The 72,089-nt window shown below is 43.8% G+C and overlaps 2 protein-coding genes and 1 long non-coding RNA gene across 3 annotated transcripts; all 3 read right to left on the reverse strand.

Annotated features, from left to right (window-relative positions):
• Nucleotides 1-14,027: 14,027 nt before the first annotated feature.
• On the reverse strand, nucleotides 14,028-15,556 carry LOC123115888 (uncharacterized). The gene is made up of 3 exons (XR_006456803.1): nucleotides 15,074-15,556; nucleotides 14,829-14,938; nucleotides 14,028-14,174 (listed from the first exon to the last, which is right to left on the reverse strand). It is a non-coding gene; the product is annotated as an uncharacterized lncRNA (long non-coding RNA).
• A 2,686-nt stretch (nucleotides 15,557-18,242) lies between these two features.
• On the reverse strand, nucleotides 18,243-23,769 carry LOC123110959 (AP-2 complex subunit sigma). Its single transcript, XM_044531617.1, has 6 exons — nucleotides 23,524-23,769; nucleotides 23,337-23,435; nucleotides 23,194-23,244; nucleotides 21,873-22,046; nucleotides 21,275-21,334; nucleotides 18,243-18,583 (listed from the first exon to the last, which is right to left on the reverse strand). The coding sequence occupies exons 1-6, from the start codon at nucleotides 23,740-23,742 to the stop codon at nucleotides 18,542-18,544; spliced, it is 645 nt and encodes a 214-aa protein (XP_044387552.1). The 5' UTR covers nucleotides 23,743-23,769; the 3' UTR covers nucleotides 18,243-18,541.
• Nucleotides 23,770-35,815: 12,046 nt separating this feature from the next.
• Nucleotides 35,816-36,630, reverse strand: LOC123114717 (uncharacterized). Its single transcript, XM_044536150.1, has 4 exons — nucleotides 36,532-36,630; nucleotides 36,219-36,407; nucleotides 35,893-36,102; nucleotides 35,816-35,848 (listed from the first exon to the last, which is right to left on the reverse strand). The coding sequence occupies exons 1-4, from the start codon at nucleotides 36,535-36,537 to the stop codon at nucleotides 35,816-35,818; spliced, it is 438 nt and encodes a 145-aa protein (XP_044392085.1). The 5' UTR covers nucleotides 36,538-36,630.
• Nucleotides 36,631-72,089: the final 35,459 nt, after the last annotated feature.

The raw sequence follows: 72,089 nt of genomic DNA on the forward strand, positions 1-72,089 counted from the left end.
CACAAAAAAGGGCTAAATTACGTACCTCAAAGCCTCTCAGCAGGCTCGTAAAGGCTTCATTCAATCCGCTTTTTGCAGATGAAATTCTTTCAATCACCATGCCCATTAAGGTACGATGTTCCTCTAAGATAGGCGCTCGCTGCAGAAGACCTGTCCATATGCCCAGTTGTACATCAGACAATCCGGGACTTTTATTGTCAGTCTCTCTAGGAGCCGAACACCCCGGACCTCGGGCAGCCGAAGAGTCATTTCCGGCCTGGCGCTCCTTCGCGGGTCGGGAGAGGTCCTCCGGGATGACACCTCGAGGTCGTCCGCCTTATGGGGCGGGGAAGTATGGGGCCGCGTTTCCCTCTCCATCATCTCCGGAAGAAGATCCCCCGAAGACGAAGATTGTTGAGGGAGGCTATAGGCTGGACTGCAAAACATATGTTGCAAAATGTTGCCCTCACAAACGGGAAAAGAACGGGGTATGCTTATGAAACACCTTTGTTCACTTACGGTTCGGCTAGAGGTTGGTCCCCTTGTGGGCACTGTTCGACAATATCGCCTCCCGAACTCGGGCCCCCTGATAGGGATCTCCTCCCTTGTTTGGAGGCCTCTACCTCCAGGTCTTCTGGAGCGGCTCTTTTCTTCCCGTGGGGAGAGGGAGGTTAGATTCTCCTCCCCGTTCACCCTCTGGCACGGGAGTTACGACTTCCTCGGATATGGTGTGTGATGCACCTCCGGTATGAAGGCCGCTTTGGGCCTCTCCACTCCTCTCCTTTCCTTCCCTCAACGGCACTTGATATGGTGCCAGAGCCAGCACCCTGGTTAACATTGGGTCCGCTGAGTTTTCGGGAAGAGGGGCTGAACACCTGATCCTCTCCGCCTTCCTCACCTAGCCCTGGCAGAGTATGGTTTTCTCATTTTCTAATGAGAAACTTAAAACTAAAAACGTGTTCGGAAATAGAGTACTTACTGGGGAATCCAGATGGTTGCAGTCGAGGCCTGCGTCCTCTGTGGTGTCCGGACACCTTTTTCGTGATCCGAAGACTAATTCATACATCCCTTCGAGTGTTGTGCCGAAGAAGCACTGAATAGTTCGCGGTCCTTCCGGATTGAATTCCCACATACGGAGAGGTTGGCGCTGGCATGGCAGGACCCGACGGACTAGCATAACTTGAATCACCTTGACAAGGTCAATGTCCTTCTTAATAAGGTCTCGAATGCGGCTTTGCAGTATTTGAACTTCATCTAGCGATCCCCAGTCCATCCCCTTATTGACCCATGATGCAAGCAGTGGCAGAGGGCCAGATCGGAAGGCGGGTGAAGCCACCCAATTATTGTCGTGAGGCTCCGTGATATAAAGCCACTCCCGTTGCCATAGGCCAGAAGTTGTGGTGAAGGAACCCTTTGGCCAGACGACATCGGCCGATTTGCTTATCAGGGCACCTCCGCACTCTGCGGGTCTTCCGTATATTATCATCGGCCTTATATCAAAGTTATTGAGCCACAAGCCAAAGTGTGGAGGGATACGGAGGAAAGCCTCACATACGATAATAAATCATGAGATGTGAAGGAGTGAGTCCAGGGCTAGATCATCGAAATCTATTCCGTATTAAAACATGAGCCCTCGAACGAAAGGATTGAGGAAGAAACCTAGCCCTCGAAGGAAGTGAGGGATAAATACGACCCACTCATTTGGCCTAGGAGTAGGGACAACTTGCCCTGGTGCAGGAAGCCTGTGAAGGATTTCCGCGGTCAGGTACTGAGGGAGTCCCGGATTAGGGGGTGTCCGGATAGCCGAACTATCACCTTTGGCCGGACTCCTGGACTATGAAGATACAAGATTGAAGACTTTGTCCCGTGTCCGGATGGGACTTTCCTTGGCGTGGAAGGCAACCTTGGTGATACAGATATGTAGATCTCCTACCATTGTAACCGACTCTGTGTAACCCTAACCCTCTTCGGTGCCTATATAAACCGGAGGGTTTTAGTCCGTAGGATGAACAACAATCATACCATAGGCTAGCTTCTAGGGTTTAGCCTCTCTGATCTCGTGGTAGATCTACTCTTGTACTACCCATATCATCAATATCAATCAAGCAGGAGTAGGGTTTTACCTCCATCGAGAGGGCCCGAACCTGGGTAAAAACATCGTGTCCCTTGTCTCCTGTCACCATCCGCCTAGACGCACAGTTCGGGACCCCCTACCCGAGATCCGCCGGTTTTGACACCGACATTGGTGCTTTCATTGAGAGTTCCTCTGTGTCGTCGCCATCAGGAAGGATGCCGCATCCCGTCTTTAAAGACGGCACTGTTGCTAAAGGAGCTTTGGCTATCGGCCAAACTCTCCGGCTAGGTGGTTTCCTTATGACCGCCAGTCCAGCCGCCGCGCCGACGATGACTTCTCGGGTCATCGAAAGCAATCTTCACGTTAGCTCAGAACTCGCCGAGCAGTTAGATCCGATGGATCTCTCTTCCTTAAACGAGCTCTTGGATCGCATCGCCGCCCTGGGAGTCGCTACAGACTACGATCAGATTGGGCCTAAACCTGATCTGAGAGAGATTAACTCTCCCCAGGTTACCCACCACGTTGCTGTGGTAGAGGAACAATACGACGACCCTTATTCTATCTTAAGGACTAGCTATGTCCGGATTCCTGATCCCTCCATGCCGGATTCCGGCGGAGGGGAGGATGTTACTCAAGCCCTGAACCTAAAGTCAGGCAGCAGGCTAGATTCATTGGACAACATCCAAGAATCCAAGCTTCCAAGTTCGGAAACTACCTGGCCCCTTAGTCTTAAAGTGGATGGGGTTCCGAATTTCATTCCACCCGCCCACCCAAACATAAGCGATCTATCCCAAATACGGCAAGAGCCCGCAGAAACAGTACACCATTACTGGGCCAGATTCCTCCTAGTTATGAATAGGATAAAGGACTATCGCGAGGAGGACGCAATTTCATTCTTCTGCAATAATTGCACGGACAAGGGAATCCTCAACACCATAAGTTGTCGTGAAATTACATGCTTCGCTGACTTGGCGTCCATAGTACGAAAGTCTGTGTGATGGAAAGCGCCTGGAAAACCGAAATCAAATTTTGGGACAATCCGGCCCTGAATACAACCCCAGTCCGAAATAAAAGGGTGCATTATCGCTAGGTACCTGGGTTAAACACCAAAAAGCAAAAACCCTCTATAGGGCATGGAACCATACTGGAAGGATGGCTCAATGGACCCTGCAAAATTCATAGTACAAAGGGTGCCACTCCAACTCATAGCCTTAGAGCATGTTGGATACTACGGCAGGTGGCCAAAAGTGACGAAGAGCTTCTAACTCCAGAGCACCAGCTCAAGGATACCAGTACGGTATTAACAGTCTTCGAGACTTTCGCATCAAATAATATGCGGAAACGAACACTCCGCAGCCTTGCCGAAGTCTACCAAGTAGCAACAATAAACCCATGGAGTGACACGGCTATTACCTTTAATGCCAGTGACGAACCTAAATTCCGAACAGCCCGAGCACCAGCCGCATTGGTCCTCAGTCCAATAGTGGACGGCTTTCGCCTTACCAAGGTACTCATGGACGGTGGCAGCGGATTGAACCTCATTTACGAGGAAACCCTCAGAAAAATGGAAATAGACTGGAGCCGCATTGAGCGAAGCAGCACAACCTTTAGAGGAATAATCCCCAGTCGGGAAGCCTGCTGTACTGGAAAAATCACACTGGATGTGGTGTTCGGCACACCGGATAATTACAGGTCCGAGGAGGTCACGTTCCAAGTGGCCCCGTTCAGCAGCGGGTATCACGCTCTATTAGGGCGAGAGGCATTCACAATTTTTCAAGCTATACCCCATTACGGGTACATGAAGCTCAAAATGCCCGGGCCCAGCGGAATCATCACTCTTGCTAGTGACCTGGACATAGCACTCCGCGCCGAAAACAAGACAGCCGCACTGGCCCTTGAGGCACTATCCGAAGCCCTAGCAGCCGAGGAACTCTCTGCGCTGCGCTCCACGGTGAATAGGGACGATGTGATACTCGATAAGAGATCCAAGTCCACCTCCTTTAAACCAGCGGACGAAATTGTCAAATTCCAAGTCCATCCAACGGACCCTACAAAAATGGCCTCCATCGGGGCACAATTAAATCCTGATGTAGACGCCGCACTACGAGAATTCCTACACGAAAATTGGGACATTTTTGCCTGGCACCCTTCAGACATGCCAGGAGTCCCACCTCGGCTGGCCGAGCAGAGCCTAAACAACCTAAAAGGATTCAAGCCGGTCAAACAGGTTCTTCGGTGTTTCTCCGAACCCAAGAGACAGGCCATGGGAGAGGAACTAGCCAAGTTATTGGAGGCCGGATTCATCAGAGATATAAAACATCCGGACTGGCTAGCAAATCTGGTGATGGTACCAAAGAAGGACAAATCCTGGCGCCTATGCGTCGACTTTAAGGACCTCAACAAGGCTTGCCCAAAGGATCCCTTCCCCCTCCCCGGCATCGATCAAATTATCGACGCTACCGCAGGATACGATTCATTGTGTTTCCTTGACGCATACTCCGGCTACTACCAAATTAAGATGGCAGAGCCTGACCAGGCCGCAACGGCATTCATCACCCCATACGGCCCATTCTGCTTCAACACAATGCCCTTTGGGCTCAAAAACGCCGGCGCAACATATCAGCGCATGATTCAGACATGTCTGGCAAACCAGATCGGCAAAACAGTGGAGGCATACGTAGACGATGTGGTCGTCAAAACCAAGCACGTCGAAACTCTAGTAGACGATTTGAGGCTCACGTTCGATAATCTCCGAACATATGACATTAAGCTTAACCCGGAAAAATGTGTTTTCGGCGTACCAGCCGGAAAGCTCTTGGGCTTCATTGTATCCGGTAGAGGAATTGAAGCAAACCCAGCCAAGATCCGAGCTCTGTCACAATTGGATATCCCAAAGGACCTCAAACAAATACAAAAATTGACGGGATGCGTGGCGGCTTTAAGCCGCTTTATCTCCCGTTTAGGAGAAAAGGCATTACCCCTTTATCGCCTCCTCCGACGCACCGAACACTTCGAGTGGACGGATGCCGCCACGGCCGGACTCGAAGAAATAAAAGCCATATTGGCAACAAACCCGGTCCTGGCCGCGCCCAACATGGGCGAACCAATGCTATTATATATCGCGGCAACTCATCAAGTGGTGAGCGCGGTGCTCGTTGTCGAACGAGAAACGGACGGACACAAGTTCCCCCTTCAAAAACCAGTTTACTACGTGTCCACTGTCCTGACTCCATGCAACAAAAGATAGCGTACGCGGTGTTCATGGCATCCCGGAAGCTACGACACTACTTTCAAGAGTGTTCGATAACAGTAGCCTCCGAAGTACCTCTTAATGACATTATAAACAACCGCGACGCGACGGGCCAGATTGCCAAATGGGCCATTGAGCTCCTCCCGTTCGACATAACCTATAAGCCACGGCGAGCTATTAAGTCGCAAGTTTTGGCCGACTTCGTCGCCGAATGGACTGAAGCCGAACTCCCTAAAGAGTACGGCGCATATTCCAACTGGATCATGCACTTCGACGGCTCCAAAATGTTGTCTGGTCTGGGGGCTGGCGTCGTTCTGACGTCCCCAACCGGAGATACGGTTCAATACGTGCTCCAGATAATGTATACAGACTCCAACAACGCAGCCGAATACGAGGCCCTTCTACATGGCCTCCGGATGGCAGTCTCCATGGGCATTCAACGCCTAGAGGTGCGCGGGGATTCGAACCTCGCGATATCCCAAATAAATGGAGACTTCGATGCCAAGGATCCGAAAATGGCAGCTTATCGCAACGCCGTCCTAAAAATGTCAGCTCGGTTTGAGGGGCTCGAATTTCACCATATAGCCCGGGATAACAACCAGGCAGCAGACGTATTGGCACGCATTGGCGCAAAGCGCGATGCCGTCCCTCCCAACATCTTCCTAGAGAGGCTGTTCAAGCCATCCGTACTATGGGAGGGGGAATCCGGAAATACAACCCGGACCCAACCGCACTGCCCGACACCGAACATTCTGACACAATTGGTGGTTCTGCCAACGAAGTAACATCCTCAGCCCACGTAATAATGGCAGTCATTGCCCCGTGGACGGAACCATTCCTAGCCTACCTAACCAGGCAGGAACTTCCCGAGGACCAAAACGAGGCCCGCTGCATAGTGCGGCGATCTAAAGCCTATAAGGTCCATGAGGGAGAGCTTTACAAGAAAAGCACAACCGGAGTCCTTCAAAGGTGTATCTCCGAAGAGGAAGGGCGGAACCTTCTGGCTGAAATTCATGCCGGACTCGGCGGGCACCACGCCGCAGCCCGGGCCCTTGTAGGCAAGGCCTTCCGTACAGGATTTTATTGGCCGACGGCCCGGGCAGATGCTCAGGACTTAGTCCAACGATGCGTCGGTTGCCAGCTCTTTGCTAATCAAAGCCACATGCCACCCACCGCCCTCAAAACTATACCCATAACCTGGCCCTTCGCGGTCTAGGGGCTTGACATGGTTGGACCCCTTAAAGGAGGAACCCACAAGCAAAAATACCTACTGGTCATGGTGGATAAATTCACCAAATGGATAGAGGCCAAACCTGTTAAGACGGCCGAATCCGGACCGGTGATAGACTTCATATCAGGGGTCGTACACCGTTACGGCGTCCCCCATAGCATCATCACTGACAACGGCACGAACTTTACGGCCGATGAGGTTAAACTCTGGTGCAAAAACATGGGCATCAAGCTCGACTATGCTTCAGTCTATCACCCTCAAACTAACGGTCAAGTCGAGCGAGCAAATGGTCTAATCATGAGCGGCATCAAACCCAGATTAGTGCGGTCCCTCAAGGAATCTAACACGCACTGGGTAGAGGAGCTCGACTCCGTACTCTGGGGGCTGCGGACCACTCCGAATCGCACCACCGGATTTACACCATTCTTTATGGTATACGGCGCAGAGGCAGTTCTGCCCTGTGACATAATTCATGACTCACCTCGCGTGCGCATGTACGAAGAAAGAGAAGCCGAGCTTGATCGGCATGACAGTTTGGACGCATTGGAGGAGGAGCATGACGTGGCAAAAGCCCGTTCCGCATTCTATCAACAGCAAGCTCGAAGATATCAAAGCAGAGAAGTACGGGCCAAAACTTACAACGTTGGCGAGTTAGTTCTACGCCTGCCGGACAAGAAAAAGGACAAACTCAAGCCCAAATGGGAAGGTCCCTTTATCATCGACCAAGTCCTGACCGGTGGAGCGTACCGTCCGCGAGATGCATCGGATAACCGACTCGAGCCGAACCCATGGAATGCAGCCCGTCTCCGAAGATTCTACGCCTAGCGCCGGATTCTGAGTTCGTCTCCTTCCTCCGTCTATATTTTACATATTAGTTGTCTTCTGTTTCTCTCCTTCTCCCTCCTTTCCAACTACAGCTTTTGAAAGCTTGTTTGCACATTGTTCGCACACACTTGACGCGCTATCCGCGCTCATTATACCTGGGGGCTTCTTTAACAGAAGCTTATTCATACGGGCTTCATGCCCAAAACATGTGTCACACTTCCGCATGTACCTTTTATTCACCATTATATGCATCGATATGACTTAAGTTTTGGCCAAGCTGGGTTGCCTAGCTCCTGTGCTTACCCCTACGTTCCCGATTGTTCGGCTAGGCGGTAAAGGGAGCACCTCTGCGATTGTTACTGCCGGGTCAGCCGGATGTGTACCTCAGACTGGGTGAAGCCGAAAGCTAGCGTTCTTAAGGGAATATTCGGTCGGTGAACTAAAAGACGATTTCTTACCTATTTATTTATCTGCCCCCAGATGTTTTTCTGCTTTTTTCGCAGTCCGGACATGCACTTTAGGGCATGCCTCCCAGGGAAAGGAACCCCTAACGGAACTATTCTCCCTGGAAGATGTTTCTTACTAACCATGTAATATAACATAACTAGTTGGGCACTTGTCTGATAAAGCACTAATGACCCCTATGCCTGGTCTCCACGCATGCCCTGGTTCTTATATAACCGCGAGGGTATTCGGACACACTCCGGACTATTGGGTCCCGAGGTTGAAGCAAAAGGGTCCGCTATGACAAACGATCTACAATCCGGCTAGAAGGCATTTTACATGTCATCTTAAATTACATAGTCAACTTGACTGGGCATATTCCTCTTCAATGCCATCCAGCAGGTTGTCTAGTTTACAGTCCTGTTGGGAATACTTTGCGGCCAATTCTACTTGGCCGTACACTAAGCTCACAGGGATCTCCTTCCCATCGGGCCCCGCAGGTCCGACCTCGGCCATGTGGTTTGGGTCAGCCTTCGTATACCGCGTCTTCACCATGGCCCAGGCCTCCCTGGCGCCTTGACGGCAGGCCGATATCTTCCATAAGCGGAAGCGCTGCCGCGCTCCCTGAAGCCTCTCTGCAAGCTCTCCAAGGCCTTCGGGCAGGGAGACAGATGGCCACAAGGCCTGGGCGACGCCTTTCATCACCTGCCGAACTCGTTCGTGCAGTTGCAAGAGCTCGGGAAGAAGGTCACCCGTAGAACCGGGCATTTCCTCTGCAGGACGGCCTGTGAGCATACCTACAGACATAACTCTGTTAGTCGACTTCCTCGCCGAACTCTTTTTTCAAAGTTCGTTCAAGCACTTACTAAAAATGCCGCGTCGAAGCCGCCGATTCTCCTTAACGGAGTCAGACAGCTGGGCACGAACATCCTTTAGTTCCTCACCCAGCTGGGTGTTGGCATCTTGGAGGTTATTTTTCTCTTGCCTCACCCTTGTAAGCACATTCTCGCCGGCCTTTAACCGGCGCATGAGCTGTTGCTTGTCCGGATCTATCCCGGCGCCATCTCCAATATTATTGTCAGACTTATACACACGCCGCACTTCACAAATTACTCATCTTTTGAAGCATATATTACCGGAGGGGGTCTCTTTGGCTTCCCCCGCTGCGGCTAGTGCGGCCTCAAGTTGGGCTTTGCACTCCTCCAGCTCCTGGGACAGTTGGGTATTCTTTTCCGTAAGATCCTGCACAATAAATGGTCCTTAAATCAGTTATTCTAACTATTTCAAGTCTCGGGGGCTACTGGCATATATAACTGTCAAATTTTCTCACCCGTATGTCTTTTACATACTGCTCCGTGGCTCTGGCTAGACCATTTTGAGCGGCACGGAGGTGCGCATCTCCCGAATTGAAGGCATCCAATGCCTCTGGGGAGAAACATGCGTCACGAAGAACTGTCCGGCGACGCCTGTGATTCATGGCACTCTCCACCTCGGAATTGGTGGCAGATAACCTGTCGGCATCCTCTGTCGGAGGAGCATCCGACGCACGCCTCGTGTTCGCCTCCGCTTCTGGACCTGGCTTTGGAGCCTGGCGAGCGGAGGATTGATTGGCAACCTCTCCGGATATAGTCCGGCGAGCGCTCTTCTTCCTGAAAAAGCACGAGCGTTAGTATGCCTCCCGGGAATAAAACCTGGGAGCAAGATGACACGCCATACCGTTGCATCGGCGTTTCAATCTGGACTGCACTTCTTTTCGGCCTGTTGGGCCTTGCTGTCCCTTGTTGACTGGCCGTCGCAGGCTCGGCCTTCCGCCTCAAGGACTTCCCCTGCGAAACACCATTGGTATACGGTGATCAAAAACACGCACGGATGGGTCATTTTCAAAGTATTGGGACTTCGGTCTCAGTTACCTGCGAGGCGGGAAGTATTCCGGGGTAATCGGCCGTAATGGCGACCAAGGCATTATCGATGCTCAGTTGGTGGAATACCCCGTCGATCAGCTCCACCGATATGTCCGGATCCTCTTGGGAGGTCGGATCGAGGAACCGTTCCGGATCCTCGGGTTGTGGAGGCGGGCTGTTTATATCCTTTACGGCCCGGCGCAGTTCCTGCGCCGAAATCACAAAATGAGATACTTGACTATGGGAGTATGGATCGGATAGGCAAAAATAAATGTCCGCTTACCCAGCTTGGAGGATTGTTCATAGAAAATCCGCCCTGCGGATTGACGCGGAGAAATTCCTCCTCTTCTCCCTTGTACAATGCGGACAAGATCTTCATCAGATCGGCGACCGATCCCGGCCCCTTACGGCCGCAGCGGGTGGCATCATCCTCCCCGTTGAAATCCCACATGGGGTGGCCTCTATACTGGAGCGGCTGCACCCCCCGCATAATGCATGTGGCCATGACCCCGATCATGGTCAGTCCGGAATGAGCTAACAACCTAATTCGGCTCATCAGGTAAAGGACGTCCCTGTCATTTTCCTTCTGAGGGCTCCGTGGACGCCAGCTTAGGCGTTTCTTCAAAGGAGCGTTATTGAACTCAGGGAGGCCGATCCGAATAGGGTCCGGCAGGGGGACATCTTCTATATAAAACCATTCCGAAGGCCAGTCTTCGGACGCCTTCTTCGGGGTTCCGGATAGATATCCGGTCCCGGCGATGCGCCATAGTTCGGCTCCGCCCACTTGATATATTGACCCCTCTTGAGAACGGGGCACAAGGCAGAACATCTTCTTCCACAGCGCAAAATGAGCCTCGATGCCCAAAAACAGCTCGCAAAGGGCCACGAAGCCCGCAATATGCAAAATGGAGGCAGGCGTAAGGTTGTGCAACTGGAGGCCGTAGAACTCCAGGAGCCCCCGGAGAAACGGATGAATTGGAAATCCGAGCCCTCTTATCAAATAAGAGACAAGGCATACCCGCTCTCCTTTGGAGGGGCTGGGGACGCTCTCCGCTTGCTTTCCGCCCTTATAGGTGGCGAGTCCGGCTCGAACCGGAACCATGAAGGCTGGGGGAAGAAATCCCTTGGTTTGGAGCGTCACTAACTCGCTGTACGGGACGGAGCATCTCTCCCAATCTCCAGGCCGAGGGCTGGGAGGGCGAGAGGAGGAGCCGCGTCGACTGTCCATGATGGAATGGATTTCTGTCAGATGCGCTCTGATGAATGCTCGCGAAGGGAGGATGGTGTGATTCGGATCTCGTCTCCTTTATAGGCAGCTCATTTGCGCAGCTAGGGGGTAAATGTAAAAATACCCTGACTTTTCACATTCGTTCAACACGTGGAAGACGGCCATTATTGGGCGTGGAAGCCGAGGAGCGCAATATTTACAGGAAGCCGGACGCTATTCAACAGGTACACAGGATTTGGAGAAGAACCCGCCTTGCAATGCCGAAGACAATCTACGCGCCGGACTCATCGCCAATGAAGCCTGGTTCGGGGGCTACTGAGGGAGTCCCGGATTAGGGGGTGTCCGGATAGCCGAACTATCACCTTTCGCCGGACTCCTGGACTATGAAGATACAAGATTGAAGACTTCGTCCCGTGTCCGGATGGGACTTTCCTTGGCGTGGCAGGCAAGCTTGGTGATACGGATATGTAGATCTCCTACCATTGTCACCGACTCTGTGTAACCCTAACCCTCTTCGGTGCCTATGTAAACCGGAGGGTTTTAGTCCGTAGGACGAACAACAATCATACCATGGGCTAGCTTCTAGGGTTTAGCCTCTCCGATCTCGTGGTAGATCTACTCTTGTACTACCCATATCATCAATATCAATTAAGCAGGAGTAGGGTTTTACCTCCATCGAGAGGACCCGAACCTGGGAAAAAACATCGTGTCCCTTGTCTCCTGTTACCATCCGCCAAGACGCACAGTTCGGGACCCCCTACCAGAGATCCGCCGGTTTTGACACCGATAGGTACCTCGCCTCCCTGAGCTTCGTGATATCCTCCTCACTGACAGAGGAGGCCGTCCACCGGCCCTAAAAGATGGATCCGGACATGGCCTGAGGATCGAAGCGATGGGTTGAGCCTTGGGTGTTGGAGCTCGAGGTGAGAGGAGGAGGGAGTAGCGTAGAGGAGAAAGGCGGGTCTCGGCCTCCTTATAAAGATGACGAATATCAAACGTCCCCTACGTGGCCTTAAAACATGCCTATTCCCAAGGAATCATACCAACAGGACGGTTGGGTTACCCACGCCCGTTTTGATGAGAATCCCGTAATAAGGGGACATGATCTTCGCTTCGACAAGACGTGTCAATAAAACCGCCTCGTGAAATGTGGTGCAGCATGCCGGAAAAGCGATTCGAAATAATGACTGAACGATGACGTAACTCGTGTTGTAAAAGCTGTTAGCGGATAGGACTCGTGAAAACATTATACTCTCCACGGTGGCATATGGAATTTGTTTTGCAGAGCCAGACATAATTCTTGTGTTCAAGATCTACTTTGAAGTATTCGGAGAAGGAACCCGCCTTGCAATGCCGAAGACAATCTGCGCGCCAGACTCATCGTCATTGAAGCCTGGTTCAGGGGCTACTGAGGGAGTCCCGGATTAAGGGGTCCTCGGACAACCGGACTATATACTTTGGCCGGACTGTTGGACTATGAAGATGCAAGATTGAAGACTTCGTCTCGTGTCCGGATGGGACTCTCCTTTGCGTGGAAGGCAAGCTTGGCGATTCGGATATGAAGATTCCTTTCCCTGTAACCGACTCTGTGTAACCCTATCCCCCTCCGGTGTCTATATAAACCTGAGGGTTTAGTCCGTAGGACAACAACAATCATAACCATAGGCTAGCTTCTAGGGTTTAGCCTCTTCGATCTCATGGTAGATTAACTCTTGCAATACTCATATCATCAAGATCAATCAAGCAAGAAGTAGGGTATTACCTCCATCGAGAGGGCTCGAACCTGGGTAAACATTGTGTCCCATGCCTCCTATTACCATTAGCCTTAGACGTATGGTTCGGGACCCCCTACCCGAGATCCGCCGGTTTTGACACCGACAGTGGCACCAGCAGCGGGAGCCCCCTTGTTCAACCGGGCAGAAACACGGGTTGGCATAGGTGCTTGTTTCTGCTTAACTGATCGTCCACCAGCTGTCACCTCACTACACGTACAAAAAGATGGCAAAAGTGAGCAAAAAATGCAAAATATAAAATGTGTGAGCCACAAAAATATTGGCGCACATAGAAATGAAAAAAAGTAGGGTTGTTAAAAAGGAAGAACAAATAAAATGCTAAGTAAACATCAAACCTCCTCCTAGCAGCTATGGGATCAGCCCTACACCTCTTCCCAACATTGCCTTAGCCAGCATCCTCTGGAGCCCTGCCCCTCTTTGAGAGCGAAACCCCCGTGTCTCTCACAATAGTTGGGTCAGTGCCTTCCTCTGGTAGAGGAACTTTCGGTGCAGCCTTATCGTTCTTACCCCCTACACGAACTTCGTGATGTTCATCGTGGTCATTATCATGCGGCACATTCTCCATGTCATCGTCGCCGTCCTTTTCGAGACCAGCATCCACGCCACCAAAATTATCCCCATCTAGCTCATCTTGCGTGTCAGGGAGCTCCTGAGAGCTGTTGTAGTCATACCGACCACGGCAACAAGTTGGACGATGTGTCCGTTCTCTAATAAATGATGTGAAGTGCCTTGCAACCGCGTCACTATCAGAACCATTAAGTGTTGTCCAACCCTCGACCAACTTCCGTCATGCCGGAAGCAAACTACCCAACTAGGTGCTCAACAGGTGCCCTCGCCTGAAAAGTGACAAACTACAAAACATATTAGAGACACGTGATTAGGAAAAATAAGGCAGAACAACCATAAAAGAGCAATCAAATGCAATAAAAAATAATTTCAGTAAACAAATAAACATGCTTGACTACCTCAGCGGGACAAGATGGAGCTGAATGCACATCCATCCACTTGCCAAAGTTTTGTGGCCCACCAAACACACTGTAGTCTATAGCATGCTTGGCCATTAGCTGAAAAATAGCAAAAACAACTAAAGATGTCAAAAGAAAAATAAGAAGCAGTGGCTACAATCATGGATTGCAAGGAAAAGAAGGAGTTTCGACGGGGAACAGCGGAGTTGTCGTATGGAGACAAATATGGTTGCCATGTGCATTCAACCATGGTTGCCAAGTTCTTTATGACTTGTTAGCCATAATGAAAGTGGTTAGGTGGTGTAAACAAGACACTACTAACCTGCAGTTTCCCATATTTTGTATCAGATACCCTATCTGCAGCAAGTACAACCTTGACAGCATCATACGTCCACACAGAGACAGCAAACTTATGTGGAGGCGGCGGGCCTCCTATCTCACTAAAGTCGACAGTGGACAAATCAAGACTATCAACGTACATGAGCTGGTTTGCACAATAAAGCGAGCAAGTAAATCAGAATATGACAATGATCAAATTTGTGCAAGAAAAAGGAAACATGTAGAAATGCGGGGAAAAAGAAAAGGAAATGACCATGGTTTAAACGTCATTGGTAGTACAATGTCCCTTGAGTCACAAGTTTTTTAAAAAAAGGAAAGAAAAGATTTTCCATCTATCTATGTTGTTAGTTTCCACCTATCTATGTTGTTGGTTGACATCATGTTATGTTGGCAGTTGTCGTGTTATTATATTGTTAGTTGCCACCAGTTCAACATGGTAGTTGCCGTCCAGATTGTATAAAGAGAAATGAACATAGAAAGTGATAACTATGTGTATTATAGCTAGAAAAAATGAAATTGCCTTGTATACACCAACTACAGTTGCCATGTATCAAACAAACTTCACTTTGACATGAAAAAGTCACAAACAAAATATAACAAAGGGTTGCCATGCACGATCGACTATGATTGCCAAAAATCAGATAAAAGCTCTGTCAAGAACTATGGGTTGTCAAATTATGACCAAACAGAGATACCAAATGCAAAACAATTCGGTTGCCACTTATGAACAGCTGCAATGTTGATTTATGAAATAATGAACCGTGCTAAGAGCATTTGCATAAAGAGTAGGGGAAAATACCATTAGGTGCAAGCAACATCCCTTTTGGTACATCATAGTTGAGAATGCATCATTCAGGAAGTCGGCAATGAATTTACACCAGTTCATGTTTTAACATCTTTCAGCTTCGCCTGCACAAACACAATTCGGGACAAAAAGATACTGCATCGGCATTCAATAAAAACATGAAAAATGGCAATGACTAACTTCTACATGACATCAAAAATAAAAGATTGTATGTAAAAGAATAGAGAGAGAGCATTCACCAGGATAGGGGAGCACTTGTTGCTTGGGCGGAGAGATGTGGTAGGCGCAAATACAGCCGAGATCAAGTACATGAGCAGCTTCATCTTAAAAACCTCGCCATGGGTTGTCATCCCCTCCAGCGAAGTTGCTAGCACAGTCGTATTAGGCATGGATGCCATTCCAGGAAACAAACGGGCAAACCAAGCTTCCTCAATCTTATTGTTCACCTCATAAGGGACTTCGATTTCTCCACGGGGGACACCCAAAGTGCAGAACACAGATTCCTCATTCAAAGGCAGTCTTTCACGTCCCGGAATCATGAATTCCCTAGACGCAGGCTCATATATCTCACCGAGCCAGTCGCATACAGGGTTTACTAGGTTCGTGCACCGAACCTTCATCAGAGCCTGCATACCCATCTCACCGGCAGCTCCCTTCTGCTCATCAGTAAATCCCTTTGTCAGTATAGTCAGGCGTTCTTGCGAAGCCCTATTGCGCTGACGCTTCTTCTTCTGCATAACACAAAAAGGATCATTTGTTGCCATATTTCAATGTAGTAAAAATTAGTTCTAACAGAAGAATGAAAGCTCAGTATCAAATTAAAACATAGGGGGAGAGTGACCTCATCGCCACGATTCCGTGGCGGTGGCTCCATGAAGTCATCATCATCATCTTAATGGTCACCACAAGCCATATCTGCTACGGTAAGAGCAAAAACACATTAGTGTGAAATGAAAACACATCCGACAAATGTGGAAAGTGATACACGAAGTAACGAATCACTGGATATCATTAATAACAAAACAGAAAACTGCCATATTTACCCCAAAGTTTTAGCATGCGAAAGGATGTAATTGCCATGTGCTCAACATGCACAAAAAGGCAAAAAAAAATAACCAACGGAAAAACAGGTGCAAAAACATGGCAACTCGATATGTGTGTGCTTCTTAAGAATGCAGTTGCCATGTAGGAGATTCAATTTTCCATGTTGGTAAAATAAACAATGTGGCAACTGAGGTAGTACAGTGAAACACCCAACTACCATTGTCCAACATGCAGTGTGGCAACTAACACATTGGCTTAATAAAAGCATAGGCCACAACTACTAGGTTCAAGTTGCCATGTTAACAAACAAAAAGATGTGGCAACTAAGGCACTGATTGATTGATTGATTCAGTTGTTCGGATGTACACAACCAACGCCATGGGAATTAATGTGTTTGTTGGCTACCAACAATATATGACAAGAGAAGAGAAGAGATCAGATGGATACATACTCTGCTTTGAGAACTCTGAATATATACTCTGCTCAGTGGCGGAGCCAGAAACTAAATATAGAGGGGGCCAAAACATGTCATATAATGTTAGAGGGGGCCAAATCTCCTAAACATAGCTAATTTTGTCTGACAAATGGAGGATTAGGAGTACATATATGTGTATTTATGAGAGCATAGGGGGGCAAGGCCCCTGCCAGCACCCCCTGCCTCATCCACTGACTCTAAGTTGCTCTACTCTGAATATATATAGTGCAGAGTGTGGATGAGAAAATCATGAAGAGCAGAGTGTGCTAGTCCACAACATATAATGTGGCAACTCACACATTGGCCTGGTAAAATGTACTGCAATCAAATATGTTGTGATATCACAAAACAGCATGGCAACGAAGTGAGTACATGGTACATACAAACTGCGATTACTCTACATATGACATGGCAACTGTCATAGTTGATTTACAAAATTAGTTGCCACTTAGAAGGATAGTTGTAGGTAAACAAAATGCAATGAAATTGTCGTGACTGCCATTATCCCGCACTTAAATATGCATCTACTTAGATATAGGGATCATACACAACTATCACTCCCTGAGTTTGGATCTCATAAACTTCAATTATCCTACACAGGACATGGCAACTGACATAGTTGATTCAGAAAATTAGTTGCCATCAATGAGAATAGTTGTGGATAAAACAAGTGTGTTGAAATTGCCATGACTGCCATGATCCTACACATTGAAATGCACCTAACTAGATCTAGGGTTCATACACAACTATCATACCCCTCAATTCAATAGCTAACATCGCCCTAAAATAGTGAAGATCATAGCCATCGAGACAAATCACAACTAACAATTAGAAACGGAATCGCTCACGCATGTAATTGCAGGAATCTAATCTCTCGTACATAGAGAGGTGGTTGCCGACCGGCCGAGCCTCACCGGCTTGACTACCACCGCGACGGCAACGGAGCTGCACAATGCCGCCCTAAAATGGCACGCGCGCGACTCCCCCGCCGACGGGGACGCCGGAGCGGCCGCAAATCCGCCTGAATCTCGGGAGGGCTCGAGAGGAATGTGACCAAGGAGGAAGGGGGACATTACAGAAGCTTCGACTGCCTTACCTTCTCGCTGCGGCTGCTCCGGCGACGACGCTCCGGTCCCGCGAACACCAGCAACGGCCGCGAATGCCGTCGACTCTTCCGCCTCCTCCTCTCGTCTTCTCCTTCAATCGAATGGAACTGCCTATGGATGGTTGGTTGGGAAGTAATGAATGGGATGGGAGAAACCGCAGACGCACTGAGGAGGAAATGGCCAGTCGAGGGAGACAGGGACAGAAGTCGTGCGCCACGAGTGCAGGCGCGACGGCAGTTCCACCGCACGCCCTGACTCACAACTAGTGACGGCCGAGGGAGAAACGGCGTGCGGGCGAACTGACGAAGACACCACACATCGGCATTGTCCTACGTGGCAACCAAAAACTGCCTCATCGCGCCAAGATCCGTGCAATTTTGAATCGACAGCGATCCAGGCGTGTGGGCGGGTTGGAGAAGTGTGTGGGCGGGTTGGAGAAATTCCACACGTGTGGGCGTTAGTCTTTCCGTAGATTTGTTAGTCTTTCCGTAGATTTATTTCTTGATTCTGACTTGTCTTCTTCACCTGACATGATGTGCTTGGTACAACAAAAGTCCAGGTTGACGAAAAGGATTCTTTGTTTGGCATCTTTGTTCTATTGTACGATGTATATGCATGTTCACAGAGACGCTCTGAACCATCTAAGATAAGATAAGGTGTTTTCACGATCTGTGATACTATTCCTAGGTGGTGAAACGACATAATTGCGATCTTTAGCCCAAGGAATAGTGCAACAGATTGCTTCAAACATCGTGGGTGCTCTAGACATGCATGCTCTTATGATTGGAGAAAAGACTGCCATCATGATTGCTAATGAAATGCGTGAAGATGGCAAGGAATTCCACGGCACCTAGTTACAGAACGATCCACAACGAACCCCACCAAGCAACCATCATAATGTTTTTTTCTAGAAAGCAGCCATTTCTAGAAGGCAGCCATAAAGTTGGTGAACCAGGGGTAATCATAATAACAGCTACAACAGAATTGTACAAACGGAGAAAATTCTTCGACATGGCAGAAGGAATGGGTTTTGCTTTTGCGTTTAGTTATCTCCCCATGCACGCTGGCGACACAGTTTCTTCTTAATCCAGCTTCTCAAGTTCACCCATTCTCTCTATAATCGCCTGAAGAAAACACAAGTGATGTCAAGCAGCATCTGAGTTCTCCGTACAGACAAAAACAGTATCTTATCATTTTCCATGTCAAGTTTGGCGTCCCACAAGCCCTCAGAAGACAAGGTGTAAACAAGAAAGCCTCGATGTAAACACAGATGGAGTACAGAGGGAGTACTTTCAATCAAACCGTACTTTTGCTTATTGTTCATTCTGTGATGATATAATTATAATACAGATACAACTGTAGTGTTACTGTACTTTAAGATGCATCTTACAAATAGGGGGATTTAGTATCAGAGTATGTCGACTCAGCACAAAATGCAGTGTAACAAAACATTCTAAAAATCGTTGTCGGTGCTAACAAGATAGCTAGGGAATTAAGCCACTAAAAATGTGTGCAGTACAAGAATAAAGGTGCTCTACCCGGCCAACTACAGAATGGGATAAACACATTTGAAGCTATTCAAATGTAATAGTGGCGCAAAAGAAATACATTTGCCAGTCATATAGATATACCGCACATGAACAAAATACATTTGACATTCCCCAAATGTGAAAAATTTGCTAGCGCTTTGTTTGGATGTCTGTATTGGAGGCCTCCGTATTGAATTGGTTTCAATACCAATTCGGCATGGAAACTGTAATGGACATGAATACGAATTCGCTTGTTTGGATGCTCATGAATTGGCCCATGGAATCTATGTGAGGTTTCAATACCAAATCATGTTTGGATGTCAAACTACGGATTTGCATGGTGCTTTTTTTATGCATCAAATAAAAATTTGTACAATGTGTGCTATAAGAGGGCAGGCCTGGCGCAGTGGTGAAGTCCTCCCCACTTGTGCCAAGAGGTCCTGGGTTCGAACCAGCCTCTCTGCATTGCACTTTGCAGGGGTAAGACTAGGTTCCTATAATCCCTCCCCAGACCCCACCTTGTGTGGGAGCTTCTATGCACTGGGTCTGTCCTTTTTACAATGTGTGCTATAAAAATTAACAAATATCATATCATCTATTCAGCCTGATTTTTTTTTACTAGTTACAACATTTATTTTATTTTTCTTTAAACTCAATCTGTGCTAAACTGAATAATTCTCAGTCTTCTATAACAGACGAACAAAAACTAAAGAAAAATCCTTTTGCTGCAAACAGACAATGCATCTCAAGCAACTCTAGATATAAAACTGAAGAAATGTCCTTCTGAAGCAACTCAGTCTATGCTCTTTGGAATCCCGCTGAAGCAATGCCATTCATGCGCCTATGAGTACATCTTCTCACGTACTGTCATGTTGGTGTTATAACAAAATACATATTCAAATTGATGCCAGCAAACACTTTATAGAAACCCAATTGATAACATCCAGATCATCATCACAATAAAAGAGACATAGCAGTACTCACACTGCAGCAAGACATGTTTTTATCTGAATAATATACACCACAGAGGAGGAGATGGGCGGCAGAGGAGGAGATGGGCGGCAGAGGAGTACGGGCGGCAGAGGAGGAGAGGGACCGGCGGAGGAGGGGGTACGGTGGACGCCGGAGCAGGGATAGAGCAGGAGCGGGGGAGGACGACTAGGTCCAGGCCAGGGCGGCCATGGAGGAGGAGATGGGCGACGGACGAGATGGGCAGCGGAGGAGCTGGAGCGGCCATGTGAGGAAGGGAACAGGAGTTGCGGTGGTGGGATTGCTTGCGCCGGCGTAGGAGCAGGAGGATGGCCGGTGAGGAGAGGTACCAGGGCGCCGCCGACGGTGGGCTTCACTGGGTGCCACCTCCTCTTTTCTAGCTCGCGCGGTCGTCCGTGGTCGAGCGGGGACGGGCTTTTCCAGCCAAATCGGAGGGGGAGTGCTCAGAAACGTGGGAGGGCTCGGCCTGTGCGACCGATTTCGGGACTGTATTCGTTTGATTTCAGCGGGCTGTTTCCGTGCGCATACCAAACAGCCGAATTGGGATTTCGGGAATACGAAATCCGATTCAGGGCCTCAATACAGACATCCAAACGCAGTGTAGTTGATTTCCATCACCAAATATATAATATTACTAGTAAGATATCCATGAGTTGCACACAACACCAAAATGCATTGATCCGGGTCATCTCATGGTTAACAAATATCGATAGGTTTCTTCGGATATTCATTCTTCTCTAGAGCTCACAAGCATACGGGTGAATAGTAAATGTAGGAAATAGATTAAAACATATCTTTTGCAAACAAAAGCATTCAAGTGTTCAACCTGCATCCAAAACTTCATGAAGAAATAACACTTATTGTGCTTTGCAAAAAATGATCTTCAAAAAATATTTTTAGTATCGATTTTGTTTATTTTTTCTAGACAGCTATGAATGTAACTCGGGATGACTTGGAAGTGGGCAGAGGAGATGGCAAGGAGGAGGGGGTCGTGGTGGTGGTCGGCAATGCGACCCAAGCGAAGGCATGAGAGGCATTGGGGGCAGACGACATCAAGAGCAGCGACCTCTCCAGATTCTTCTTATTTTGTCATGAGATGGCTAGATGAGGTGATGAGGTGAGAGGCAGGGGGTTATCTACAAACGAGTAGTGGAGTGCGGGGGTCTTTTTGTAAAACTGACATAGTTTGTCTCAGATGCGTTGGATGTAAATCAAATGGTTGTAAATGAAGGATGGCAGGCACACCATCATCACCAACTCAGCTTTTTATAGGAGTAGAGATGATAGATGAGGTACCTTTTTGCTTGTTTCTTGCAACTCTCCAGCGAGAATAAACTCATCCAATATCAAGTAAACCTAGAGAAAACATGATAAATAATGAATTTAAAATTATAAATGATTCCCAGCCACAAGAACAATTTATTCAAAATTTAGAAGATCTTCAAATATGTTACTTCGATTTAAAAATATAAAGAAATTAGAAGTATAACCGGTCAAACTTGGTTCGGATTACACCAAAAATCAACTTAAAAATGTTTCCTCTTTCCAGATCCAGTTTAGACTTTAGAATGGATTACTGTCTAATGCAAATACAGTTTGAATCTTGACCAAATTTACCAAGGGTTGAGTGTAAACTATATGGCTGACAGGAAGGAATTTGAAATCATGCCAGCAGAAAGACAAATCTGTATTCAAATATAGAATAGCTGCCTACCCTTGTCAAGTTATGTTTCATGGCTTCCGGCAAAAAAAAAAGCTATGTTTCATGGCAAAACTTGCCCAGTAAATGAATATTTAAACAAATACACTACCAGCTGAGTAACTTCCATCTTTTTCTTTCAACACGAGGAGTGAGGTAAGATAAAAAGTTTTGAAGTAGCTATTCCCATGTTACCTTGTGGAAGTTAAATACTAAATCAAGTTCACACACGTTGCTGAAGAAATGGTCCAATATCTCCACAAATAAGTGGATACATTCCAAGTATACCAACTCATTATCCGTGATATCTACACATATTGAGAAAAATAGTCCTGCATATCTCCTGTAGATAACTTTGTGCGTACGGAACTGCATGAAAAAACATCCAAATTAGATTTTGCCTGCTCCCCACTCTATAGCAGTTTCTTACAGATATGTCCATAGATTGAATACGTTAATTCACTAGGAGCATATACAGTGTGGTGTTTAAGAAGCTTAGAATTTCTAGCTTAGTCATCTAACAGTATTATTATTAACTTGCATCTTCAGAATGTTACTCATTGTCGAAACCAAACACTACCTCATTAAGTAAACGTACCTAGTGGTAACTGAGAATCGTCAAAGAAATGAACAAATTATCATTCAAGATAATGTCCAAGGCATTTATGGTATTTTATTACTTGGATTCTTTGACTGTTTGAGATCAGTTAGCAGATGACTCTTGATCTTCCAAAATTTCAGAGCCAAACCTATCTATCTCTTCACCCTGTTTTTAGGGGTTTCCTTTCCAAGCTTACCATACTACTGACTTTGTAATTATAAGTGGGATATGAACGGATTAAGGACGAGCAGCCAAGGGGATCATAACAACAAATGAAAAACACGCACGCAGTATAAAGGTAAAAGCCCCGTCTTTGTGATCCAGAACAGAGGTTGTACACGGATACAATATACAACTGTTTTCATTGGATATTCACATATCTATCAGTGTAAGACAACACAATTGATGCTCCTGAAAGATCTTCTGCGTATGTAAATTTGGAAACTGGACATGCCATCTCAATTTGGATCCTACAGTTATCCTGCTACTTACCGATGCACGGATGGCAGCAAAGGAATTAGAACGGATTCACTAAAGGAAAATTTACAATAAGCAAGTATCAAGAACCCATTAGCTTGACATCTAGTATGAACTATGAACCCAGCAGTATGGCATTCAGTGTTTGATCTACAACTACTGCATTCAACCTGCAGATGCTTGTGTAGTTGCATCTAACCAAAGAACAGCTAGGCCACAAGGCACAACCTTTTCTAACCGCGATTCAATGTACCTTGTACAACAGTATCCACAATTCTACAGCGACTGAACTTATTCTACCTTTTGATCAGATCAAATAACTCGGATCCCTGGTCTAAATTGCTTCAGACCAAAGCAAAAAAACAACGATATCTAAGCTAATTTCGCATGCGCATATACAGCTGTTTGGCCTCAAATCAGGATCAAGAATTCAATCACCTCAACGAAGTTAGTGAACTTGGGGTCCCTGTTGACGACCAGCCGATGCACCTGGGATACAGAGGAACAACCCAGATCAACAACACCCTAATCAGATAGGATCTTTCTCTACGGCTGAAGGGGCTGGCCCTGGCTCCGCTCACCTCATATTCAACCTTGTGCTTCTCTGAGTCCTCGAGCGGGACGTAGTACTTGGCCAGCCGCGTCTTCCCCTGCCGATTCTGCAACAGGATGAAACGGATCTGCAAAGAGGCGAGCAAAGATCGGACGGAAGAATATCAGATCCCGGAGAGGAAACCCGGCGGAGTGGAACGCGAGAACGGTCCGTACCATGCTGGGTGATGATGATGACGACCACGCTTGAGAATTCGCGGGATTGGAGCTTGGGAGGGGAATGAATCGGATTTGTGTTGCTTGGTTTGTTGGGTTGGCTATATGCAGATGAGCTGTGGGTGGGTTCACCGTTGAAAAGTGGTGCCTCGGCTTCCTCTCCAACCAGACCAGTACTCCTACTGCTCTTGCATGCGTTAATTTAAGAGTAAAATGCATCCATGGTCACTGTATTTGTCCCTCTAGTTCACTTTGGTCCTTGTACTTAGGACGCGTCTAGTGAGCAGCCGTGTGCTTTCTAGCGTTTCCTGGCGGCCTGCGCTGATAGGCCCCGAAAAGGTAAGTTTCTGTCCCCCCCTCGATCAGAAAGGGGACGTTCCCCCGCGATCACAACCTGCTCCACCACCCCGACTCACGTGATTCTTTTCCATCCTACTTTTCTCCATCCCCACCTCTCCTCCCCTCCTATTCCCTTCCAGCCGTCCCAAAAGAGAGACATCTTCTTCTCCCCCAAGAAAGAGGCAAGGGTCATCCTGCTCAGATCTCAAAAGCTTCAAGCCTGCAATACGGACGGCGTCCATGAAACTGTTGATCTAAACACATCTAGAAGCAGCAGAAGCAGGCAAGTTCAGAGGTAAAAAGCTGTAGATCTGCTCACCTTCCCCAAGCCCCAGCCCTCTCCAGCATCTTCTGTAGAAAAAAATGGAGCTGCTTCTTGATTTTCTCCATCTGTGTTTCGTCCTGTTTTCATATGAACGATTTTTAACCCTGTGTTGATTATTGAATCATATGCCTGCTTCTGCTGATTGTAAGCATGTGTCAAGTAGAAAAAAAAGGATGAACATCATGGCTGATGGTTGATGGGTTGTAGAAAGTAACTTGCATCGTAACTTGTATGAAGTTAGGCAAAAAAAATATTGTCTGCAGCAACTTGCATTGTAAACCTAGGCAAAAAAATCATTGCTTGCATTATCAGCTTGTAAAAAAATGAACACTAGGCAAGTAATACTGTGAAAAACATGCAACTCATGGCTGATGGAAAAGCAACTTGGAATAAAGAGGTAGGCAAGAAAGCTATTGTGAAGAAGCAAGTGATGTATAAAAGCTAAAATCTACTACAAATGGTTTATCGTTGGTACTTTTATTCACCAGTGACAAAAAAAGTGAGGTTTAATTTACCTTTCCAATAAGGTGTAGGTTGCATGATCCTACAACAGTTGTTGTTGTTGTGATCTTGCAATTGGCGGGGAACAATGCGGGTGGATGCAACATATATTGCTATTTTGATCCTGCAAAAAAGAAATGGCAAAAGAAATTTCCTATAGAACTACTATAAAATGGATGTATCAGTTGCAGCACGAAGAAACAATTCACGACCTCGACAAACAGATTGCTTGGAAAAGCGACTACACAAAGACAGTGATAACCAAAGTTGCTCCCAGTACAAACTTTAAGAGAAAAACAAAGTACTGAACATAAAAAGGACAAACATATGTTGCCCATGACTGCTGCTATTCTTAAGTTTTTTTGACACAAAACATGCTGCTGCTCTCTCTGTTTTTTGGTGTGAAATCCATGCTGAAAACACTCCAAAAAAATGTCTATTCTCTGGCATCTAGCTTGCTTCCCCCTTGAGATCCTTGAAAACCATGCATATGTATGAGTTGCCTGCATTTTAAAATGATAAAAGGTTAGTAAAAATTATGATACAATCAAAAAATAGATGCTCAAAAGAAGATGTTGTCTTATCATTCAGTTTGTGATTTTCAGCAACAACAAAAAATGTTCTGTGTTAAAGTCATTCTTACAACAACAAAAAATGCTATCTTATCATTCAGTTGTGATTGCCTGGGTTTAGTTTCTTACTTGCTTGACATCAAACTAACTAGCTTTGGTTTTTCTGGTTTAAATGTTGCACAGGCTGTAAAAAAGATGATTGACCTAAATGAGGAACCAGATGATATGGATATTGGTGATCCAGTGAACTCTACACAACAGGCTGCTCAAAATCCTGAGTTAACCGGTGATTCTCCTACTCCTCATATAGTGCAAAATGCCACAGCTCCTGTGGCAAAAACAGTGGAGACAGATGAGCAAGCACCTGCAGCGCAAGAATCTGAGACTGATGGCCATACCCTTGATGGCACGGATGTCGCGGGTGATACAAGTGTGACTGTTGGTAATGGTTTGACAGGCTTTGGTGCTGAAAATGATGAAGAGGCTTGGTCACAACCGAAGGAGCCTCATGTGGGCATGAGGTTTGACACTTTGGAAGGCGCAAAAGAGCACTACAATGCATATGCCTTGCAGATTGGTTTTCCAATCAAAATGAATACTTCAAGGAAGGCTGTGAAAACTGGAGTGTTGATAAAACAACAGTTTGTTTGCAACAAGTTTCGAAAGCCTGAAGCTGATGACGGAGGGGCAGAAAAAATTCCTGTGCTGGATGATATCGTTGAGCAAACAAAAGATGATGATGAAGACGAGGATATTGTCTTTCTTGATGATGATAATAAAACCAAAAAGAGGAGCAAGAAGCGGAAGAGAGATAAAATAGTGCAAACTGGTTGCAAAGCTAAGATGGTTGTCAAACTGATAGATGGCAGATGGGAAGTGATATATTTTGTTGGCGAGCACAACCATCCACTAGTTGACAAACCAAGTTTGACTAAGTACTTGAGATCGCACCAAGGTATCCCACCAGAAGAAAAGGCATTCCTTACCCACCTACATAACTGCAACTTGACAACAGGTCTATAACCATATTACCCTTCTCTCCGACAATTTTAACTGCCCAGACTTGCCCAAGTATTGTATCCATCTTGCTTGCAGCATGTGTGTGATTTGCCAGACTAAGCACACAAACATGCTTGTTTTTTATGAAAAAAGGTCTGCTACCCATTAAAACTTGCCTTGTTTTTAAGTATTATTTGCCTGCTCTTGATCAGAAAACAAACGCGATGGGTCGTGCCTCTGTTGTCTTGTCTTTGTTGTGAAATGTGGTAGATGGACTTGCCTATAAATTGTCTGTTAGTTGCTCAATGTATATTTACTACCTGCCTACCTGCCTTTTATGCAAATGCATGTTAGTACAAACCACAGCCCAAAAATAAGTTTGTCTGACTGGTTTTATGAAGCTTGTTCTTCTATTTCTTCTACCTGCCTACCTGCATGTTTGTTGTGTTAGTTGCTTGTACATTAGGATGAAAATGCCTAAAATATCCACCTGAGTTGACTGTTCTTAGTTGTGTTAGTTGGTGAAAGAAATCAAAATTGTTTTTTTTGTACTGTTCTTAGGTAACAAGGGTTTGACCACCATTTTGACTTCATTTTGACTCCATTGAATGCAGGGCGCATGATGCACATCATGTCAGACTTCTATGGGACAGAGCTAATTGTGCCTTATGGAACTAAGCACATTACAAACCTGAAGACGGTCTTGAACAAGGATGCTACAAGAGAAGGCGACATGATAGAGACAGTAGCATATTTCAAAGATCAGCAAAGAGAAGATCCAGACTTTTTTTACAAGATAAAGTATGATGAAGAAGAGAGAGTGGAGAATATTTTCTGGGTCGATGGTGCAGCAAGGAAGGCATACGTGGAAGCTTATCATGATTGCATCTCCTTTGACACAACATACATGACTAACATGTACAACATGCCCTTTGCGCTGTTTATTGGAATTAATAGACATGGGCAATCATTTATGTTGGGTTGTGGTTTCGTTAGGCAAGAGTTGGCTTCTAGTTTTGATTGGCTATTCGAAACCTTCCTTGAAGCAATGCATGGAGTAGCGCCAACCAACATCATAACCGACCAGGACATTGCAATGGCGCAGTCAATTAAGAAAATCTTCCCTACAAGTGTGCACCGCTGTTGTCGCTGGCATATTATGAAGAAAGCACAAGAGAAGCTTGGGCCATTGTTGGGACGAAACCCTGGCTTGTCTAAAGATTTCAACAATTGTGTTGACTTTAGCTTTACACCACAGGAGTTTGAGGCAGGTTGGTGTGAGCTGATGATGAAGTATGAGGCTATGACTGACTCCCACTTTGAGAATCTATACAAGTATCGAGAAACATGGGTGCCCTGTTACTTCAAGCATCAATTCTTCCCTTTCTTGCAGTCAACACAACGCAGTGAGGGGTTCAACGCTGTCCTTAAGCGTTATGTGAACCCACACAAGTCCATCTTGAACTTCGTGAAGCAATATCAGAAAATCCAAACACACATACTAGTTTGAGAGGGTGCGAAGGATTACAGGACAGGACATTTGCAAAGTGAAATGTGGTCATCTTACCCAATTGAAAAGCAAGCCTACAATTCATACACTAGAGACTTGTACGAGAAATTCCGCGATGAATTTCAGTTGACTACAAGGTACAACGTGCGACCCCACGGTGAACACTTGTATGAGCTTTACCCCAATCAAGAATGGGTTGCTAAGTATGGTTCTAGGAGCTATTTTGTGACTATTGAAACTAGTGTTGGAGACTACAGATGTGAGTGTTGCAAGTTTCATAGGGATGGGATGCTTTGCTGCCATATATTGAAGGTTTTCAACCATCTTGGGGTTGATGAAATCCCAACGCAGTACATCAAAAGAAGATGGACACCTCTAGCAATCACGGATGCACCGCCTGCTGTTGAGGATAAGCCTGATGAGTTGCCGGAACAATCGAAGAAAGAACTCCGTCATGCAAACTTGATGATGGACTTTGGTGGACTTGCTAAGGTTGCTAGTGCATCGGATGCTGCGACAAATATTGTAAAGAAGCATATGCGTGGAGCGCGTCACGAAATAAAGAATCTTAGCCTGTCAAGGAAAAAGAAAACAGCAGCCCCTCCCAGTGGACCGACTGGTGGGCCACCGCCATCAGCTGGTGGTCCTGTGCCACCAATGACAAATGCTTCAGCGAGTAGTGGCAACGCACCACCACAAGCTGCGCAAGCCCCTGCTAGTGCTAGGCAGCGTCAAACTATTTCTGCCCAACAGCCAAAAAATGCAACATCACTACCTACAAACAGTATGGGGCAGGGTGTGCATCCACACACAGCAGTTGGGGGTGCGCCAGTGCACAAGGGGTCTGCGGTGCCAAGCTCGTTCGCTGCAGGGCAACAGTTAGGATTTGTACCTCAGAGTATGGGATCTGCGCCACAAACCAGGGGGGCTGCACCACAACTGTTGGCGACTCCGACCCTAAACAGTGGGCCTGGCCAAAACTGAGGGGGGCTCCGCGACAACTGTTCAGACCTGGAACACTAACCATAGAGCCTGAACCAACAACGATGAGGGCTCCCCAAACAACCTACTGGCCTGCACTACCACTTAGGGGGGATGCACCACCATCCATGGTTACTACACGAGCAGACATGAGTCGTCTTACAAATGCTGGCCTTGCAGCATTCCCTACAGATTCTGCAACAATTGCTTGTGCTTCTGGACTGTATATAACTTCTACTACTGTGCAACAAGCACATGTTGCCCAGTCTCATCTTCTTTGGCGCAACCTCCTGGTGGACATGCACGCCAACCACTCAACATGGAATCCCTACGTGCAGCTGTTGCAGCAGCGCAAGGTGGTTCTACTACACCTGACACCCGAGTTCCTAGAGACCCCCCAAAATCGACTACAAAAGGGAGAACGAAGTCGAAAAGGTTGCAATCAGCACTCGAGCTGCATCCGAAGAGGAAGAACAAGTGCAGTTACTGTGGGTCTTACAACCACAACAGTGCACTGTGCCCCACAAGATTGGCGTGATGAACACCACAGGAATGCGGGAACACAGATGGAGTTTCGATTATGAAAGACAAAAAAATGAGCAATTACTAGATGCCCGATGATATGTTTACCCTCATTTGAATTACTGTCTTTCATGCAAAAAAGACAACTTGCTTTTTAAGCCTGTAAGGTTCAAAAGTGCTCTGGATAACTATATTAGTACAATGGATTGCGTGATTATTATGTTTAGATTGCCTGGTACTACAGTTAAACAGATTGGTGTTAAATATGGGTGTTCCATGACTACATTTCACCGTGGAAAAAAGTAGGCAAATTCTGTTTTGGTGTTATTGCAAGTTACAGAATGGTTTCAGGCAACTCCTTGATTGTTCAAAAAATATGGGTGTTCCATGACTACATTTCACCATTGAAAGGTAGGCAAATTCTGTTTGGTGTTGTTGCAAGTTACAAAATGGTTTCAGGCAACTCCTTGAATGTTCAAAAAATTACATATGACTTCTGGAAAAAGGGCGATGATGAAAATATTATTCATGTAAAAATAATGCTGGCAAACTTCAGTTTGTATGCGAGCAAAAAGAAAAAGTCAGTAAAAAACATGAATGGAAAATAACTGACCTAAGCTAACTTCAATACAGCTTCCCATGGAGCCTTGTTGCGCTTGGTGTTAACCCACGTGTTTGTCAACTGCTTCCTGATATTTTGAACATCCTCTGCTGTAAATCTTGGAACGTTCATTCCTTCCCACCCATTTGCAATTGAGAGAGCAAAAATGTCGCAACCATATCTATAGAGAATGTTTCAGGTCAGCTATGAAACAAGTATGAATTTGTTAGGAATTTGTTTTGCAGTTTGTCTGGGAATTGATGCTTACTTGTTAGTTTGTTTTGGCACATCAATGTTTCTTAGTGTGAAGTCATCTAATGAGATGTGAGACTTCGGATAGTGCTCTTCCCACAGAGCCTGAAAACTAGCAACCATAGTCCTTGCGCAGACATCTAGAGTCTTGTCCTGAAGTGTCCTCCATGAATCAAGCACCTCGAACCTTCGATCCCTTATATTCACGTTGAAGACCCAATAATGGTTGCCTAAAACCTTCTTTGACTTGTCGATATTCTCTAACACAATAAACATTATCTGTGGGAAAAAGTGCAGAAAACAAAAGCTGAGGGTAAGAACATAGTCTGTAGGCAACTTGAAGAGATATGGAAAGCATGTAAAAGTTTTCTCATGCTATGAGGAAAAGCTAATTGTGATTCTGCACTCTGGCAACTTTCATGCATGTCCTGAAAACTACTACTCTGCTATTCACATGCGGGTGGAAAAAAAGGAATGGGAGAAGAGTACTATAGTGGAAATTCGAGAAACATGGACTTACCATGTCTTTCCGGTCCAGGTGATTTGATTTCTTGAATCGGGAAATAATCTCTTGGTTGTTGATATCATTGGAGAGGAAAGTCATCTGCAGCATCCTTGTCTATAACACAAAAAGGGACAAGGTGGTTAGAAATGACCAAGTAGGAACCAAGTACAAAAAAATGCAGAACCTGAAGTAATAATGACTCCTAGTCCTTTTTCTTACCGAGAACCTCAGGGGCATGACAACCTTCTTGGAGTCTGCAGGCAAATTCATCATTATGGTCAGTATGCCAATTTCCATTACATGTGTCAAGACATATCCTTCTTTTTTCATAGAGTTTGCAAGCTCCCTCACCGACACATCATATCCATTGTAGTCAATTACCTTCGGGCTGCAATAAAAAACGAGAAACCGAAAAAGGACAACCATGAGAAAAAAGTAACCAAGTTGCCTGCTGCTGTACTTTTGATTGCCTAGAAATAGATCCTGTTTTGCCTAAGGAACATAAACTTGGGGTTGTAACAATTTGCAATGAATTCTTTCTACCTAAAAGTGCATGTCTAGTTAGCACCCAAGTTGCCTGCTGCTGTACTTTTGATTGCCTAGAAATAGATCTTGTTTTGCATAAGGAACATAAACTTGGGGTTGTAACAATTTGCAATGAATTCTTTCTACCTAAAAGTGCATGTCTAGTTAGCACCCAAGTTGCCTGCTGCTGTACTTTTGATTGCCTATAAATAGATCCTGTTTTGCCTAAGGAACATAAACTTGGGGTTGTGACAATTTGCAATGAATTCTTTCTACCTAAAAAGTGCATGTCTAGTTAGCATATATAAGGCATGGGAAAAATGTGTTAATGCCTAAAAGTGCATTCTGGTTAGCATGTATTCTTAATGGGGTGATTTTTTGCCTGCTTGTTTTACTTCTGTTTGCCTATGAATTCAGCCTGAATTGCCTGAATGGTGCATTTTAATTGCCTAGAAAAAACATGTAAAAAATGCCTCATAAAAAATTTCATACCTAGTATCTACATCTGGTGATTCTTCTTCATTCAATCTCCCGTGCAGAATAACCGATGCATACAGCCTGCTTACTTCATGTTTGCATATGTACACTTTCCTCTCATTATAGTCCAAGAATGGTGACCTCTTGCAAGGAGGTGGCTTGATAATCCTTCTCTCAAATTGTTTTGGGACCATCTTTCCTGAGCTGCTGCTGCTATAAATATTACTGCCTGATCCCACTACTACTTGGTTGTGGGTAACTTTTTCAGGTGTCTGGTAAATGTTCCCAACTATGCCTTCAAGATCCACAACATGATCGTCATCAATTATTTCAATGAGTGGCTCCTTGGGTACTTGATACTGCAGGGACTCATGCTCACACTTCATAGCCTGTTCTTCTGCATGTGCATACCCTTCATCTATGCCTTCGAGATTACCAACTTTTTCATCTTCAATAATTTCAATGACTGGCTCCTTGGTTACTTGGCACTGCGATGACTCATGGTCAGCCAATGCATTTTCTCTGGCATCTCGATCTGCTCCATCATCTACATGTGCTGTAGGACAATCGTATTTGAAAATATCAAAACTTGGAGCTGGGCAGTATTCACTAACAAAGACATTTGAGCTTTCACTTCTGCTATGCTGAAACTGTTGTCCATCCATCTCTGCTGGAATATGAATTGCTGACTTGCTTTGCAGATCGTTGGTAGATGGGGGAACGCACCTTGCCAAGAGCTCACTGACATCTAGCACATTTATTTCCAGTGGACTGACCGCCTTGTTAGCATAACTAAATTTGATATCCTTCAGCTGCGGATGGGGAGGTGATTGGGCAACTGTAGGAATAAAAGCAGGCAACTTGCCCTGAACTTTTAGCAACTTTGCTTCCGAACTTGGTTTAATGTTGCCGCTGATGACATCTTCCATCCCTCCAACCCTTGTGATTGACACTGGAGGTATGTTCTCCTGACCTGCATATAATGGTACAGCCTGTTGTGATGCTTTGTAATGAAACAATTTGCCCCTCTGGATGTCATTGGCTGATTGCATCCCATTCCCTAGAACAAGATTTTGTGCTTGACCGTTTAGACTGCTTAGTGGTTGCCTCCCACTACGGTTTGTACTAGGGACTGCTCTGCTTACTTGGAATGATGCATCCTGTTTCATTTGAGTTGCTCCTCCTGCTGTGGGTTGAATTGATGCATGTGCAATACTTGCCTGAAAATCAGATGAACTTGCTTCCTCCCTAGGATGACTTGCTAGAATTTGTGAGTCACTTGGTTCTTGTTTTGAAACAGTCCCTGGTGAAACTGCAACATTTGTATCTTTGCCACTGGTGAGATCTGCATGTCGTGCTGTTGAGCTTGATGTTGTATTGGTTTCAAGCTGGTTCTTGTGAGTGCTAGAACTTGCCTCTTTTGCATGATGTAATGCCTGATGTTGCAACTGAAAAGGCCCAGATTTCTTCATGGCTGACTTTGTTTTCTTTCCACCTTGCAGTTCTTGAACATTTTGGGCACGCATAGCTCGTAGTTCCTCCACTGTCTCTGTCAACACCGTTGGCTCTGATACGAAACTCACACTCTTTTTCTTCTTTGGTGTTGGAAGTGGTGGTACACCAACTTCCTTGGGTTCATGTGCAGCCCCTATCTCCCTCATGATTTTCTTGCGAATCCACTTGGGGCAGAAATCCTCAAGATTGAATGCCATCCCCAGTTCCATTTCTTCTTTTCTCAATAGCTCTTGGAACATTTTGCTCGCTAGCACTGCAATAGGCTGCTCGTCGAGATCCAACATTTCTTTCACTTCAAACATGTGGATGCGTGGCATTTTGTAGTAACTTTCCTCGTCCATCATAACAACATCTCTCACAGAGATGCTAACTGCCTCGTCAAGCCCCTTTGGCTTCATATCCTTTTTCTCTTCGAGTAAATATTGAAGTGTGGATTGCTCATCATCAGTCTCTGTTTCCTCACCTGCAGAATCCTCGTTCCCTCCATTGTTTCCGCCATTGCCACTATTGCGACCAGAATTGTTGTCATCCCGGTCTTCCTCATCACCCTGCATATCATCGTCCCCCGTGTCTTTGTCATTGTCGTTGTCATTGTCTTCGCTTTCTTCATCATCATCGTCTTCCTTTTCTTCATCCTCATCTTTTTTTTCTTCCTCCTCCTCTTCGTCCTCCTTATCCTCCTTGCTTTCATCCATTACTGCTCCCCTCTCCTGAAAAGTTGCTTCTCCCTCCTCGTTGTCGTTGCATCCAGCTTTTTGAACTACAAAGTCGTCACCATCATCATTGCTTGAGTGGCCGTCATTGTCACTTTCATCACCCCCTCTGTCCCAGTCACTTTCGTCACCTGCCACTTGCATCTTCCTCACTGTCAGTTTTGAACGAGTCTTCTTCACTCGATAAGCTTTCTCTCACAGCTGGAGCTTGTTTGGATCTCCTAGTAGGTTCTTGCCTCCTCTTTTCCACATGAACAGCCTCTGATCTGCTTGTCCCCTCTTGCGCATCATCTATCCCCCCAATACCAGAAACAAGCTTCCCAACTGCATGTGAAATAGTTGAACACATTTCGTGCACCATACGTGTCAGCTTCTTTTGTTTCTGCAAACAACAGGAAAGTAGAAAAAATGGATGAACATGATAAGTCTTGACAATATGTTGGTTTGAGATTAAAAATGGAAAAACTAGTGAGCATAACAGGCACTTGATAACTTACATTTTCGTCATATGACTCAGGTAATCTTGCTGCTACAAATTTTGTGACGTGGTCCATGCTACCAAACAAGCTATCATCCGCACATCGTGAGAACTCAGTCTTCAGCTGCTCGTTGGGTTGGCAAAAAAAACAATAAAGGATGGGATAAAAGGAATTAGTGAATTCTGGCACTGGCTTGACAACAGAAAAAAAAGAAACCGTAAAATGCTCGTGAGAGTGCTTTGATTTAACTGCCATTTTTAGTTAGAAAACTAGCCTATCATGTTGCCAAGTTTACAGAAAAACAAATGCATGCTTTAACCCAAGTCAAGCACTGTGGCATCATTTTTGCCTAAATTTCCTTATCATGTGTGGATGGGGTTTCTAGCATGTAGAATCGCTTAGTTTTTCAGTATATAACTTAGCAGGACTATATCAATTATAGGAAACCATCAAGTTGCCATAAAAAACTATGAGCTTGCTAATGTTTAGTGTGCAACTTGCTATGGTGAAATTATTGGATTTGCCTATTTTTTCTTAAAAAATTTAGACATCAGCTGCTATAACTGCCCCAGCAAAAATCCTACCTGTTGCAGGCAGTTGCAAACAAGGGTAAACAAAATGAGTAGAAAACTACAAAGTTGGTTCATGAAGTACTTTTGAACTTGCTACTGTCCAATATACAAATTGCTACGGGCAATGTGTTGGACTTGCCTACTTGTTGACAAAATCTTATACATCAGCTACAAAATAGTGACAAGATAACAAAAAAATGACCACAAAAAACTTTGTACTTGTTTGGACCTTATAATTCAATTGCCTCCTCTATGAGAAGCTAGATTTGCCTAACCTTATGCCTTTTAAAGCAAATAAAATTCAATTACTGAATACAGATGTGATGACAAAAAATAGCTTACCCGCAGTTTCCCATATTCCCCGGGAGCTTTCCTGTCCTTCTTGATAACTCTTGCCATCAAATCTGAATTCCAAACTGAAACCCTTGGTACCAAGCTGGGAATTGGTTCATCAACATCCAAAGAGTCTAGATACAGCAACTGAGTTCCGGATAAGAAAAACATAAAGTTTGAGTTATGATATGATTTTTAAGAAAACATAGAGCACATAGGAAACATACAGATTCAAAAGGTAGGTGGACCTACTACGAGGTGGAAAACACAGCAACAAACGGCCTTCTTGGCACGACCTGATTTGAATGCTAGCTTTAGTTGATCAACCACAAACTGGCATATGTTGGTTTCAGTTATTCCATTTACATCCATGACCGCAGGGAAGCTTTTTGGTGAAATGCTTAAACTTGTAGATGGTGCAAGGAAGCAAGAGAAGACAAGAGACAACCATGCGCGTAGGAAGTCGTCATCGTGAGCTCCTGCCATATCTTTGATCATCTTGCACCATGCTGTGAGAGATGGTGAATTCTTTGAAGTGATATTGTAAATCCTGAACATTGCCTTTGTGATCTCAGGGCGGTTTTCGTAACAGACTTTTCTCCCACTATTTGGCAAACCCCATATCCTCCGAACACTCACAGCATCTACTGGAATCTTCCCCCTCTCTGGAATAACTATCTGTGACATCTCTGGATCATAATGCTTCATTATCCATTGACTAAGATCGCCAGGCATGCTGTTCGCTGCAAGGTCCAGCAGGCCTCCAAACTCTTTTCCAATAATAACACCTTTTTGATTAGAAACCAACTCTTTATTCAATTTGAACAGCCTTGCAGGCGATGCCCTATTCCTACGACCCTATGGGAAAATAGTTTGAAAAACAGAAGAAACAAAAATCAACAAAAATGGAATATGCAAAGCAATTTAGACACCACTACTAGGCAATTGTTTCAATAAGGTGAAGCAGAAAATACCTCGTTTCCTCCGGTTTTCTGCCGCTTTGGATTTGGTGGCTTATCCACACCACCGCTTTTGTCACTCACATTTTCAGCATCTCCGGGAAGACTCTCATTGCTCACAATATCATCAGGGCGCTTCCCTCGGCAGATAATTGCCTTACTCCTCTGGCGCTTGTACCCAACTAACGGTTCACTGCTTTGAGCCTGAGAAATGAAGATAAACACATAAATAACAATCCATAACATGAAGTTATGAAAAAATAAACCAAGAATGAAGATAAGGAAAAAGGTAGAATGTTTCGAAAATGATTTAATGAATTCTGCACACCTCCATCCTACGGGCTTCAGTTGCATGAGATGCGCCATCAACAGAATCCAATGCAGGGGGGCATCCTGTATGCGTTTTTTGCTTGCCCCCGACATGTTTTCGTGCTGCACGTAAAAAAGAACATCATCACACATGAAAAAAAGGAGTAAAAAAACTGCAAATTTCCTAGTGTTCAGCCTAGTCATGTAAACACAGAATGACACACATAAAATGCATGATCACATTAAAAAAACAAAACTAAAAAACTGATGCAAAAGTGTCAGGCAAACTCATACAGAAAGAAAACATGACATGCTGGCAAAACGGGTAGTCATATAAGGCAACTAGAACTAAAACTAAAGCTGAATTTATTTCTGTTTTGCTATATAAAGTTGGACTAAAGTGTAAAGAAAAACTGAAGCACATCAGACACACTGTTTTTTCAGATCAAGCAACTTGCACCAATGTCGTTTAAAAATTGACACCAATAAACTAGTTCCCTCTATTCTACATCTACCCATGGCCTTATCGCGGGTTGCTTGATCTGAAAGTATTGTTCACACATATAAGAGATAGGAACATATGGACAGACAACATACTACAATGACCCTAATTGAGGTTTTGATACCAACATACAGGTTTTTTCCTGATGCCCAAATACTTCATTGAGCAACTTCTGGCAACATATTGAGCAAGTCATTCACCGCAGTGAAGCAAAAAACGAACAAAAAACTACAGAACTTCTGTATGGGCAACTTCAGGAAACATATTGAGCAAGTCGCTCGCAAAACTAGAGCAACTTGACAAAAAAAAGGGGACAAACTACAGAGTTTCAGTGTGGGCAACTTTTGCACCATACTGAGCAATTCGCTCTCAACACTATGGCAACAATACAACAACACTACAGAAAATGTGAACAAAAACTAAACTACCTCTGTGATAAGCATCCCAAACAACACTTCACCTTCAACCCAGCATCCCAAAAAACATCCGACAAACTGGCTTCAAACCACCTACATCCAACCAGTAGTGGAATCACCTTGCCAAACAATCCCAAACGTCCACTATCTACTCGTCAACTATCTACTCGTCAATTTCGAGACAAGGGCAACAAGCGCAAACGAAAAACGAGGCCAGATCTCCTTACCAAATGATTGCGAAGCAGAGAGATGGTCGTCCTATATGCGACCCTGACCTCTGCGCGAACGGCACGGCGCTCGCAGCGGTCATTCCTCCCCTGTCGACGACTTGTACTCCGACGACCGTGAGTGGCGCCGCAGCACAGCCTACTTCTCCTCTTCCGGGAACAGGGAACGCAACAGAAGCACCTGGTGCCCGTGCGCCGCTGGCTACCTCCCCCTTGCCGGTAAACTCAGCTCGCACCTGGAGGCCACACGCGCCGCTGGCTATCGTCCCCCTCGCCAGGAACCGCCGCCCGCACCTGGTCGCCGCGCGCCGCTGGCTACCTCTCCTTCGCCGTGAATGGCCGCCCGCAACTGGCCGTTGCGCGGCGCTGGCTACCTCCCCTTCGCCGTGAATAGCTCCACTCCGGCAGGACGAACGGTGGCGGATTTGGGGCAGGGGCAGGAGAGATTGCGGGATTTGGGGCGGAGTGGGTGAACAGTTTCGAAAATGAGGGGAGACGGACGCGAGAGGAGAGGAAGTGGTGGGACCCGGAACCGACGCTCCCACCCAACGGGCGACGGGCCGACCAAGTGAAACGCGCGAGCGAGGAAAAACAGACAACGGCGCACCTGGTGGGCGTGATCGCGATCGGACGGCGCAGAGACGTGTGCGCTCGAGTGCGCTAACGAGCACAGCTGCACTTTTTAGGATTTGGGTTGTACTTAAAACATAATCAATACGATCACTATATACCCATCTTCATGATTATACGGTCACCGCCTGAAGTATAGCTTCGTATTTTCTCTAGATTGACCGGTCAACTGTCCACACCCACGGGTCCCATCTGTCGGTAAATGAAAGAAAGTAATAAATGAAAAATAAAAAAATTCCACGAGCGGTGATTCGATCCCGCATCCTCAGCTCAGAGTCAGGCTCGCGCGAGCTAGCCACCGAGCGCAACACACTGTCTCATGAATGTAGAGCTCAACGCTGTTAGTATATACACATACACGCGCCGCTGGTGACTTGGTCACAGGCACGCACGCAACGCGTGACGCGCGCACACAATCACATACATACTCGGGAATTCTGGATTATCTTCGCATGAGAGTTTCAAAAAGAATTTTAAAATTCAAAAATATTTAGCGCCAAAATATATTATGTTTAACTCATACTGTATTTTGCTTGAACTACATGATGGTCAAGTGGTCAGCATGGATTAGTTACTTACTATCGATGGTCGAGAATTTGGTTTTAATATGAACTCCCACACCCAGTATTTTTTTATGCTCATATAACGCAAACGAAAAGTTAAAGATTGATGAGGACATCAATACCATTGTTACACCCACAGCCCCTACTGCTACATATACTGGACCAATTACTAGAGCTCGCGCACGCCAATTAAATTATCAGGTACTTTCGTTTCTTGGTAATGATTCTAATGTTCATGAGAATATGATGATGCTTAATTGGATACATTTGTTTTGCTTACAAATGAAGGGCCTAGCTTGGAAAAGGATGAACATTGGAGCAAGAACAAGCATGGAGACGATGGCATGCGCAAGGGGAATAAGAACGGAGTTACAAACTGATGATTTCAGGACTTTGAAGCCACCATAATGAGTGTATGAAGCCTTGGACAAAATATACAAGATGCCACTTTATAAATTTCGTCCAGAGGCTATTCTAGGTGTTGCGTCACCTTATTATTGCGTCAGGCCCATGTAATTTCGAGATACATAAGTATAGGCTATTTTTAGAGTCCGTATGTGTGGGGAAACAAGAGATAGGGTTAGTTTCGGACCCCTCCACCAAGGGCCACAAAATTCACCCCCTCTTCCTCCATATATACAGCCTTTAGGGCACCGTTTAGACTTTGGGTTTTGTTTAGATTAAAGTTCATCATAGCTGCAACTTCGCGTACTTCGTTTGTGTTCAACGACCAGACAAAGGCATCACAGAACCCCACCTTGATCAATAAAGCTTTCATCTTATATTCGCAATATCCAGATTGCAATCTCAGCTTTTTGCTTGTTCTTCGTTTGCTCGCAGGAAACAGACCCTCGTGGTCAGGTTGATCGTGCTCCGGCGTGGTCAATAACCTCTCGGAGTTGGTTTAGCGATTGCTAAGGCGCGACGTCCTCGCACGTTCGTAGTCGGATCGTCAAAGTCGACTTCCACCAAAGCGATATCCATCATCTCATCGAAACACAGGACACCTTTGCCTCTATCAAGTGGTATCAGATTTCCAGGTTGCTCGGTGAGATTTTACAGTTTTTTGTAGTTTAGATCGAGTCGGTTCTTCATACCTATAGTCCATGAAAAAGCCACAAAAAAATTAGGGTTAGTTCATCACCACCGCTGCCATATACCACCGATAGAGGTAAAGGTGTCCCGTCTTTCGATGAGATGATGGATATCGCTTTGGTGGAAGTCGACTTTGATGATCCGGCTACGAACGTGCGAGGACTTCGCGCCTTAGCAATCGTTAAACCAACTTCGAGAGGTTATTGACCACGCCGGAGCACGATCAACCTGACCACGAGGGTCTGTTTCCTGCGAGCAAACAAAGAATAAGCAAGAAACTGAGATTGCAATCTGGATATTGCGAATATAAGATGAAAGCTTTATTGATCAAGGTGGGGTTCTGTGACGCCTTTGTCTGGTCGTTGAACACAAATGAAGTACGCGAAGTTGCAGCTATGACGAACTTTAATCTAAACAAAACCCAAAGTCTAAACGGTGCCCTAAGGGCTGTATATATGGAGGAAGAGGGGGTGAATTTCGTGGCCCTTGGTAGAGGGGTCCGAAACTAACCCCATCTCTTGTTTCCCCACACATACGGACTCTAAAAATAGCCTATACTTATTTATTTCAAAATTACATGGGCCTGGCCCAATAATAAGGTGACGCAACACCTAGAATAGCCTCTGGACGAAATTTATAAAGTGGCATCTTGTATATTTCGTCCAAGGCTTCATGCACTCATTATGGTGGCTTCAAAGTCCTGAAATCATCACTTGTAACTCCGTTCTTGTTCCCCTTGCGCATGCCATCATCTCCATGCTTGTTCTTGCTCCAATGTTCATCCTTCTCCAAGCCAGGTCCTTCATTTGTAAGCAAAACAAATGTATCCAATTTAAGCAGCATCATATTCTCATGAACATTATAATCATTACCAAGAAACGAAAGTACCTGATAATTTAATTGGCGTGCGTGAGCTCTAGTAATTGGTCCAGTATATGTAGCAGTAGGGGCTGTGGGTGTAACAATGGTATTGATGTCCTCATCAAAGACGGTGCCTTGAACTTAGGCTGCAAGATGACATGTTGCGGCTCCTACCGCTATGCCAACTGCTGAGTTATATCCGAACATATATATGAAGCATATTTGATGTTGCTTGGTCGTTTAAATTCGAATATTCTAGCATCGTTTTTTTACGGGGGTCACCGAAATATCCAGAAACTAGTCGGTTTTCTGGAAATTTTGTTTGAAAAAAAAACGGTGACAAATACCCAGCAAACATAGCCGAGCCTGGTGCACTCACACATGCAAAACCAGCGCTAGCAACCACATAATATTGTGTGCATGTGTATCATGCGTTGTGTGCGTGTGCTCTTCTGTTCAGAAAATAATAAAGGTAATCTATCAACAGAATACAGACGGCATTGATGTCCTAGTGGCTAGCGCGAGCGATACTGCGACGCTCATCGGGAGTTTGTCAAGTTTGAATCCTCCGAGCTCCTCAAAGTTTTCTTCTCTCTCTCCTTCTTTTCTCCTTTCACTGACTGGTGGAACCCGCGTGGGAAGAGAGAGAAAACATTCTCACACACTGTGTTTGACCAGTCAACTCAGAAAAATACGAAGCTATACGGCAGGTTAGGGCATGTACAATGGGGCTATCTTAGGAGTGCCACGTAGGATACATGATGAGATGGCGGAGAGAGAAATCATAAGAAAAGGCTTGTCTTCTCTTATTTAAGAGAAGACAAGAGATGATCTCTTAGCACAATATGTCTCATCACGTTTTTAGGAATTGCTAGTTATTGAAGATAATGCTAAGAGATGACCCATTGTAGACTCTCTTTTTTATCATTTCTAGATTACATGCAAGACTTAAGATAAGACTATCTTATCAACCATTGTACATGCCCAGTGACCGTATAATCACCTAGACTTGTACATAGTGACCGTATTGACCAACTTCTTATGTACGATGACCAAAATGAGCTCGCGGCGCAAGTTTGAGTACCGTGGATGAATTTTACTCTTAATTTAACTTCTGTCAATTCTTTTTTACGCAGCCACTCATATGCACGCAACCCATACCCTAGGAGCACCTTGAAAAGACTCAATCGACGCCTTATCTTAAAATTGACAAAATCATCACAGACGCCTTCGTAGTTGACGGGAACGTCTCCTCCCACTAAACCCACATCGCCGAAAGGACTGAAATAAATCCAGGAAATGCGAGCGCTAATCACTGGCGGAGCATAGTGATCTTGTCCCCTCCAAGTTTTGCACATTTGTGACAAAAAATTTCAAGAGAGAGCACACATTAGTGATAGTTCTGTGTTTTGCGCCCCACAAAATTCAGATTTTGTGTTTTGCCCCCCTCCTCCCCCGGCTAGCTTTGTCAAGCTCTGCCACTATCACCAATGGCAAGTCTAGGACATGAACCCTAGTGGCTAGGAATACCACTGTCCTCCTAATCATCTAACCACAGGTGGTTCGCACTTTTGTAAAATTTTAAAAAACACGTTCCACATTAAATAAGTCTTGAAATTCGCAGGTGCAGGCATATGCGTATTCGCATATAACCGTTCATCTGTGTTGTGATCCAGAAATTTCTTTTGAAAAAATTATGTGAAAAAGAGATAAAAAAATCTGAACCCCGTCAATACAACACAATATACATGTTTTATTTGAAACACAATGTACGTGTTCATTTTGTGCTAATATTTAGTCCAACTGCTTTCTCCATGTCATTGTTTGTGTACATTCTCTTGATCTTTTCATCATATTTCAGATCATTCTTTATTCTTCAACCGGTTATTGTTTTCAAGCGTATTCCCCCCCCCCATTGTTACTATTTACCTTTTTCCTCGGTGCATCTACTTTAGTGTCAACTTTCACTAGTCTTCTTTTTTCACATGATCTGTGTTCTTCCTTTCACTCGTTTGACCGTCTTCTTTCTTAATTTGTTTTATGTCCATATCCTCGTCTTTCTGTTCTGGCCTATTTGAAATTCATGGCATGCTTCTTCGCATTGCAAAATCATCAACTCGTTATTCGATGTCTCATTGTGTTACAACACATTATGTCATCTTGGACATATTTGTCGTTCTAAAAAATCGTTACAGATACCACTATGATTTCATTCTTCCAACCTTAATGGTCTTTCATTTGATTTTGTTCTTACTCCTAGCCTTATAGATCTTTTTTTAAGTTATGTTATCTTAAGCTTTAAGTTTAATTGTTGTCCTCCAAAACTTGTGTTACAAAACATATGTACATACCAAGTTTCATCTCTTGAGACTTACCAAACATCATGATCTCCGTCGGTTTTGTTGTTTCATACTTAATATGGACCGTATTCATGAATATGAGGACCATAGCGAGGCACTTTGCAAGTTTGATGACCGTTGTAGATGTAGCCGGTGAGTTCGGGGAATATAGATGCAATTTACTTGGAAAAAATGTATGATAAGTTGCCAGAAAACGATTTGCCAGCCAGCCCGGATGTCTGGCCTACAGCCCAGAAATTCGGCTAACCAACAGAAGGTTTCTACTCAAGCCTAACGCCTGGCCTGCTCCTTGGATGCCGGTCCCTAGAGCACTCACATGTGGAAGACAACCCCTGGAGCGAACCCGGACATCCGGCCCTTCAACGGTCAGACATCCGGACCCTGACTACGAATAGATTGGCCCAAGAGGCCTTCTGATAGAGATGAAGGTGTCCCGATGTTTCAATTAGATAGCTATTTTTTTCTATGGGAGTCGACTTTGACGATCCGACTACGAACGTGCGAAGACGTCGCGCCTTAGCAATCGCTAAACCAAATTCCGAGGGGTTATTGACCATGCCGGAGCATGATTAACCTGACCACGAGGGTCTATTCCTGCGAGCAAACGAAGAACAAGCAAGAAACTGAGATTGCAATCTGGATATTGCGAATATAAGAGGAAAGCTTTATTGATGAAAGTGGGGTTCTGTGACGTCTTGATCTGGTCGTTGAACACAAACAAAGTACGTGAAGTTGCAGCTATGGTGAACTTTTAATCTAAACAAAACCCAAAGTCTAAACGACGCCCTAAGGGTTGTATATATGGAGAAAGAGGGGGGATTTCATGACCCTTGAAGGAGGGGTCCGAAACCAACCCTAACTCTTGTTTCCCCACACGCACACGGACTCTAAAAACAGCCTATACTCAAGTATTTCGAAATTACATGAGCCTAGACCAAAAATAAGGTGGCGCAACACCTATTATAAGCTATGGACGAAATTTATGAAAGGGAATCTTGTATATTTCGTCCATGTACTTGTATGTCATCAAGTAGGCTTCAAAGTACTGAAATCTGCACTAGAAACGTCGATCTGGTTCCCTTCGCGCGCGCCTTCATCTCCATGCTTGTTTCTGCTCCAGTGCTCATCCCTCTTGTCCATGCTAGCCCCTTCATTAGTAATCAACACAAATGTATCCAATTTAGGCAGCATCATATTCTCATGAAATTAGAATTGTTACCAAGAAATGAAAGTACCTGGTAATTCAATTAGCGTGCGCGAGCTCTAGTGATTGGTCCAGTGTGTATAACAGCAGGGGTTGTGGGTGTAACAATGGTATTGATGTCCTCATCATCCTCCCCTTCTTGAAATGAAGTCCTCATCGATGTAAGCTCATATTCCTCACCCAAATAAGGCTTCAAATCTGCAATGTTAAAAGTGGGATTAACCCCAAAATCTGCAGGCAGCTCAAGTTTATATGCATTATCATTTATTTTCTCTAACACCTTAAAAGGACCATCAGAACGTGGCATTAGCTTTGATTTGCGCAAATCAAAAAATCTACCCTTACGCAAATGTAACCAAACAAGATCTCCAGGTGCAAACACAATATGTTTTCTACCCTTATCTCCAGCAAGTTTATATTTAGCATTCATACGCTCAACGTTCTCCTAGTTAACTCATGCATTTTAAGATCAATTTAGCATGTTGTTTAGCATCAAAGTTAACCTTCTCCGAAGATGGAAGAGGCAACAAATCTATAGGTGCACGAGGTAGAAAACCATACACAATCTCAAAATGGCACATCTTAGTAGTAGAATGTAGCGAACGATTATAAACAAATTCAATGTGAGGCAAGCATTCTTCCCACATTTTCTTGTTATTCTTTAAAACAGCCCTAAGCATAGTAGACAATGTTCTATTGACTACTTCAGTTTGTCCATCAGTTTGGGGATGACATGTAGTACTAAAAAGCAGTTTAGTCCCCAACTTAGACCATAAACATCTCCAAAAGTGGCTAAGAAACTTAGTATGACAATTTGGCACAATGGTATTTGGCACACCATTCAAGCGAATAATTTCATGAAAGAACAAATCAACATCACTAGGAGCATCATCGCTTTTATGACATGGTATAAACTGTGCCATTTTTGAAAATCTATCCACGACAACAAATATGCTATCCCTCCCCTTCTTTTAGGTAAACCTAAGACAGAGTCCATAGATATATCCTCCCATGGAACAGTAGGTACAGGCAAACGCATATATAAACCATGAGGATTGAGTCGTGACTTAGCTTTTTGACATGTAGTGCAGCGAGCAACAAAATGCTCAACATCCTGTCTCATCTTTGGGCAAAAGAAATGTGTAGCAAGTATGTCCTCCGTCTTCTTGATGCCAAATTGTCCCATTAATGCTCCTCCATTTGCCTCCTGCAACAACAAAAGACGAACGGAGCTAGCTGTAATACATAGCTTATTAGCACGAAATACAAATCCATCGTTAATGACAAGGAACGTGGTAATTTCAAAAAAAATCCTACGATCATGCAAGATCTATCTAGGAGATGCATAGCAACGAGAGGGGAGAGTGTGTCCACGTACCCTCGTAGACCGAAAGTGGAAGCGTTTAGTTAATGCGGTTGATGTAGTCGAACGTCTTCACGATCCAACCGATCCAAGCACCGAACGTACGGCACCTCCGTGTTCAACACACGTTTAGCCTGATGACATCCCTCGAGCTCTTGATCCAGTTGAGGACGAGGGAGAGTTTCGTCAGCACGACGTCGTGGCGACGGTGTTCATGATGTTACCGGTGCAGGGCTTCGCCTAAGCACTATGGCGATATGACCGAGTTGTGTAACCGCGGAGGGGGCCACCACACACAGTTAAGAGAACTTGATGTGCTTTGGGGTGCCCCCCTGCCCCCTTATATAAAGGAGGAGAGGGGAGGCCAGCCGGCCCTTGCAGGGAGCGCCAGGAGAAGGGAGTCCTACTAGGACTCCAAGTCCTAGTAGGATTCCACTAGAGGAAGAGGGGAAGGAAGGGAGAGGGAGAGGGAGAGGGGGGCTGCGCCCCCTTCCCTTGTCCTATTCGGACTCCCCATGGGGGGGGGGGGCCTCCCCTATGTGGGCTGTCCTCTCTCTCCCCTATGGCCCATGTTGGCCCATTGCTTCCCCGGGGGGTCCGTTTTTACCCGAAACCACTCAGAACTCTTCCGGTGTCCGAATAACATTGTCCAATATATTAATCTTTATGTCTCGACCATTTTGAGACTCCTCGTCACTTCTGTGATCTCATCCGGGACTCCGAACAAACTTCAGTCATCAAAACATAACTCATAATACAAATCGTCATCGAATGGTAAGCGTGCGGACCCTACGGGTTCGAGAACTATGTAGACATGATCGAGACACATCTCCGATCAACAACCAATAGCAGAACCTGGATACTCATATTGGCTCCTACATATTCTACGAAGATCTTTATCGGTCAAACTGCATAACAACATACGTTGTTCCCTTTGTCATCGGTATGTTACTTGCCCAAGATTTGATCGTCGGTATCTTCATACCTAGTTCAATCTCATTACCGTCAAGTCTCTTTACTCGATCTGTAATGCTTCATCCTGCAACTAACTCATTAGTCACATTGCTTGCAAAGCTTATAGTGATGAGCATTACCGAGAGGGCCCAGAGATACCTCTCCGAAACACGGAGTGACAAATCCTAATCTCGATCTATTCCAACCCAACAAACACCTTCGGAAACACCTGTAGAGCATCTTTATAATCACCCAGTTACGTTGTGACATTTGATAGCACACAAGGTGTTCCTCCAATATTCGGGAGTTGCATAATCTCATAGTCTGAGGAACATGTATAAGTCATGAAGAAAGCAGTAGCAATGAAACTGTAACGATCATAATGCTAAGCTAACGAATGGGTCTTGTCCATCACATCATTCTCCTAATGATGTGATCCCGTTCATCAAATGACAACACATGGCTATGGTTAGGAAACATAACCATCTTTGATTAACAAGCTAGTCAAGTAGAGGCATACTAGGGACACTATGTTTTTCTCTATGTATTCACACATGTACTAAGTTTGCGGTTAATACAATTCTAGCATGAATAATAAACATTTATCATGATATAAGGAAATACAAATAACAACTTTATTATTGCCTCTAGGGCATATTTCCTTCAGTCTCCCACTTGCACTAGAGTCGATAATCTAGTTCACATTGCCATGTGATTTAACACCAATAGTTCACATCTGTATGTGATTAACCTCCATAGTTCACATTGCCATGTGACCAACACCCAAAAGGTTTACTAGAGTCAATAATCTAGTTCACATTGCTATGTGGTTAACACTCGAAGAGTACTAAGGTGTGATTATGTTTTGCTCGTGAGAGAAGTTTAGTCAACGGATCTGTCACATTCAGAGTCGTATGTATTTTGCAAATATTCTATGTCTACAATGCTCTGCATGGAGCTACTCCAGCTAATAGCTCCCACTTTCAATATGTATCCAGATTGAGAATTAGAGTCATCTGGATCATTGTAAAAGCTTGCATTGACGTAACTCTTTATGACGAACTCTTTATCACTTCCATAACCGAGAAATATTTCCTTAGTCCTCTTAGGTAACTAAGGATAACTTTGACCGCTGTACAGTGATCCACTCCTGGATTACTATCGTATTCCCTTGCCAAACTTATAGCAAGGCACATAACTGGTCTGGTACATAGCATGGCATACTTTATAGAACCTATGGCTGAGGCATAGAGAATGACTTTCATTCTCTTTCTATCCCCTGCCATGGTCGGGCATTGAGTCTTACTCAACTTTACACCTTGTAATATAGGCAAGAACTCCTTCTTTGACTGATCCATTTTGAACTCTTTCAAAATCTTGTCACGGTTTGTACTCATTGAAAAACCTTATCAAGCGTCTTGATCTATCTCTATAGATCTTGATGCCCAATATGTAAGCAGCTTCACTGAGGTCTTTTCTTTGAAAATCTCCTTTCAAACTCTCCTTTATGCTTTCTAGAAAATTCTACATTATTTCCGATCAACAATATGTCAATCACATATACTTATCAGAAAGGCTGTAGTGCTCTCACTCACTTTCTTGTAAAATACAGGCTTCATCGCAAGTATGTATAAAACTATATGCTTTGATCAACTCATCAAAGCGTATATTCCAACTCCGAGATGCTTGCACCAGTCCATAGATGGATCGTTGGAGCTTGCACACCTTGTTAGTACCTTTAGGATCGACAAAAACTTCTGGTTGCATCATATACAACTCTTCTTTAAGAAATATCCATTTAAGGAATGCAGTTTTGATATCCATTTGCCAGATTTCATAAAATACGGCAACTGCTAACTTGATTCAGACGGTTTTAAGCATCGCTACAGTTGAGAAAATCTCATTGTAGTCAACACCTTGAACTTTGTCGAAAACCTTTTTCCGACAAGTCCATCTTTGTAGATAGTAACACTACTATCAATGTTCGTCTTCTTCTTGAAGATCCATTTATTTTCTATGGCTTGCCGATCATCGGGCAAGTCCACAAAAGTCCACACTTTGTTCTCATACATGGATCCCATCTCAGATTTCATGGCCTCAAGCCATTTCGCGGAATCTGGGCTCATCATCGCTTCCTCATAGTTCGTAGGTTCATCATGGTCTAGAACATGACTTCCAGAATAGGATTACGTACCACTCTGGTGCGGGCCGTACTCTGGTTGACCTATGAGGTTCGGTAGTAACTTGATCTGAAGTTTCATGATCATCATCATTAGCTTCTTCACTAACTGTTGTAGGAATCACTGGAGCTGATTTCTGTGATGGACTACTTTCCAATTCGGGAGAAGGTACAATTACCTCATCAAGTTCTTCTTTCCTCCCACTCACTTCTTTTGAGAGAAACTCCTTCTCTAGAAAGGATCCATTCTTAGCAATGGATATCTTGCCTTCAGAACTGTGATAGAAGGTGTACCCAACAGTTTCCTTTGGGTATCCTATGAAGACGCACTTCTCCGATTTGGGTTCAAGCTTATCAGGTTGAAACTCTTTCACATAAGCATCGCAGCCCCAAACTTTAAGAAACGACAACTTTGGTTTCTTGCCAAACCACAATTCATAAGGCGTCGTCTCAACGGATTTTGACGGTGCCCTGTTTAAAGTGAATGCAGCTTTCTCTGATGCATAACCCCAAAACGATAGTGGTAAACTGGTAAGAGACATCATAGATAGCACCATACCCAATAAATTGTTGTTACAACGTTCGGACACACCATTACGCTGTGGTGTTCCAGGTGGCGTGAGCTGTGAAACTATTCCACATTATTTTAAATGAAGGCCAAACTCGTAACTCAAATATTCTCCTCCACGATCAGATCGTAGAAACTTTATTTTCTTGTTATGATGATTCTCCACTTCACTCTGAAAGTCTTTGAACTTTTCAGACTTGTGTATCATTAAGTAGATATATCCATATCTGCTCAAATCATCTGCGAAGGTCAGAAAATAACGATACCCGCCATGAGCCTCAACATTCATCGGACTGCATACATCGGTATGTATTATTTCCAATAAGTCATTAGCTCGTTCCATTGTTCCGGATAACGGAGTTTTAGTCATCTTGCCCATAAGGCATGGTTCGCAAGTATCAAATGATTCATAATCAAGTGATTCCAAAAGTCCATCTTTATGGAGTTTCTTCATGCGCTTTACACGATATGACCCAAACAGCAGTACCACAAATAAGTTGCACTATCATTATCAACTTTGCATCTTTTGGCATCAATATTATGAATATGTGTATCATTACGATCGAGATTCAATAAACCATCAACATTAGGTGTATGACCATAGAAGGTTTTATTCATGTAAACAGAATAACAATTATCCTCTGTCTTAAATGAATAAATGTATTGCAATAAACATGATCTAATCATATTCATGCTCAACGCAAACACCAAATAACATTTATTTAGGTTCAACACTAATCCCGAAAATATAAGGAGTATGCGATGATGATCATATCAATCTTGGAACCACCAACACACATCGTCACTTCACCCTCAACTAGTCTTTGTTTATTCTGTAACTCCTGTTTTGAGTTACTAATCTTAGCAATTGAACAAGTATAAAATACCCAGGGGCTACTATGAACACTAGTAAGGTACACATCAATAACCTATATATCAAATATACCTTTGTTCACTTTGCCATCCTTCTTATCCGCCAAATGTTTGGCGCAGTTCCGCTTCTAGTGACCATTTCCTTTGCACTAGAAGCACTCAGTTTTAGGCTTGGGTCTAGATTTGGGCTTCTTCCCCGGAGTGACAACTTGCTTGCCATTCTACTTGAAGTTCCCTTTCTTTCACTTTGCCCTTTTCTTGAAACTAGTGGTCTTGTCAATCATCAACACTTGATGCTCTTTCTTGATTTCTACCTTCGTCGATTTCAGCATCACGAAGAGCTCAGGAATCATTTTCATCATCCCTTGCATACTATATTTTATCACGAAGTTCTAGTAACTTGGTGATGGTGACTAGAGAACTCTGTCAATCACTTATCTTGTCTGGAAGATTAACTCCCAATTGATTCAAGCGATTGTAGTACCTAGACATTCTGAGCACGTGCTCACTAGCTGAGCAATTCTCCTCCATCTTTTAGGTGAAGTACTTATCAGAGGTCTCATACCTCTTGACACGGGCATGAGTCTGAAATACCAATTTCAGCTCTTTGGAACATCTCATATGCTCCGTGGTCTTCAAAATGTTTTTGAAGTCCCGGTTCTAAGCCATAAAGCATGGTGCGCTAAACTATCAAGTAGTCATCATATTGAGCTAGCCAAACGTTCATAACGTCTGCATCTGCTCCTGCAATAGGTCTGTCATCTAGCGGTGCATCAAGGACATAATTCTTCCGTGCAGCAATGAGGATAAACCTCAGATCATGGACCCAGTCCGCATCATTGCTATTATCATCTTTCAACTTAGTTTTCTCTAGGAACATATAAAAACATAGGGAAGCTACAATGTGAGCTACCGATCTACAACATAATTTGCAAAATACTATCAAGACTAAGTTCATGATAAATTAAAGTTCAATTAATCATATTACTTAAGAACTCCCACTTAGATAGACATCCCTCTAGTCATCCAAATGGTCACGTGATCCATATCAACTAAACCATGTTCGATCATCATGTGAGATGGAGTAGTTTTCAATGGTGAACATCTCTATGTTGATCATATCTACTATATGATTCACGCTCGACCTTTCGGTCTCCAATGTTCCGAGGCCATATCTGCATATGCTAGGCTCGTCAAGTTTAACCCGAGTATTCTGCATGTGCAAAACTGGCTTGCACCCATTGTATGTGAATGTAGAGCCTATCACACCCGATCATCAGGTGGTGTCTCAACACGAAGAACTGTCGCAACGGTGCATACTCAGGGACAACACTGACACGTCTCCAACGTATCTATAATTTTTGATTGTTCCATGCTATTATATTACCCGTTTTGGATGTTTATGGGCTTTACTCTACACTTTTATATCATTTTTGGGACTAACCTACTAACTGAAGGCACAGCCCGAATTGCTATTTTTTTGCCTATTTCAGTGTTTCGAAGGAAAGGAATATCAAATGGCGTCCAAATAGAATGAAACCTTCGGGAGCGATCTTTTTGGAACAAACGCAATCCGGGGGACTTGGAGTGGACGTCAAGTAATGAACGAGGCGGCCACGAGGGTGCCCGGTGCCCCCCTTGGGGTGGGCATGCCCCCCATCTTGTGGGCCCCTTGTTGCTCCACCGACCTACTTCTACCTCCTACATGTACCCACGTACCCCAAAAACATCCAGGAGCACCACAAAAAACTATTTCCACCACCGCAACTTTCTGTATCTGTGAGATCCCATCTTGGAGCCTTCGCCAGCGCTCCGCCGGTGCTCCGCCGGAGGGGGAATCGACCATGGAGGGCCTCTACATCATCTCCAAGGCCTCTCCAGTGAGTTTTGAGTAGTTTAGCACATACCTTCGGGTCCATAGTTATTAGCTAGATGGCTTCTTCTCTCTCTTTCAATCTCAATACAAAGTTCTCCTCGATCTTCTTGGAGATCTATTCAATGTAACTCTTTTTGCGATGTGTTTGTCGAGATCCTAAGAATTGTCGGTTTATGATCAAGTTTATCTATGTGAAATATTTGAATCTCCTCTGAATTCTTTTATGTGTGATTAAGTTATCTTTGCAAGTCTCTTCGAATTATCAGTTTGGTTTGGCCTACAAGATTGATCTTTCTTGCAATGGGAGAAGTGCTTAGCTTTGGGTTCAATCTTGTGGTGTCCTTTCCCAGTGACAGCAGGGGCAGCAAGGCACGTATTGTATTGTTGCCATCGGGGATAAAAAGATGGGGTTTATATCTATTTCATGAGTTTATCCCTCTACATCATGTCATCTTTCTTAATGCGTTACTCTGTTCTTATGAACTTAATACTCTAGATGCAGACAGGAGTCGGTCGATGTGTGGAGTAATAGTAGTAGATGCAGAATCGTTTCAATCTACTTGTCATGTATGTGATGCCTATATACATGATCATGCCTAGATAATCTCATAACTATGCGCTTTTCTATCAATTGCTCGACAGTAATTTGTTCACCCAATGTAATACTTATGCTATCTTGAGAGAAGCCACTAGTGAAACCTATGGCCCCCGGGTCTATCTTTTATCATATAAGTTTTCCATCTACTTTTATTTGCATCTGTTATTTTCTAATCTATATCATAAAAATACCAAAAATATTTATCTTATCTTATTATCTTTATCAGATCTCACTTTTGCAAGTTTCCGTGAAGGGATTGACAACCCCTTTATCGTGTTGGTTGCGAGGTTCTTGTTTGTTTGTGTAGGTGCGTGGGACTTTTGAGGAGCCTCCTACTGGATTGATACCTTGGTTCTCAAAAACTGAGGGAAATACTTACGCTACTTTGCTGCATCACCCTTTCCTCTTCAAGGGAAAAACCAACGCAAGCTCAAGACGTAGCAAGAAGGATTTCTAGCGCCGTTGCCGGGGAGGTCTTTGCTCAAGTCAAGACATACCAAGTACCCATCATAAACTCATCTCCCTTGCATTACATTATTTACCATTTGCCTCTCGTTTTCCTCTCCCTCACTTCACCCTTGCCGTTTTATTCGCCCTCTCTTTCCCGTTCACCTCTCTCTTCCGCTTGCCTTTTTGTGTGCTTGTGTGTTGGATAGTTTGTCACGATGGCGCAAGATAATACCAAATTGTGTGAATTTTCCAATACCAATAATAATGATTTCCTTAGCAGTCCGATTGCTCCTCTTAATGATGTTGAATCTTGTGAAATCAATGCTGCTTTGTTGAATCTTGTTATGAAAGATCAATTCTCCGGCCTTCCTAGTGAAGATGTCCCTACTCATCTAAATAGCTTTGTTGATTTGTGTGATATGCAAAAGAAGAAAGATACGGATAATTATATTGTCAAATTGAAGTTATTTCCGTTTTCACTTAGAGATCGTGCTAAAACTTGGTTTTCGTGTGCCTAAGAATAGTATTGATTCATGGAATAAGTGCAAAGATGCTTTTATCTCTAAGTATTTTCCTCCCGCTAAGATCATCTCTCTTAGGAATGATTTTATGAATTTTAAACAACTTGATCATGAGCATGTTTCCCAATCTTGGTAAAGAATGAAATTGATGATTCGCAATTGCCCTAGTCATGGTTTGAATTTATGGATGATCATACAAAATTTTTATGCCGGATTGAATTTTGCTTCTAGAAATCTTTTTGATTCGGCCGCGGGAGGCACTTTTATGGAAATCACCTTAGGAGAAGCTACTAAACTCCTTGTTAACATTATGGCTAATTATTCTCAATGGCACATCGAAAGATCTACTAGTAAAAAAGTGCATGCTATAGAAGAAATTAATGTTTTGAGTGGAAAGATGGATGAACTTATGAAATTTTTTGCTACTAACAGTGCTCCTATTGATCCTAATGATATGCCTTTGTCTACCTTGATTGAAAATAATAATGAATCTATGGATGTGAATTTTGTTGGTAGGAATAATTTTGGTAACAATGCTTATAGATGAAACTTTAATCCTAGACCGTTCCCTAGTAATTCCTCTAATAATTATGAAAATTCCTACAATAATTCTTATGGAAATTTTAATAAGATGCCCTCTGATTTTGAGAATAGTGTTAAATAATTTATGATCTCTCAAAAGAATTTTAATGCTTTGCTTGAAGAAAAATTGCTTAAAGTTGATGATTTGGCTAGGAACATTGATAGGCTTTCGCTTGATGTCGATTATTTGAAACTTAGATCTATTCCTCCTAAGCATGATATCAATGAGTCTCTCAAAGCCATGAGAATTTCCATTGATGAGTGCAAAGAAAGAACCGCTAGGTTGCGTGCTAATAAAGATTGCTTTGTAAAAGCGTGTTCTTCTAGTTTCCATGAAAATAATGAAGAAGATCTAAAAGTTATTGATGTGTCCCCTATTAAATCCTTGTTTTTCAATATGAATCTTGATAATGATGGGACTGGAGATGAGTCAACTTTAGTTAAAAGGCGTCCCGATAATTCGGAGTTTTTAGATCTTGATGCTAAATTTGGTAAAAGTGGGATTGGAGAGGTCAAGACTTTAAATAGCATTGAACCAACTATTATGGATTTCAAGGAATTTAATTATGATAATTGTTATTTAATAGATTGTATTTCCTTGTTGCAATCCGTGTTTAATTCTCCTCATGCTTATAGTCAAAATAAAGCTTTTACCAAACATATCGTTGATGCTTTGATGCAATCTCATGAAGAAAAACTTAATTTGGAAGTTTCTATACCTAGAAAACTTTATGATGAGTGGGAACCTACTATAAAGATTAAAATTAAAGATCATGAGTGCTATGCTTTGTGTGATTTGGGTCTTAGTGTTTCCACGATTCCGAAAACTTTATGTGATGTGATAGGTTTCCATGAATTTGATGATTGCTCTTTAAACTTGCACCTTGCGGATTCTACCATTAAGAAACATTTGGGAAGGATAAATGATGTTCTTATTGTTGCAAATAGGAATTTTTGTGCCCATAGATTTTATCGTTCTTGATATAGATTGCAATCTTTCATGTCCTATTATTCTTGGCAGACCTTTCCTTAGAACGATTGGTGCAGTTATTGATATGAAGGAAGGGAATATTAGATTCCAATTCCCATTAAGAAAAGGCATGGAACACTTACCTAGAAATAAAGTTAAATTACCTTATGAATCTATCATGCGAGCTACTTATGAATTGAATGCCAAAGATGGCACTACTTAGATCTTTTCTCGCTTTTATGCCTAGCTAGGGGCGTTAAACGATAGCGCTAGTTGGGAGGCAACCCAATTTTATTTTTGTTTCTTGCTTTTTGCTTCTGTTTAGTAATAAATATTTCATCTAGATTATGTTTAGATGTGTTTTTATGTTTTAATTAGTGTTTGTGCCAAGTAGAACCTATAGGATAACCTACGGTGATAGTTAATTTGATTCTGCTGAAAAACAGAAACTTTGCACGCACGAAAATAATTTTAGTAATTCACAGAAACATGATTTTGCATTGATTATTTTTGCTGTAGATCAATAGACTAATTTCCCATCACTTCCTATTTTCGTAGGAGTTTTAGAGTTCCATAAGTATTCTAAAGTTACATATTACTACAGACTGTTCTGTTTTTGACAGATTCTGTTTTTCTTGTGTTGTTTGCTTATTTTGATGCATCTATGGCTAGTATCGGGGGGTATGAACCATATAGAAGTTGGAATACATTAGGTTTGACACCAATATAAATAAAGAATGGATTCATTACAGTACCTTATGTGGTGGTTTTTCTTTCTTGCACTAACGGAGCTTATGAGATTTCCTGTTGAGTTTTGTGTTGTGAAGTTTTCAAGTTTTGGGTAAAGATTTGATGGACTATGGAATAAGGAGTGGCAAGAGCCTAAGCTTGGGGATGCCCATGGCACCCCAAGATATTCAAGGATAACCAAAAGCCTAAGCTTGGGGATGCCCCAGAAGGCATCCCCTCTTTCATCTTCGTCTATCGGTAACTTTACTTGGAGCTATATTTTTATTCGCCACATGATATGTGTTTTGCTTGGAGCGTCATGTATGATATGAGTCTTTGTTTTTAGATCTCCACAATCATCCTTTCTGTACACACCTTTTGGTAGAAACCCACATGTTTTAGAATTTATTAGAATACTCTATGTGTTTCACTTATATCTTTTGAGCTAGATAGTTTTGCTCTATGTGCTTCACTTATATCTTTTAGAGCACGGTGGTGGCTTCATTTTGGAGAAATTGTTGATCTCGCATGCTTCACTTAAATTATTTTGAGAGTCTTTTAGAACAGCATGGTATTTGCTATGGTTATAAGTTTGGTCCTAGAATGATGAGCATCCAAGTTGGGTACAATAAAAACTATCATAGAAAGTGCATAAAACACTATGATCAATTTGATGCTTGATAATTGTTTTGAGATATAAAGGTGGTAATGTTAGAGTCATGCTAGTTGGCTAATTATGAAATTTAGAAATACTTGTGTTGAAGTTGGCAAGTCCCGTAGCATGCACGTATGGTAAAAGTTATGTGACAAATTTGTTGCCCGGGGTGCTCTTTTAATTGTCTTCCTTATGAGTGGAGGTCGGGATCGCGCGATGGTTAACTCCTACCAACCCTTCCCCTAGGAGCATGCGTAGTAGTACTTTGCTTCGAGGGCAAGTAGACTTTTGCAATAAGTATATGAGTTCTTTATGACTAATGTGAGTCCATGGATTATACGCACACTCACCCTTCCACTTTGCTAGCCTTTATTATGGCGTGCAACCTTCGCCGGTATCATGCACCCATTATTTACCTTCCTCAAAACAGCCACCATACCTACCTATTATGGCATTTCCATAGCCATTCCGAGATATATTGCCATGCAACTCTCCACCGTTCCGTTTATTATGACACGCTCCATCATTGTGATATTGCTCTTTGCATGATCATGTAGTTGACATCGTATTTGTGGCAAGGCCACCTTCATAATTTTTCACACATGTCACTCTTGATTCATTGCATATCCCGGTACATCGCCGGAGGCATTCACATAGAGTCATATTTTGTTCTAAGTATTGAGTTGTAATTTTTGAGTTGTAAATCAATAAAACTGTGATGATCTTCATTATTAGAGCATTGTCCCAAGTGAGGAAAGGATGATGAAGACTATGATTCCCCCACAAGTCGGGATGAGACTTCGGACTTATAAAAAAAAGAGGCCAAAGAAGCCCATATAAAAAAAAGAGGCCAAAGAAGCCCACCAAATAAAAAAATGAGAGAAAAGAGAGAAGGGACAATGCTACTATCTCTTTACCACACTTGTGCTTCAAAGTAGCACCATGATCTTCATGATAGAGAGTCTCCTATGTTGTCACTTTCATATACTAGTGGGAATTTTTCATTATAGAACTTGGCTTGTATATTCCAATGATGGGCTTCCTCAAATTGCCCTAGGTCTTCATGAGCAAGCAAGTTCGATGCACACCCACTTAGTTTCTTTTGTTAAGCTTTGATATATTTATAGCTCTAGTGCATCTGTTGCATGGCAATCCCTACTCACTCACATTGATATCTATTAATGGGCATCTCCATAGCCCGTTGATACGCCTAGTTGATGTGATACTATCTTCTCCCTTTTTGTATTCACAACCACCACCATATACCACATATAGTGCTATGTCCATGGCTTGCACTCATGTATTGCGTAAGAGTTGAAAAAGCTGAAGCGCGTTAAAAAGTATGAACCAATTGCTTGGCTGAAACCGGGGTTGTGCATGATGGGAGTATTTTGTGTGATGAAAATGAAGCATGGCCTAACTATATGATTTTGTAGGGATGGGCTTTCTTTGGCTATGCTATTTTGATAAGACATGATTATTTGTTAGAATGCTTCAAGTATTACTATTTTTCTGTTTGATAAGCTTTTATCTTGAATCATTTGGATCTGAACAATCATGGCACAATAAAGAAAATTACATTGAGAATTATGATAGGTAGCATTCCACATCAAAAATTCTGTTTTTATCATTTACCTACTCGAGGACGAGCAGGAATTATGCTTGGGGATGCTTGATACGTCTCCAACGTATCTATAATTTTTGATTGTTCCATGCTATTATATTACTCATTTCGGATGTTTATGGGATTTACTCTACACTTTTATATCATTTTTGGGACTAACCTACTAACCGGAGGCCCAGCCCGAATTGCTTTTTTTTTTGCCTATTTCAGTGTTTTGAAGGAAAGGAATATCAAACGGAGTCCAAACGGGATGAAACTTCGGGAGCGATCTTTTTGGAACAAACGCAATCCAGGGGACTTGGAGTGGACGTCAAGCAACGAACGAGGCGACCACGAGGGTGCCCGGCGAGCCCCGTGGGGGTGGGTGCGCCCCCCACCCTCGTGGGCCCCTCGTTGCTCCACCTATGTACTTCTTCCTCCTACATATACCCACGTACCCCTAAAACCTCCAGGAGCACCACGAAGAACTATTTCCACCGCCGCAACCTTCTGTATCCGCAAGATCCCATCCTGGAGCCTTCGCCGATGCTCCAACGGAGGGGGAATCAACCATGGAGGGCCTCTACATCATCTCCAAGGCCTCTCCGATGAGTTGTGAGTAGTTTACCACAGACCTTCGGGTCCATAGTTATTAGCTAGATGGCTTCTTCTCTCTCTTTGAATCTCAATACAAAGTTCTCCTCGATCTTCTTGGAGATCTATTCGATGTAACTCTTTTTGCGGTGTGTTTGTCGAGAGCCGATGAATTGTGGGTTTATGATCAAGTTTATCTATGAGAAATATTTGAATCTCCTCCGAATTCTTTTATGTGTGATTAAGTTATCTTTGCAAGTCTCTTCGAATTATCAGTTTGGTTTGGCCTACTAGATTGATCTTTCTTGCAATGGGAGAAGTGCTTAGCTTTGGGTTCAATCTTGCAGTGTCCTTTCCCAGTGATAGCAGGGACAGCAAGGCACGTATTGTATTGTTGCCATCGAGGATAAAAAGATGGGGTTTATATCATATTGCATGAGTTTATCCCTCTACATCATGTCATCTTTCTTAATGCGTTACTCTGTTCTTATGAACTTAATACTCTAGATGCAGGCAGGAGTCGGTCGATGTGTGGAGTAATAGTAGTAGATGCATATCGTTTTAATCTACTTGTCACGGACGTGATGCCTATATACATGATCATGCCTAGATAATCTCATAACTATGCGCTTTTCTATCAATTGCTCGACAGTAATTTGATCACCCACTATAATACTTATGCTATCTTGAGAGAAGCCACTAGTGAAACCTATGGCCCCCGGTTCTATCTTTTATCAAATAAGTTTTCCATCTACTTTTATTTGCATATTCTATTTTCTAATCTATATCATAAAAATACCAAAACTATTTATCTTATCTTATTATCTCTATCAGATCTCACTTTTGCAAGTTTCCGTTAAGGGATTGACAACCCCTTTATCGCGTTGGTTGCGAGGTTCTTGTTTGTTTGTGTAGGTGCATGGGACTTTTGAGGAGCCTCCTACTAGATTGATACCTTGGTTCTCAAAAACTGAGGGAAATACTTACGCTACTTTGCTGCATCACCCTTTCCTCTTCAAGGGAAAAACCAACGCAAGCTCAAGACGTAGCAAACACTTATACCTTGAAATTTAGTAAGGGGTCATCTTATAATGCTACCGCCATACTAAGCAAAATAAGATGCATAAAAGATAAACATCACATGCAATCAAAAATATGTGACATGATATGTCCATCATCATCTTGTGCTCATGATCTCCATCACCGAAGCATCGTCATGATCTCCATCGTCACCGGCGCGACACCTTGATCTCCATCTTAGCAGCGTTGTCATCTCGCCAACTATTGCTTATACAACTATCGTTACCGCTTAATGATAAAGTAAAACAATTACATGGCCATTGCATTGCATACAATAAATCGACAACCATATGGCTCTTGTCATTTCTGATAACTCTGTTACAAAACATGATCAACTCATACAACAATTTATATCACATCATGTCTTGACCATATCACATCACAGCAAGCCCTGCAAAAATAAGTTAGATGTTTCGGGGGGTATGAACCATAGAGAAGTTGGAATACAGTAGGTTTCACAAATATATAAATAAAGAATGAGTTCGCTACAGTACCTTATGTGGTGGTTTTTCTTTCTTGCACTAACGGAGCTTATGAGATTTCCTGTTGAGTTTTGTGTTGTGAAGTTTTCAAGTTTTGGGTAAAGATTTGATGGACTATGGAATAAGGAGTGGCAAGAGCCTAAGCTTGGGGATGCCCATGGCACCCCAAGATATTCAAGGATAACAAAAAGCCTAAGCTTGGGGATGCCCCGGAAGGCATCCCCTCTTTCGTCTTCGTCTATCGGTAACTTTTCATGGAGCTATATTTTTATTCGCCACATGATATGTGTTTTGCTTGGAGCGTCATGTATGATATGAGTCTTTTCTTTTTAGATCTCCACAATCATCCTTGCTGTACACACCTTTTGGGAGAAACCCACATGATTTAGAATTTATTATAATACTCTATGTGCTTCACTTATATCTTTTGAGCTAGATAGTTTTGCTCTATGTGCTTCACCTATCTCTTTTAGAGCACGACGGTGGCTTTATTTTGGAGAAATTGTTGATCTCTCATCCTTCACTTATATTATTTTGAGAGTATTTAAGAACAACATGGTATTTTCTATGGTTATAAGTTTGGTCCTAGAATGATGAGCATCCAAGTTGGGTATAATAAAAATTATCATAGAAAGTGCATAAAACACTATGATCAATTTGATGCTTGATAATTGTTTTGAGATATAAAGGTGGTAATGTTAGAGTCATGCTAGTTGGGTAATTGTGAAATTGAGAATTACTTGTGTTGAAGTTGGCAAGTCCCGTAGCATGCACGTATGGTAAAAGTTATGTGACAATTTTTTTTGCATGGGGTGCTCTTTTAATTGTCTTCCTTATGAGTGGAGGTCGGGATCGCGCGATGGTTAACTCCTACCAACCCTTCCCCTAGGAGCATGCATAGTAGTACTTTGCTTTGAGGGAAAGTAGACTTTTTCAATAAGTATATGAGTTCTTTATGACTAATGTGAGTCCATGGATTATATGCACACTCACCCTTCCACTTTGCTAGCCTTTATTATGCCGCGCAACCTTCGCCGGTATCATGCACCCATTATTTACCTTCCTCAAAACAGCCACTATACCTACCTATTATGGCATTTGCATAGCCATTCCGAGATATATTGCCATGCAACTCTCCACCATTCCGTTTATTATGACACGCTCCATCATTGTCATATTGCTCTTTGCATGATCATGTAGTTGACATCGTATTTGTGGCAAGTCCACCTTCATAATTTTTCATACATGTCACATTTGATTCATTGCATATCCCGCTACACCGCCGGAGGCATTCACATAGAGTCATATTTTGTTCTAAGTATTGAGTTGTAATTCTTGAGTTGTAAATCAATAAAACTTTGATGGTCTTCATTATTAGAGCATTGTCCCAAGTGAGGAAAGGATGATGAAGACTATGATTCCCCCACAAGTCGGGATGAGACTTCGGACTTTATAAAAAAAAGAGGCCAAATAAGCCCATATAGAAAAAAGAGGCCAAGAAGCCCACCAAGTAAAAAAATGAGAGAAAAGAGAGAAGGGACAATGCTACTATCTCTTCACCACACTTGTGCTTCAAAGTATCACCATGATCTTCATGATAGAGAGTCTCCTATGTTGTCACTTTCATATACTAGTGGGAATTTTTCATTATAGAACTTGGTTTGTATATTCCAATGATGGGCTTCCTCAAATTGCCCTAGGTCTTCGTGAGCAAGCAGCACACCCACTTAGTTTCTTTTGTTGAGCTTTCATATATTTATAGCTCTAGTGCATCCGTTGCATGGCAATCCCTACTCTCTCACATTGATATCTATTAATGGGCATCTCCATAGCCCGTTGATACGCCTAGTTGATGTGAGACTGTATTCTCCATTTTTGTCTTCACAACCACCACCATATACCACATATAGTGCTATGTCCATGGCTTGCGCTCATGTATTGTGTAAGAGTTGAAAAAGCTGAAGCGCGTTAAAAAGTATGAACCAATTGCTTGGCTGAAACCAGGGTTGTGCATGATGGGAGTATTTTGTGTGATGAAAATGAAGCATGGCCTAACTATATGAGTTTGTAGGGACGAGCTTTCTTTGGCTATGCTATTTTGATAAGACATGATTATTTGTTAGTATGCTTCAAGTATTACTATTTTTATGTTTTATAAGCTTTTATCTTGAATCATTTGGATCTGAACAATCATGGCACAGTAAAGAAAATTACATTGAGAATTATGCTAGGTAGCATTCCACATCAAAAATTCTGTTTTTATCATTTACCTACTCGAGGACGAGAAGGAATTAAGCTTGGGGATGCTTGATACGTCTCCAACGTATCTATAACTTTTGATTGTTCAATGCTATTATATTACCCGGTTTGGATGTTTATGGGATTTACTCTACACGTTTATATCATTTTTGGGACTAACCTACTAACCGGAGGCCCAGCCCGAATTGCTGTTTTTTTGCCTATTTCAGTGTTTCGAAGGAAAGGAATATCAAATGGAGTCCAAACGGAATGAAACTTCGGGAGTGATATTTTTGGAACAAACACAATCCAGGGGCCTTGGAGTGGACGTCAAGCAACGAACGAGGCGGCCACGAGGGTGCCCGGCGGGCCCCCTGGGGGTGGGCGTGCCCTCCACCCTCGTGGGCCCCTTGTTGCTCCACCTTCCTACTTCTTCCTCCTACATATACCCACGTACCAAGAAAACCTCCAGGAGCACCACGAAAAACTATTTCCACCGCCGCAACCTTCTGTATCCGCGAGATCCCATCTTGGAGCCTTCGTCGGCGCTCCGCCGAAGGGGGAATCGACCATGGAGGGCCTCTACATCATCTCCAAGGCCTCTCCGATGTGTTGTGAGTAGTTTACCACAGACCTTCGGGTCCATAGTTATTAGCTAGATGGCTTCTTCTCTCTCTTTGAATCTCAATGCAAAGTTCTCCTCGATCTTCTTGGAGATCTATTTGATGTAACTCTTTTTGCGGTGTGTTTGTCGAGAGCCGATGAATTGTGGGTTTATGATCAAGTTTATCTATGAGAAATATTTGAATCTTCTCTGAATTCTTTTATGTGTGATTAAGTTATCTTTGCAAGTCTCTTCGAATTATTAGTTTGGTTTGGCCTACTAGATTGATCTTTCTTGCAATGGGAGAAGTGCTTAGCTTTGGGTTCAATCTTGTGTGTCCTTTCCCAGTGACAGCAGGAGCAGCAAGGCACGTATTGTATTGTTGCCATCAAGGATAAAATGATGGGGTTTATATCATATTGCATGAGTTATCCCTCTACATCATGTCATCTTTCTTAATGTGTTACTCTGTTCTTATGAACTTAATACTCTAGATGCAGGCAGGAGTCAGTCGATGTGTGGAGTAATAGTAGTAGATGCAGAATCGTTTCGATCTACTTGTCACGGACGTGATGCCTATATACATGATCATTCCTAGATAATCTCATAACTATGCGCTTTTCTATCAATTGCTCGACAGTAATTTGTTCACCCACCGTAATACTTATGCTATCTTGAGAGAAGCCACTAGTGAAACCTATGGCCCCCGGGTCTATCTTTTATCATATAAGTTTTCCATTTACTTTTATTTGCATCTTTTATTTTCTAATCTATATCATTAAAATACCAAAAATATTCATCTTATCTTATTATCTCTATTAGATCCCACTTTCGCAAGTTCCCGTGAAGGGATTGACAACCCCTTTATCGCGTTGGTTGCGAGGTTCTTGTTTGTTCGTGTATGTGCGTGGGACTTTTGAGGAGCTTCCTACCGGATTGATACCTTGGTTCTCAGAAACTAAGGGAAATACTTACGCTACTTTGCTGCATCACCCTTTCCTCTTCGAGGGAAAAACCAACGCAAGCTCAAGACGTAGCAAGAAAGATTTCTGGCGCCGTTGCCAGGGAGGTCTTCGCTCAAGTCAAGACATACCAAGTACCCATAACAAATTCATCTCCCTCGCATTACATTATTTGCCATTTGCCTCTCGTTTTCCTCTACCCCACTTCACCCTTGCCGTTTTATTCGCCCTCTCTTTCCTGTTTTATATCACATCAATTTACTTTGTTGTTCCAAATTTTACGTGGCTGCTACGGGCTTCTAGTAAGAACCATTCTTACCTATGCGTCAAAACCACAACAATTTTTTCGTCAAGTTGCTGTTTTAACCTTCAACAAGGACCGGCCATAGTCAAACTCGATTCAACTAAAGTTGGAGACACAGACACCCGCCAGCCACCTATGTGCAAAAGCACGTCGGTAGAACCAGTCTCATGAATGCGGTCATGTAATGTCTATCTAGGCCGCTTCAGCCAACAATACCGCCGAATCATAGTAAGACGTTGCTGGTAAGCAGTATGACTATTTTCGCCCACAACTCTTTGTGTTCTACTCGTGCATATATCATCTAAGCATAGACCTGGCTCGGATGCCACTATTGGGGAACATGGTAATTTCAAAAAAATTCCTACAATCACGCAAGATCTATCTAGGAGATGCATAGCAACAAGAGGGGAGAGTGTGTCCACGTACCCTCGTAGACTGAAAGCGGAAGCATTTAGTTAATGCGGTTGATGTAGTCGAACATCTTCACGATCCAACCGATCCAAGCACCAAACATACGACACCTCCATGTTCAGCACACGTTCAGCCCGATGACGTCCCTCGAGCTCTTGATCCAGTTGAGTACAAGGGAGAGTTCCTTAGCATGATGGCGCGGCGACGGTGTTCATGATATTACCGATGCAGGGCTTCGCCTAAGCACTACGACGATATGACTGAGGCGTGTAACTATGGAGGAGGGCACCGCACACAGTTAAGAGAACTTGATGTGCTTTGGAGTGCCCTCCTGCCCCCGTATATAAAGGAGGAGAGGGGGAGGCCGGCCGGCCCTTGCAAGGCGCGCCAGGAGAAGGGAGTCCTACTAGGACTCCAAGTCCTAGTAGGATTCCACCTAGAGGAAGAAGGGAAGGAAGGGAGAGGGAGAGGGAGAGGGAAAGGGGGGCCGCGCCCCCTTCCCTTGTCCTATTCAGACTCCCCATGGGGGGGCACGTGCCTCCCCTATGTGGGTTGTCCTCTCTCTCCCCTATGGCCCATGTTGGCCCATTGCTTCCCCGGGGGGGTTCCAGTAACCCCTCCGGCACTTTGTTTTTACCCGAAACCACTCAGAACTCTTCCGGTGTCCGAATAACATAGTCCAATATATTAATATTTATGTCTCAACCATTTCGAGACTCCTCGTCACGTCCGTGATCTTATTTGGGACTCCGAACAAACTTCGGTCATCAAAAACACATAACTCATAATACAAATCATCATCGAACGTTAAGCGTGCGGACCCTACGGGTTCGAGAACTATGTAGACATGATCGAGACAAATCTCTGATCAATAACCAATAGCGGAACCTAGATGCTCATATTGGCTCCTACATATTCTACGAAGATCTTTATCGGTCAAACCACATAACAACATACATTGTTCCCTTTGTCATTGGTATGTTACTTGCCCGAGATTCGATCGTCGGTATCTTCATACCTAGTTCAATCTCATTACCGGCAAGTCTCTTTACTCGTTCCATAATGCTTCATCCTGCAACTAACTCATTAGTCACATTGCTTGCAAGGCTTATAGTGATAAGCATTACCGAGAGGGCCCAGAGATACCTCTTCGAAACACGGAGTGACAAATCCTAATCTCGATCTATGCCAACCCAACAAACACCTTCGGAAACACCTGTAGAGCATCTTTATTATCACCGAGTTACGTTGTGACGTTTGATAGTACACAAGGTGTTCCTCCGATATTCTGGAGTTGCATAATCTCATAGTCTGAGGAACATGTATAAGTCATGAAGAAAGCAATAGCAATGAAACTGTAACGGTCATAATACTAAGCTAACAGATGGGTCTTGTCCATCACATCATTCTCCTAATGATGTGATCCCGTTCATCAAATGACAACAGAAGTCTATGGTTAGGAAACATAACCATCTTTGATTAAGGAGCTAGTCAAGTAGAGGCATACTAGGGACACTATGTTTTTCTCTATGTATTCACACATGTACTAAGTTTCCGGTTAATACAATTCTAGCATGAATAATAAAAATTTATCATGATATAAGGAAATATAAATAACAACTTTATTATTGCCTCTAGGGCATGTTTCCTTCAGTCTCCCACTTGCACTAGAGTCAATATTTCTGGCAACAAACAGCATCAACAAGAGCGGGAGAAGGCGACGTAGCTCACGCGGCCACCATGGGAGGGCGGAGATGAGCACAGGAGTGCGGGTGGCGAAAAGCACAGTGGCACGGGTGAACTTTACGCTTGGCCGCGTCGTGCCCGTGCCCGCTGTGGCAAGCTCTGACGTCGGCGAGCGGCAGAGGCGAGTTAATGGCATCGGGACGGCGATTGTGGCAAAGTTTGGCAAGGTGCGGCGGTCGGGGAAGCGAGCACGAGCTCCACAAAGGCTCGGGCGCGACGTAGAGCGCGTCGTCGGCATGCCAGCACGCATGGACGAACGCGGACACCACGTGAACTATGACATCATGCTGCGCTTAGCATAAACTTCATGTCTGGCGTGTAGTCCTTGGTGGTTTGAGTTGTTCCAACGCTTTGAGTTGAACCCAAAAGCTTTGTGTGCGTGGTTTACTTCCTGGTAAGTTTCTGGACAGTAACTTGTGAGGTTAACTATGAGTGATCTATTAAGAGTTTAGGGCTGAGCTTTGGGGCTTTGCAGTCTCTTAGGAAGGTAATGAAGCTCAAGACAAATCAGACTTATTGGATTAAGGAAAAGTATACTTGCTGTGTAAAGTGCCTATTCTGTCCAGAACAGAAATGATTTTTTGTAGCAAAAATATTCCAAAAAGTTATGCAATATTTTTGCTCAGGGAGGTGCCCTAGGGTTCAAAGAATATTTGGGAATTTTCTTAGAATTTTTGGAGCAATAAAAATGAGGGTTGCTTTGGAGCACAAGTTTCTGAAGTGGGTTTCAGAGAAGAAAATGAATATTTTTTTTATGAAAAATATTCACTGGGTCATATTGGGATTTTTGAGAGAAAGAATGATGAGTTAGAGGTGGATGGGTCACTTGGGTGAAAATCAAGGACATGCCCAAGTGTATAAGTCCATTTGAATTTATTCAAAAACTCCAAATTCAAAGCAGAAGCAAATGAAATCCAGAAAAAGAGACAAGGCAAAAACCAGGATGTCACAAACCTCCCCCACTTAGGATGAATCTCGTCCTCGAGATTCGGTTGCTCGGGAAAACAATTCTGGGTAGGCTGTCCTTAAAAATTCCTCTCTTTCCCAGGTTGCTTCTTCCTCGGTGTGATGCTCCCACTGAGCCTTATAAAACTTGATCACTTTACTGCGAGTGACTCTTTTTGTCTCATCCAACATTCTGAACGGTCTCCTCATAGGTTAAATCCTTGGCAAGCTCTATTTCTGACATATCAGTCCTTTTCTTGGGCGGTGAAATACATCTTCTCATCTGTGAGACATGGAACACATTGTGTACTTCTGACTATTCCGGTGGCAATTCCAACTGATAAGAAACTGTGCCAACTCTGGTCATATCTGGGAACGGACCAATATATCTTGGTGTAAATTTTCCTTGGGTCTGAAATCTCTTGATTCCCTTCATGGGTGTGACTTGGAGATACACATGCTCTCTGGGTTCAAAATTGACTTGTCGGTGTTTGGCATCATAATAACTCTTCTGTCGTGACTTAGCCAACTATAGTCTATCTCAGATCTCCTTGACTTGCTTTTCAGCCTCCAATATTAAATCAGTTCCGAAAATGCGGCTATCTCCGGTTTGGGACCAGTTTAACGGAGCGCGGTACTTGCGGCCGTACAAAGCTCCATATGGGGACATCTTCAGACTGGTCTAAAAATTGTTGTTGTATGAGAACTCCAAATATTGTAGACAATATTCCCACTTGGATCCGTGGGCTAAAGCAGATGCTCGAAGCATATCTTCAAGTATTTGATTTACTCGCATAGTCCAGCCGTCTGTCTGCGGGTGATACGTTGTGCTGTATTTTAGGGCGATCCCCAAGGCTTGATGAAGGCGTGGCCAGAATGCAGAGGTAAAGAGTGAACCTCGGTCTGAAGTGATTGATCTTGGAACTCCATGCAAACTAACTATCCGGGACACATATAATTGTGCGAGTTGATCGGCTCGATATGTGGTGCGGATGGGAATAAAATGAGCCACCTTAGTCAGCGTGTCCACCACGACCCATATTGCATCGTTGCCTCGGTGAGTTCTGGGTAGACCGGTGACAAAATCCATGCAGACGTCATCCCACTTCCATTGTAAGACGGGTAGGGGTTGGAGAAGTCTGGCGGCTTTCTGGTGTTCCGCCTTCACTTTGTTGTATACATCACAACAAGAGACAAAGTATGCGATGTCCTTTTTCATTCCATCCCACCAAAATATCTGCTAAAGGTCGTTGTACATTTTGGTACCTCTGGGGTGAATTGAATACGAGGATTCGTGTGCTTCTGCCAAAATCTTCTTTCTCAAGTCTACTTGCTCCGGTACACAAATCCGTCCTCGAAACCTTAGTGTACCTTGCGGATCCTTAGAGAAATCCTGGGTCTTGCCTTCTTGCAGACGTTTGATATGGCCTTGTAGAGTTGAGTCGTCTGCCTGGGCCATGCAAATATCATCCTCGAGGGTAGGAGCTATTTCCAATATATTTGCAAGGCCGGTGTCCACAATCACCAAGTTAAGCTGAGCAATCTCTTGTTGGAGTTCGGGAGGCAAGGACTCCATCATGGCATTTAAACTGTCAGGCTTGCGATTGAGGGCATCAGCAACCACGTTGGCCTTACCCGGATGGTAATTTATTCCAAGATCATAGTCCTTGACCAACTCGAGCCATCTTCGTTGTCGAAGGTTTAAGTCTGGCTGAGTAAATATATATTTGAGACACTTGTGGTCGGTAAATATCTGACAGCTTTTTCCAATGAGGTAATGTCTCCAAATTTTTAGAGCGTGCACAACTGTGACCAACTCCAAATCTTGTGTAGGATAATTCCCTTCATGGGGTCATAGCTGGCAAGATGCTTAGGCTACAACCTTGCCATCTTGCATGAGTACGCATCGAATACCTTTCCTAGATGCGTCATAGTACACATCAAAGCTGCGGTAGATGTCTGGGAGAGTCAGTATTGGTGCTGATGTTAATCTGGCCTTTAGCCCGTTAAAGCTCTTCTCACAGTCCTCAGTCCATTCAAACTTCTTATCTTTCTTGAGGAGCTCTGTCATTGGCTTGGCAATCTTGGAAAAACTTTCGATGAAACGTTGGTAGTATCCGGCTAATCCAAGAAAACTTCGGATTTCGGATACGGTCGTGGGTGCTGCCCAATCAAGCTGTCTTTCACTTTGCTAGGATCCACAGCGATGCCTTCCACTGACAGAACATGTCCCAAAAATCTGACTTGCTTGAGCCAAAACTCACACTTGCTGAATTTTGCATATGGCTGATGGTCACGGAGTCTCTGCAAGACTGCTCTGAGATGATCCTTGTGCTCTTATTCACTTTTTGAGTACATGAGAATGTCATCGATGAAGACCACCACAAACTTATCGAAGAAATCCGTGAATACCTTATTCATCATGTGCATGAAAAAGGCAGGGGCATTTGTGAGACCGAAAAACATCACTGTATGTTCGTAAAGACCGTATCGGGTAGTGAACGCGGTCTTAGGAATATCTTCCTTTTTGATCTTGAGCTAATGGTATCCGGTCCTTAAATCAATCTTGGAAAATACTTTTGGCCCACTGAGTTGATCGAACAAATCATCAATCCTTGGTAGCGGGTATTTGTTCTTGATGGTGACATTATTCAACCGACGGTAGTCCACACACATACTAAGACTGCCGTCTTTCTTGTCCACAAATATTGCGGGTGATCCCCATGGTGAAGAGCTCGGGCAGATATATCCTTTTTGAAGCATCTCATCAAGCTGTTTCTTTAATTCCACGAATTTGGACGAAGGCATTCGATAATACTTCTTGTATAATGGTGCGGTCCCGGGCACAAGGTCAATTGCAAACTCAAGCTCTCGGTCTCGCGGCATGCCCTGTAATTCCTTAGGGAATACATCAGGGAACTCACTGACCACAGGAATTAATTCCAATTCTTCAACTACAACGGTGAAGACCAATTCTCTCTTGGGGATGCTTCTACGAGCATAGAATTTTGTGGATCGCCCTTCCTGACTTGTTAAGGTGACTTCTCGGGTCAATGCATACTTGATATTGGGTCAACCAATTCATTCCCAAAATAACATCCAGCTTGGTAGACTCGATGACTATCAAAGAAGTTGGAAAATGGACTCCCTTGATATCAATTTCCAAATTACGACAGACTAGATTGCTTCTAAGCATGGATCCCAGGGATTAAACCATCATATTTTCCCCCAAAATCGAGCAAGGAAATTTGTTTTGGGCAATGAAACTCCGAGAAACAAAAGAGTGGGAAGCCCCAGAGTCAAATAAAAATATTGTAGGTATGTTATTAACAGGAAACATACCAATGACGACTTCTGGGTCTTCTTGGGCTTCGTTTGCGGAGAGGTGATGAACTTGCCCTTGGATGATCCTTTGGACAGGGTGTGGCCCCATGTGGTTGACTTGCAGCCAGAATGGGGAATTTGATTTGCCGTTCTTGGGGCACCATCTAGCATAATGTCTGGTTTGTCCACAACTAAAGCAAGAGTTGTTGCGCTGACACTCTTCGCGCACTGGACTGGTCACGACATTCTTGACTTTAGTGGTCTTGTTCACATTCTGCTGCCAATTTGGTTTGTATTCAACTTGAGTCTGCTGCCAGGTATGAGCCTTCTGCACCGGTTGTCTGTCCTTCTTAGGCTCAAATTTACACTTGTGGTCATTATCCGCGGGTCGGTTGTCGTGCACAGGCTTGTGTTCCCTCTCTCCAATGAGGGCTTTGTTTACCAAAGTCTGGAAGTCTAGAAAGTCGAGCATACTGAGAGTGCACCTGAGATGTTGGTTTAATCCTCCAAGAAACCTGTCGATCTTCCTTTCTTCCGTGGCCACATCATAGAGAGAATAACGGGCCAAATAGTTGAATTGTGCAAATATTCACTCATTGACAGACTTCCTTGAGTGAGAGCGAGGAATTCACGTTGCTTGACCTTCATAATACCGGTGGGAATATGGTACTTGCGAAAATGGTCCTTGAAATTAGTCCAAGTGATTTCTTCGCCCGCAGGCCACATAGCTTTAGCATTATCCCACCATATAGCAGCAGCCCCTTCAAGACAGTGTGTAGCAAACGGAACCTTGTCAGCTTCTTCAGTGCGAGCAATCTCAAGCTTCTTCTCAATAGTTCACAACCAATCATCAGCTTCCAAAGGATCAACCACTTGACTGAAACTGGGAGGCTTAGTCCTTTGAAAATCTGACAGCGTTGAGTGATGACCATTCTGATTTCCGTTCTGCCCAACCATAGCTTGCACACTTTTTAACAGCTCAATCAGATCGTTGTTTCTTCTTTCTTCAAACATGCGCATAATTTGTTCAGTGGAGGGCGGATGTGGCGATGGATACGGCTCGGAGGAATGTCCTACCTATCCTGCTGAGCGACGAACAGGGACATCC

The sequence above is a fragment of the Triticum aestivum genome, chromosome 5B, assembly GCF_018294505.1.
Source record: "Triticum aestivum cultivar Chinese Spring chromosome 5B, IWGSC CS RefSeq v2.1, whole genome shotgun sequence".
Classification (NCBI taxonomy): Eukaryota; Viridiplantae; Streptophyta; class Magnoliopsida; order Poales; family Poaceae; genus Triticum; species Triticum aestivum.

Excerpts from the sequence above, each read along its gene's own strand:
- LOC123110959 (XM_044531617.1), bottom strand. The coding sequence starts at position 23,742 with ATGCATTTTACTCTTAAATTAACGCATGCAAGAGCAGTAGGAGTACTG. Across the intron at positions 23,245-23,336 it reads AGCACAAGGTTGAATATGAG|GTGCATCGGCTGGTCGTCAA; the intron begins GTGAGCGGAGCC and ends TCTGTATCCCAG. Across the intron at positions 18,584-21,274 it reads TGCAAGAAACAAGCAAAAAG|GCGATTATAGAGAGAATGGG; the intron begins GTACCTCATCTA and ends TGTTTTCTTCAG.
- LOC123114717 (XM_044536150.1), bottom strand. Across the intron at positions 36,103-36,218 it reads AGAAAACCGGAGGAAACGAG|GGTCGTAGGAATAGGGCATC; the intron begins GTATTTTCTGCT and ends ATTTTCCCATAG. Across the intron at positions 35,849-35,892 it reads CAGAGAGGGGGAAGATTCCA|TGGGAGAAAAGTCTGTTACG; the intron begins GTAGATGCTGTG and ends TTTGCCAAATAG.